Consider the following 72,089-nt stretch of genomic DNA (forward strand, 5'->3'; position numbering starts at 1 on the left):
TCGTGAGCAACAATCTAACAGTCTAACTCCAGAATTCAGTGCTATATAGTTCTGAATTTTAATATATTCAAATGTGTAATGTGTTGAGAAGAAAAACTCTGAATTCCTTTACACAGACTTTAAAAGTTGTTTTTTTATTGGTCACATGAAAAGTGTTACTTCTGGAAATGAACCTACACAGAATAATCACCTGAATCTGCAGCTGCACTCAGCTTTATGGAAGTTTATACTGAGTTTTCAGCTCATTGTTCTGCTCTGCAGTACACAGCCTTAAAACAGCCTTAAAAACATAGCAAACAGCCACCAGTTTGCAACAAGCTGGTGACCAAAAACAGCAGCTGTTTGCAAACAACTTAAAGAACTAGTGTGTAAGATTTAGTGCCATGTTGTGGTGAGCTTGCACATCACAAACTTCTTATCTCATCTTCTCCTTCCAAGTCTGTAAGAGAAGCTACGGTTGCCACGAAACTCAAAAAACAGCCAGTGTTTGGTTTATCCATTCTGGGCTACCGAGGAAAAGTAACGATACAACATGGCTGTTGCAAGAAGACACATAAATATAAACGGCTCACTCTACAGTTCTTATTTTGAGGTGATTATACACTTATGAAAACATTTCCACTAATGCAAAGTCGTTGCAGAATCATAGCTGTAATTTGACTTTTGTGACATGTAACGTCGTAGCAACCTACCAAGTGAAATTTGTTGTCACCAGCATGTTATTTTAAATGTCGCTGGTATGTTGTCCTAACGTTTCCAACACATTTTGGAGACATTAGGACATTTTAGCAACAATTTTGAATTGGGATTGGTCTTTTGAGTCAGAAATCCGACTTCAGGGATGTGTTCCAGTTGAAATTTACAGAGAATTTCAGCTGGAACCCACTATTATTACGTTAGTTATGGAAAGGAGGTTGCATTGAATAGACTAAATGTGTGTGATTAGGCTAAACAGATCGTCCAGACAAACAGTAGTCTGAAGTTACGTAAAACAGCAATATTAGGCTATCTTGGCTCAGGTTTTGAGTTTATATTGGATCAAATTGATCCCATAGGCATCCAGGATTTGAACAAAACTAAGCAAGTCAACAAGGAGGAGGAGGTGCCTTTTTCCAAGCTTTGTCTGAGGAGAGGCCCACAATCTCTGGTTTTAGTTCAAAACTTAAAGCTACTACAAGGAATTTTCCTGTAGGCAAAAGTGACAGCGTTTCCACTTCAGTAACCATAAAATATAACGTGAAAAATAAAATGATCTAAGAAAAAACTTCCTTGTGCTTCTTAACTTGCCAACTGTAACTTAAACACAGACTAATTTAAAGTGAATTCAAAAAGAATCCAGCCCGGTGGCAAGCATTAAGAATAACTATATAGAAACAGCCTGTCTTCTTTCTGTTGGTCTTATTTGCTTATGTAGGTCATATAGAGGCATGAGTAATACATTGAGATGTTTCATAACCAGTTAAAACCTCCTTGGAGTAGCTTTAAGTTTCACTTTCATTGCTTTCACACACACAACTCTTGACTAAAGCTGCATCAGGCAACAACAGCAACCCTTTGTTATGGTACAAATGATGACTAATCCTCTGTTAAAATCTGCTAGTCTTTATTTGCACTGTGGGTGACTCAGGCATCATTAGCTAATGAGGCTCTCCTCACATAAAGGATCCCCGAGAGAGTAACTGACAACTGATGGGAGGTCTTGATCCAGACAACAGAAACCGAAGTCAGGCCAAACTCACACTGTGTCCTCACTCACAATCTAGGCTGAGCAAAGTAGGCATCGATTACTGTGGAAGCGATATTACATTGTGAAAACTGTGTTGCTGTCATGGTGACAGCTTAAATTTAATATTCAGTTTCATGCAAATGTGGAAAGTCAAACAATAAAAAGATTGGAATTAATCCAAGGCATTATTTCATTTTATTCAATAAAGACTTGATTCATACACTTGACAGGTAATTCAAATATTTGTTGACATTAGCAGTCACAGCGTAGGCCTAAACAATCATCTGCCTGGCTGCCTCACAACATCACACCCACTCTGACATGGGATTTTAAATCATCCGCTTGACTGACAGCTCTATTGCAGGTGTTCAAACTGTTTTTTTCTATATTTAGTATTCAGTACCATTAGCACCCTGAGGTCACAGTGAAAACATGAAGCCCGAGCTAGTCCTTTTCTAAACCGACAGTAGAAATGCTGTTAAAGGAAATGACATCTCCTCTGCGGTTCAATCTAGTGGCTGACAGCATGCTGGGAGACTTATTACTGTGATTTGTTGGCTTAATTTCCTAGATGTCACATGCAAACCATTAAGTCAAGTCAATTTTATTTATACAGCGTCAGTTTATAACAGAAGTTATCTCAAGGCATTTTTCATATAGAGCAGGTCTCAACCAGTGGCTCTCAACCTGAGGGTTGGGACCCCCAAGGGGGGACACAAAATCATTTCTGGGGGTTGTCCGATGGTTACTAACATAAACCACCAAACATACACAGACACTAACAAAAAGTAACATTCATTCATTCATCATAAACAGTTACCTGATTATTCTGGGGTGTCTTGGTAAGGTTGAGGTCCATTGGTCTAGACTGTACTCTTAATAATATTATTTACAGAGACCTAAAAATGCACCATGAGCAAGCAGTATATGCAACAGTGGCGAGGAAAAACCTTCTTTTAACAGGCAGAAACCCTGAGCAGAACCAGGTTCAGGGTGGGCCCTAAAGAAATTGCTGAACTAAAACTTAAATGTTGAATTAAATGGCTTTTACAGAGCAGGAGGCTGTAAAATTGTCTTCCCTCCTAACAAGACTTCATTGTTAATGTTGACCTATCACATGTTTGCAATTTAAAATCATTTCATCAGTTTAGGAGGTTGGCTAAAGGGGCTTGCCCTTGTTTTCTCTTTCCAATAAAAAGTTAGTGCCTTCCTCTGTGGGTCCAGTGGTGTGAAATGATACTGTACATCCTCATCAGCCTACTCCCACTTTGTCAAAACAAAATTCTGCTGCCAAGTTGGAACTCAATATATTTTGACTTGTTCTCCTTTTACTCAAACACAGCTGAGCCGGGGACCCCCACACTAGCAGACATTTGATATTTTATTAGATACTCTGAGTCCCTGCAACATGTTCATGCTGCAGTTCTGTGTGTGTGTTCTGACCCATAATCCCAACCAGACAATCAAGATTATAACAAAAAACTGGAAAAAATGGAATTGAAGGCAGATTTTGACCAAATGCTAAAACTGTGTGAATGTGTTATAATTGGGAGAATGTTTTGCAGCTGACTTTTCTAAAGCTGCAATGATTAATCAATTTATCAAATTGATCGCCAACTTTGCTAAAATTGCTTGATTGGTTTGAGTTATTTTTTAAGAAAAATAGTAAAACTCTCTGATTTCAGCATTAAAAATGTAAATATTATCTGGTTTATTTCTTGAGAGCAAACCAAGACATTTGAGGACATCATCTTAAGTTCTGGGAAACACTGATCAACATTTTTCACCATTTTCTGACATTTTAAAACAAACAACTATTGATTGATTTAATTGAGAAAATAATCAACCGATTAATCAACAATGGAAATAATCATTCCACTACACTTTTTAACACTTCAAAACACTTCAAATCTTAAGCAGTTCTCTGGATATTCATGCTTCAGTAAGCTAAAATCAAAGTAAAAGTTTTGTCGTTGTTGTTATTTGTTTAAATTAAAACCCTCACAAAGGCATCTACTTCTTCTACCCTTATTAAAAATTCCAGCATCTATGAATATGCAAATGGTGCTCATTTCTCAAATTCTCCTACTTAACACAAGATGTCTTCTACTTTGCTGTAAAATGTATTCTCTGCACTCGTGGCTTCTCTTTTCTACATCACATTTGTATGCCTCACAAACTGAACCAGGATTGACTTCCAGGCTATTTGTGATGTCACAAAGTATAGCTCGCAGGCCCGCCTCTTAAAATCACATTTCATTGAGCACAGAGAAACTTTAGACTTTAAGCAGATGAATGTGAAGCCAGCCTTCTAGTGTTAAACGCTGCACATACCTCATTCTGTACAGTGAAGCTCAAACATTCAACTGTAGGAACAAGAATAAAAATATTTTTTTGAGTGGAGGGGAACTTTAAGTTAATAGTGCAAGATATCCTTTTTTTTCCCCCAACTAAACCCCTCTTCGGCCCCCTTAAAGCCAGTGAGATTGTAGAGACAGAAACACAAACAGAGAAATTTCTTTTGCAAAATAACCTAAACTGACAGCAGAAAAACATATTTTGGTGTAGAAACCCACTGAATATGATAAGAAGCTGATTAAGGAAATAGGTTTTCAGGGCCTTTAAGAGAGGTATTAATAAAGCCTCTCTTTTGGACTCATTTATTAAAGATGACAGCATCCGTTTGTGTGTGCACATCTATTGCTTGATAACACAGGTGTACTCTGTCACAATTATTTGTGGCCTGGCATGCCCTCCTGATGGTTTACTTGAGATGAAGAGACTGCGGGAATAGCAGAAGAAAAGACTGTTGTGCTGACATCCAAGACTTGCTAATCTCCATCTAATCTATTTTCCAAGAGGCAACTCACTCGTCTCTACTGAGAAGAAAGGTCAAGAGGCAAAAAAGCAGTCAGGGCACATCTGCATAATTCTGCATAATTTTCAGTCCCTTTCATATGTACCATCTCAGACTTTCTGTGATATCTTTCGCTGTACACTTCTGTTATTCTGTGCGTCTCTTTTTCGTCTTTCTTTCTGCCACAGCATCTCTTTGTTCCGCAACAGATTCTCTCGTCTTTTGTTGAATTTGTTCTCCCACTCTTAGGGGATGGATATATCCGAGAATAAGTCTCAGATTAACTCTCTGGTTGACAAGATTTAAAATTAGAACAGGGCTTAGGGGGTTGGCATATCTCAGTTGAATGGGTATTTGCTCCTGCTGCTCCTGCACTGTCAATATTTCATACAAGGTTATGCCATTATAGACTAAATATGATAAACACCTGGTCCAAACCTCACTTACAACAGGTACATAGTACAGGTTAAGGTTCAAAATACAAGATGCTATGTTTTAAATGAGAAATCTGTCATATATTTACTATAATTTATCATAAAATGACCATGTCATCAGAGATCAAGGAAACATGCTAAATTGAAATAATCGCTTCCACAACAACGCTACAGCCGCAGTTATTATAGGTCAGGAAATGCTGTTTTTTAATTCTGAATGTACACCAAATGAGTAAGTGTCAGTTTATGAGTTATAAGAAATTATTAATTATCTTTTAGAAGGAGTAGATGCGTATAACAGTTGAATTGAGAAATATCTTAATTGAATCTGGCAGGCAGTGAAGCAGGTAGTCACTGAACTCAAACTGCAGTGTGTGTGTGTATTTTCAGAGCAGTGGGCTTTTGTTTTCAGGATAACAGGCTTAATTTAACACCGACAGACAATTAACAGTTATAAACAGCTGATCAACTTACAGTGGAGGACTTGTCCTCACTCATTACTGTCAAATTGCAATGTTGCACTCATCTTGTGCTCCTGCAGCCTGCCTGAGCTTCCTTAAATCTGGGGAGGAGGAGGCAGAGGGTAACAACTTGCTTCAACCAGAGATATATATTATATTATTATATTTAATAATATTTCATCCTATATATTTAGTACACCATCTGTAGGTCCAACTCAATATTTGGACTGCAGTTTTTTCATTTTTTTGATGCACAGTTGCCACATAAATTTTACTGAAAGTTCATATCTTTTATCTGAAACTTGTAAGTAACATACATGACCGTCAAACCAGATACAAGATCCAAAGTAAATTTGTGTAATACAAAACTTATATAATTTGGGAACTTGTAAGTATTATATATGACAATCAATCAACATACAAAATCCTGTGTCAAGGAAGCATGGGAGGGAATTCTTTCCAGCAGTGGAGGATACATCAGAGAAGCCGGAGGCTAATTTATTCAATATAAAATACTTAGATATTATTACACCCCAACAAGACTCAGTAAAATGGGTCTAATTGAAGGCAGTTTATGAAATGTAAAACAGAACATTCCCCACGGTGTTTCCCTTATAGAGAATCTGGAATTTATGTTACTTAATAATTGGCTTAATGACCTGTGCTCTGATGATCCTTAGATGCTGGAAAGAACCTCAAACTCCCACAATGAGAAAGTGGAAGGCACAAATGATGGAAGTAGTTGCATGTGAAGACTGAACTGCAAAAGTGGATATACTGTATATGTGACCTGATCTTGACAAGAACATGAAGGCTTCATACAGTATCATGCCATTATCGTCATGCACTAATGTCCACCAAGTTATTGTAACGAAATAATGACCATTATATCAACATTTGTTTGGTTACCTGCCTGCTTTTATTTATTTTATGTTGTCTTATTTTAATTTAATTTTAATTCTCTTGTTCTGTTGTGATTTACTGAAAAAACTGAAAATTCAGATTACAAAAACAAAAACAAACAAACACAATCCTTAGTAGATATGTGTCATACCATACTTATATGAGTTGGGTAACAATTATTGAAACTGAAATGTTGCAAGTATTGTGTGAAACCTTATAAAACATGTAAAAAGTCACATATATGTGGCATACAAATAAAAAAAAACATATGTATATATATACATACATATATAATGCTATTAGCCATAGATGATATAATTAAATAGGTTGAAATCTTAATTAATATATGATCTATGTGTGAAGAGAGTTGTTTCTCCATCAGCTCAGACAGGCTGCAGGAGTGCAAGACGGGCACAATATTGTGCCTAACATGTAGCGACGCCTGTGAGCTGGTTCAGGCAGTCAACTCCAGCTGCACCATAGTCACACGTGACGTACCTCACACTCTGCAGTACATACCAAACGCACCCTTCCAATCTGGCGGTCTATTTAAACCACTAAAACCTCCCATCTCTCCCTCTGCCTGTCAGTGCCATTCCTGCATCAGCATCACTGCCTGTTCATTCAGGGGGGTCCAAGACATAAACATAATCTGCGAGGATTGACGAGGTCGGAGTTTAGACACCAAACTCCAAACATTCTTAAACGTGAGTTGTCCAACAGAACTGTAAGTTGAGCAGCTGTTTATAGCTGTCAGTTGTCTGTCGATGTAAAGTTACGCCTGTCATCCTGAAAACAAAAGACTACTGCTCTGAAAATACACCCTGGAGTTTGAGTGCCAGACACCATTAACATTTTTTTCAATTTTACTGTTACTTCTTCTACAAGACTATTAATTATTTTGTATGACTCATAAAAAGACACTCACTCATTCAACATTCAGCATCAATTCAAACTCTAATTAACATGAAACAGGCAAACAAAAGCAGTCATTCTGGCTCACAATGTCAATTTCAAAAAAACACAATAACCACAACCATAGCACTGATGTCAGAGAAGCAAGTATCTAAAGTAACATGTTTCATGAATATGATGACATACCATGGTCATTTTATGTTTTATTACAGTAAATGTATGACAGATTAATGCTGTAATTAAAAAATACAAGTGCTCTGGTAGCTCACCTGAGCATTTCACCATGTAGTCAATCAAAGCTGACAAACATAATTTTCAATGCACTTTACATCATGTAAACATTTATAATTGGAGGCTATAAGAAATTCTTAAAAGCTTTTTTTCTGTTTCTTGTCCATATGGGTGGATGGTTTTTACAAGATCTGGCTTCCTGTTCACTCTCTGTTTTTTGGCCTAGTAAGCTACATCCCTTCACACACCATTAACTTATGTGAAAGTTTCACTAGTGGGTTTTATGCCTCAGCTGAAATGCTAATTCTGATGTCACAGGAAGTTTAAATGGGGCAGGAAGGCCGCTGCTTAGGATGTGGTCATGCATTGACATGCGCAAGAGGGGTTTTAACTCAACATTGTGGCTGGATGGGTTGCTACAGAACACCTACAGTTCATTTGACATATTCTTTTTTTTTCTTTGCGGTGCAGGCGGAAGGCAGTGTTTGTTCTTGAAATGCATATGTGATTTATTGATTTTATCAATCCGTCGCTTGGATTTTGTTCCTGTTTGTCCAGCATTCCTCACAGCCCATCAAATATTCACCCAGGGCAGAGGTGGACAGATGTGTTTGATCATGGATACGAGTCTGTCAACAGCAGACCTACGTCACAGTCCGGGTTCAGGGGAAGGACATGTACTGCAGCACCACATAAATAGATGTTGCTGTTAGAAAAAGTTAAAGCCAACCAAAACACGAGCTCTGCATGTGGTTGCAGTTAGTTGGGTGAGAAGTGACTCACTCCTTTTTGTAATTGCTAAGGTGGGATGTTAAAGTGCTGATTTAGACTGAGTTTATCCCCCAAAACAATCAAACATAAGTCACGAGAGAAGCAAAACCACATTACAGCCAAGATATTTCTCCACTTCCCCTGAATTACAGTAAACTGTGGAAGCCGTGGCGCACTCACTGTTTGTTTTGATGTTAAAGGTTGCGGCTGTGCCATGGTGACCGGGCATGAAGGGCTGAGCCTGGGGAGGAGGGGGAGGAAGGATGAGAAGAAGATAGACCAGCAGAGCAGCAGAGCAGCAGAGCAGTCTCTATTCTCACTGAGACATTATTGGATCAGACTCCAGAATCTCAAAATTAAATCAATCGATAATCCTCCCAAATGACCGCAGCTGGTTTGCATCCCTACCGAAGAGGCAATAAGAATAAGATTTAAAATGTGGAGGAGGGATATTTGGTTGGGCCCACAAATTAGATCTAAACACATAAACCATGAGTCATGAGGCTCTCTCTCTTGGATCCGGTGTCATCTCATCTCCGGCTCGTCCCTGCTCACTTTTGGTAACTTGAGTTAAGTGTTTTGTCTCCATGTGTCAGCGTTAATCGTGATGATGGGCACATTAAAATTATGTTTTCCAGTTGAGCTCAGTGAGACAGAGGTTATCGTGTTAGAGGTTGAATTTCTGCTGTAGTCAGGTGTGCTGAAAAACAATCCACTCATGCTGTATTAGGAGACTTAAAGGGATAGTTCACCCAAAAATGAAAATTCAGTCATTATCTGTTCGCCAGGTTTAGTTCTTTTAGTCCACAAAACACGAGTTTCACAGGAAAACAGCATTGCAGAATCTCCCAAACAACTTATGTGAATGTGACCAGTTTTCCATGTTAAAAAAACAGACAAAAAAAAAAACATAAAATGCCTCTATGTTGCTCGTCTGCTGCAATCCAAGTCTTCTAAAGCCACGACATGCCAAACTGACTTGAGACATCATTTACACCAAGTTTTTAGCCTAAATTTTCACTGTAGAGCCTTAGTTTGGTGCCACATTCACATGCACATGCTCAGCATGAACTGGGTGTGTGTGGTTTGACAGTGTGCGCACGCAACTGAACAGCATGTCAGGACTTTAGGAAACTTGGGTTACACTGGACAAGCAGTATGGAGAGATTTTTGTTGTTGTTGTTTCTGTTTGAAACTGGTCACCATTCACTTCAATTGTTTGGAGATTCTGACCTTCAATCAGCATTTTGGAGCAGTAGATAATGGTTGAATTTTCATTTTTGGGTGAACTATCCCTTTATAGGACCAGTGTGTAGGATTTAGTGGCATCTAGCTGTGAGCTTGCAGCTTGTCTTACCCTCCTCTTCTAAACATGTAGGAGAACCTTTGCTGACTGCAAAACTTGCACAAATTGCAAAAAAACATATCTAGATCCAGTGTTTGTTTTGTCTGTTCTGGGTTACTGTAGAAGCAGGTGGTGCAACATAGCAGTCTGCACGACACAGGACCTTTACCCTGTATAGATAGAGATGGTTCATTCTAAGGTAAGAAAAACACAGTGATTCTTGTCTTCAGGTGATTATACACTAATGAAAACATACTTATGATATTCTGATAACAACTCACTGCAGGGGTCATTCTCGTGGGGTCCCAATAGGGGTCAGTGCCCCTGTCACACTGAGTTTGACCCCCCCTTCAAAAACACTGTGATAAAATTACCCCTTTGTTGTAATGATATGATGCTGACACCATGTTACTGAAACAACTAACTAGAACTGTAAGTTATTGAAACATACAGCTCGCTTATATACTGAGCTAAAAGCTTTTGCTTTTTAAAGACTTGAACTGCATGTCAGTGTCCAAGAGGGGTCACAGTCAGACATCCAGATGTTGAACCTGAACAGACGCAATATAGACATGATCTACAGGTCTGGCAGATGTCTCGTGTTTGCTGGGAAATCCCCATAAATCTTACAGTCTGGAAATATGTACGAAGCTAAATATTCAGCAGCAGCCGGTTAGCACATTAGCATAAAGTGTAGAAAAAAAAAAAGGAGAAACGGCTCTAAAATATGCCCACCAGTGCCCGTAAAGTTCACTAATCAACATGGCTGTTTATCGTCTTAATGTTGTCATGCAATTTTCCTCCGGGCTGAGTAAGTCAACCTTAGTGTTTTGTAAGCCTAATTTAAGTCACAAGAGTTTCTATTAGTTAAACACAAGTTGAAGTGTGTGGGAATTGAATCATCATATGATTGATAGATAAGCTGCACAAATGTGGGAATTAATCTTCAACAAGTTTCACCAGTATGAGACAAAAGGCTTCAAGGATGAGAGGTGTCTTCACGTTGGACCAATAATATTTCAGGGAAACATTTCCAGTAGCACTCGTCTGCTTAATTCAGTATCAGATCAGGCACGGGTCACCTTACATCTGGGCCAGTGTGTTTTTTTGTTACCATCGGAAAGACCCAGGCTCGCTGTTTTCCCTGTTTTCAGTCTTTATGCGAAGCCTCGTTAACCAGCTGGCTGTAGTTTCATGTTTACAGGGGCGTGTCCAAACTTTTTTGACCAGGGTGGCCCAGCCACTGACTTCTGCAGGGGTGTCATGAAGTATGTGCGTCCACACGCATATGCTGGGATTAATTTATCACATCTCTCATCTACTACATTAATTTCTAATGTTACACTATTTTACAGTTTCTTACATTCTTGTCTTTATTTTTTATTTAATATAAATAAATAAATAGTCCAAAGAAATATAATATAAAGCTTCCAAACTTTATTCTGTAAGTCCACAAAAAGAAATTGTACCTTCAGTGTACCTCTTTTCTAAAGATGTGAAAATCCTTAATTCATTCTCAGCATTTCACCATGAAAAATAGTTTTTTTTTTATTAGTTATTCATCCATTTGCTGTGTTTATTTATTTTTTTATTTATTGTATAGTTGTGAGATGTAAAATGATCCATAAGTGAAATTAATCTTCTAATTAAAAGTATGCTAATTAACATAAGGTCCCACCTCCCACAGGATAGATAGCCAATCATAACTGAGGGTGATGGGGGGAACGGAGGCATTTGGGATGGCTTTAAGGAGTGCCTCCCCCCCAAAATGCCCCTGCATATTTACCATACAGATCGGTATGCATGTTTTCATCTAACTTTCTGCAAGAAGGCGAATAAGCATATTTCCCCAAATTATAGTTTAAATTTCGGTAGAACATTTCTATGATTCTACTTCATTCTAAATGCAGATTGTTCCTCCTCTGCCACAGTGATGGAAAATTTCAGCAGAATCCACCCAGGAGACTTCATTCATTAAATATCTGGTGAGAGAAAGTGCAACCTCTAGGCTATGTCTTCATTTAGGCCCAGTACTTTTCCTGTTCTGTCAGCACTCCTGGGGAAAGACTGCAAGTCAAAGCACAATGTTTGATTGTGGATTAAGTGTGTGTGTGTTTGTGCATTTGTCATCTGCGGTCAGTGACTGGGAAAGTTACCGGGTTAGGTTGCTCCCATCTTTCTTGCACCAAGAGAATAGTTTTGCATTCATTTGAATAAGATTTGAATAATATTATGTGTGCACTCTGTTTGTCTTCTCCTATATTTGATTATATTTGGTTAGATGCATCTAAAATGGTAAATATGAAGTTCGCATTACTAAATACCCAGCTTGGGAAGTAATGGATAACATGTAAAGCGATTGTGTAATGAAGATACAAAAAGGGTAAATAAAATGTATTGTAGTTACAGGAGACAAAAGACAACAGATTGTTGAGATTACAGACACTTTAAAAATAGGGATTATTTGCAGGATTACAATTTTAAAATACATTTTGAAGAATGATATACTACCAACTGCTAACATTGACTACACAGACCAACCATTAGCTCTAACGTTAGCTACACAGACAAACTGCTAACATTAGCAACACAGACCAACCGCTAATGTTAACTAGAAAGAACGACCACTAATGTTACCTACACAGAAATCAAGCTACTTAACCAAAATTTCAGTACTACAGCTAAAAAATATTTTGGGACTGTAGGTGGTGACGCTGGTGACCAGGATGATGTGTGTCAATAAGTTTATGTCATTTTACTTTAAGGCTGAGCGACTTCACAAAGTACATTTAAACATGCATAAATATCACTATAGCTGGGCAAACAATAAACCCAACAAACATGAAACATTTTATTGGGCTCAATAATTTCACCATGTTTGCTATTAAGGCAATCCAACAGTAACGGACAGTAATCAGATTACATTACTTTAATATTGCAATACTTATATTAGGTTAGTGACTACATTTTTTAATAATTAGTAATTACTTGAAATAGATTTTTAAAATAACCCTCCCAACCCTGCTTAAGGCTGACAGTGTTGAAGACTGCATGTTCCACAAACGTCCCCCCTACAGATTTTACTTTAGATAGCCGCTGTTGTCTCCACCATCTGTTTCTCCTACCGGTCAATTCTCTGTGAGCCTTTTTCACCTGTCAACAAAACTAAAGATGAGGGTCAGGGTCCTCAAACACAGGACAACAGAGGCTGTTTGTTTTGAGACAACCTTTGTGACATTCTCCAGAGGGCTTTCACATTGACAAGTGGGTTGTCCCCAGATATATGATGTCCAACCGACCACAACACACACCCGCTCAGTCCTAACCTTTTCCAATCTTCCTTATCTGCTCCCAGAGTTCAAGTTGATTCCTTGACCTTTTTCCTCATCTGCTCTCGTCAATGCAAAATGAATTATTGTATTCCACATGTTTCTTTATCTCCTGTGACCTTTGTGGAATCATCGACTGTGTTTGGACTGTGTCTGGATGACTTCAACAGTATTCTGGCATGAATGCCTCCTTTTGCTATCCCTCACAGACTTTTTACTTTCAGAGGAATGCAGAAATTGGCTAAAACAATTCTTAAAAAATGAAGTTTGACATCAGATTACAGATTTATTCAGTGGAGTTTAACATAAAGTAATAAAAGAAGTGCTTGAGAGAAATGTAACGCAACCTCACATTATTGTTAACACATGCAGCTCGTGATACTCAATGTGATGTACAGGTGTCAGGATCCATAATTTACTCTACGATTTATTGATATGATAGACAGACGTCTGCTGGTCAGTCTCATTCAGCCCCTGATAGACAGGATGTACATCAGAGACGTGGTCTTAAAGGACCAGTGTGTAGGATTTAGAGGCATCTGGCGGTGAGCTAGACTTTTCATCTTGGTGTCTCCTTCCATGAATGTGAGAGAAACTACGGTGGCCACAAAAATCACGCAAAATGTGAAAGGTCATATCTGGAGCTAATGTTTGGTTTGTCCATTCTGGGATACTGTAGAAACAAAGTATAATTGACCCTGTTACATAAACACCATTGAAAAGATACGCATTCATTTGTTCATTCATTGTCCGTAACCACTTATCCTAGAAGGGTTGCAGAGGGGGATGACATCATATACCCAGGACAAATAGAGACAAACAACCATTCATGCTCACAGTCACACCTATGGGCACTATAGAGTTACCAATTATGTATGTCTTTGGACTGTGGGAGGAAGCTGGAGTACCCAGAGAGAACCCACAAAAACATGAGAAGAACATGCAAACTCTGCACAGAAAGGCGGTGCCCCAGCCACAAACTACCCAGCCTCCCAGCCGGCTGGAAGAGTCAAACTCAGGACCTTCTTGCTGTGAGGCGACCGTGATAACCACTGCACCACCGTGCAATATTATATTCCATTTCTGCCATATGTTGCCAATAAATCCCTGTAAATTTTACACACTGGACCTTTAACCAAAACACGATCATTCATAATGTATTTTGATTGGTTTCCTCGCTATTCTTTGTGGTTTTCCAAAATAAAAGTCCTCTCAGATTTATCCCCAAAGTTTTACTGCAAAATATGATATGATTTTTTTTGAACAGGTTATGCTTTGGTGACGTTCATCCATTTGTCTCTTTTGGCGATGATTTGATCATGTCGAGGCCAATATGACAATCACTAAAAAAAGAAAATCCGCTCCACCTGGAGCTCAGATTAACTGTATCCTCTGAAAACATCGATCATACAAGAATAACAGGAATTATCATTAAAGCTCTTGACTCAAGGCTGTTTTTGCTAATCGATCACTCCCTTTGGCTTATGATATTTTCACTTGATGTCTCAGGGCAAGTAATATATTGCTATTTTCAGGACATTTGAGAAACATTTTCTGGGAAATAAAAAAAGTATTATAATGCAAGGTTTCCAGACTCAAAAGGTATTAAATCAATGTTACGTGAATAACATTTTTCGGAATTTAGTGTACAGACATCTTATTAAAGTTAATGATCAAACTGTTTTCTAGACCACCACAGAGCATCAAGGATTACACACAGATTATTTGTCTGTAGGGCTGCAACAACAACAGAGATGGTTATCACGCACAAAAGGGAAGTGTCTCGTGATCCACGTCTGGAGCTGCATTCCGAGTAAATTAACATAACACGACTTCCCCCCCACCCGGCTCCGATGCACCAGCTGGAAGCTGTTCTGCTCTGGCATTCAAAGTGTCTCTAAGGTGATACCGAGATCCTTCCATCCACTCGTTCGTCTTCACTCTCTGCTCGTTGGCTCCGCGTCTCCTGTTTTGCCATTTGTTTTCATTTTCCGTCAGCCAATCCAGAGGAATGGCGTGGCATTGGAAATTGGAACAAATACACAATGATCTACTGTCTTGTCACTTTCCATTTGGGTTTGTTTGCCCCTCGCTCACACACACCGCTGGTCCACACCGCCATCAATTTGTGTTCAGCAGGCCGCGACACATTGTTGTGCTGCCATGGGTTAAATGAGTGTCCAAAACAACATGTTCCTCAAAAACAGATGGCAGAGCTACAGCTTTCCATGAAATCTCTCAACCTTGTATAAGCAGCAGCACTTAAGTGTTTGTCACCGATTAATTTGCAAATTGCATGTTCCACGAATCTTTGATTAATGTGAAATAACAACTACTGCTTCAACTTGTTGTGCCTCTGAATGTGATGTTCATGATGATGTGATTAAACAGGAGGGAACCTGATATTTAAGACTCAGATGTCTTGGCCTTTACACTGAGGAGAGGAAGACGCCTAGATGAAAATCTCTACACGTATCTGTCTGAGCTTCGTAGATAGTGTAAAGTAGACAGGATGAGGAAAACACACATCTATCACTATCACATCACATAAATGCAGGGTTGCATCAGATTACTCTGAAATGTAGCCAGTTACAAAATACAATTACATGGCAATTTTTGTAACTACTAACATGATGCATTGGATTACAAAAAAAAATTATATAATCTGAATACTGAAACTTTATTTATATAGCACCTCTAAAAACTGAGTTTACAAAGTGCAGACAAAGCAAAAGAGCAGGATACTGCAAAATAACATCATATTGCATATTGCACCATTTACCAGCCTCTGTTCCAAAATAAAAACGGAATGCAGTGATTTGAAAAAAAATGTCAACCCATATCCAAATATATTAATGTTCAAACTGTTGTAAATACTATATACTCATTCTGAATTTGATGTTTGTTCCAAAAAAAGTTAGGACAGAAGTTACAAAAGACTGGGAAAGTGGTGGAATCCTAAAAAAATCGTTTGGAACATTCCACAGGTAAACTGGTAACAGGTGACAGTGTCATGATTAGACGTTCTCAGAACTTTATTCACAAGTATGGATGACTTTTAGGGACGTTGTGTTGTCCAAACCAAAGAGCATGGGTAGCATGCACATTTGCGAAGGCCTCACTGATGTTGAGAGGTGCCTACAGCTTTTGGAGCAACAAATGCCCCCATCCAGATGATATCTTTTTCTGGGACGTCCCTTATTTCTACAAGACTGTGCCAAGATATGTTTTTCATGTGTTAGAACAGCGTGGCTTCATAGTAAAAGAGTCCAGAGAGAGAGAAAGAGAGTCCAGACCTGTCTCCCACTGAAAATGTGTGGTTAATTATGAAACGCAAAATACAACAACAGAGGCTGTTGAGCACCTGAAGTTATATATCAGGCAAGAATGAGAAAGAATTTCACTTTCAAAGCTTCAACAGTAAGTGTCCTCAGTTTTCAAATGTTTACTTACTGTTGCTAAAAGAAAAGGTGATGTAACACAGTGGTAAACATGCTCCTGTCCCAACTTTGTTTGGAACATGTTGCAGGCATCAAATTCAGAGTGAGTGTTTATCGGTTTGAATATTAAATATCTAAGTCTTTGTGCTTATTCAATTGAATATAGGTTGAAATGGCTTTGCAAATCATTGCATTCTGTTTTGAGGTATGTTACGCACAATGTCCCAGCTTGTTTGGTATTGTGGTAGCACTGAAAAAACAACAGGCAAAAAAAAAAAATTAAATTCCACAAATAATCATTTTCCTCTCTAAGAAACTCTGCATATTAGACACACCTTTCATGAGGTAACAGAGCATTGGTTATTAGGGGTGTTATTAGTGTGACAAAGGCACAGCCATCAGTGTGAAAAAATATCTGAAAAATTGAATTGAATCGTGATCTTAAAATCAAAAATCAAACTGAGTCATGGATCTGGAGAATCGTAACTGATATCAGGTAATCCTTGACATTGTAACTGTAATGTAAATTACACAATTCTAAAATGTAATCTGGGCTGATCATAGTTACTATTTTTTATGTGATGCCGTTTACATGTAATCTGTTATGACTCAGCCCTGCATAAATGTAATGAGCCTGAACCAAACTGGATGTCTGCAGGCTTCACCGTCATCACAACCAGCACGTCCAAACAACTCTGGCCTACTTTCACTCCTTCACCCAACTTACAGTTACAAAACTGAGCAGAACCTGCAGCTGTTTCGTTACATAACAGAAACCTGCTGAACAGGTTACATACTTTACATCTAAAGCCCCTCACGGTGTGTTACTGTATCCACGTCTCAAGCCTCATTAAGTTTTGTCCTCTCTCTGACCAGATCACAATGTGCACATGTTGCCAAATTCATTCCAAGGAATTCACAGATCAGATAATGACACACGGTGCACACTACACTTCTAATGACAGGTCTACCTCTGGTGTGTATGTGTGACACTAAGAGCAAACACGGGAGAACTATTTTTTCTCCAAAACTTTCCACAGTTTGAACTTTTTTTTTTCACAATCCAGTAGTTTTTTGCACAGTCGTATGCTGTGTGTGGTACATCTTAAGGCCCAGTGTGTGACTGAGACCCAGTGAACACAGTGGGATCAACCAAACATCTTACATGGCTGCACACTAGTGCATGACTGCACTTTATATGCACTATATGTTGCATCCTGGTCCCCTGAGGAATGTTGGCTCACTTCACCATGTGCCAGCTGTATATATGGTTGAAATTACACATTAAGACAGTCCAGAGACAAATAATAATATCTGTAAATACGTTCATTTAAAAAAAGGTCACAGTTTATTTTACAGATAGAATGATAGATTACTTAATTAATCACATGCAGTAAATACAAAGACAAAAAACACAAAATGTATGCGACAAGTGCACAGGATGCACAAGATATGCACAATGTAAATAAATAAGCTGCAGATGGGCACTGAAGATCAGTGGATCTTGTGTATAGTCCGAATCTAGAAAAGACAAAATAATAATAATAATAATAATAATAATAATAATAATAACAATAATAATAATAATAATAATAACAAGAAGAAGAAGAAGAAGAAGAAGAAGAAGAAATATTAAGAAAATATAATAACGCTATAAGAAGTAGCTTGTCAAGTCTTATTGGTGTAATGTAAAATAAAGTACAGTCTTCAAAGTGTGTATACAGTTTCCACCTATTTGCATTTATATTTTGTGTGTAACTGAAGCCTCCAGTTGTTTGTAGACAGGTGCGTAAGACAGAAATCCTTTAAACTTTATTTACAGATACAACATTTCAAAAATGATTTTACTCAGTGAAAGTCTTAGGATCAAAATGATATTTTGTAACTGAAAATCTACTTTTTAAAATCTTTATTTTTAGCCCTCAGCACTTATATTACAAGAATTTATTAAAATTATTAAAGATATTTATGATACTATTGTCATACTGGGCCACATGGCTACAGTCCTCTAATACCATAACCTGGTAATTTTATTTTGTAATTTATTTTTTCTTGGGTGTAAACATTGAATCAAATAATTTCCCTGTTAGAGATCTTAAGTGAATTAATAAAAGATGTAAAGATGTTCATGCCAGTCTGCCTCACCTGTGACTTATTTCTGTTTTCGTTTTTCTAAATTGCATTTACGTCCTCATTTGTACATAATGCATATCTGTCTATCTAATTATCTAAGAACAACACCATATTTCTTTAGTTTATGTACATTTTTGTGTTTTTTTTTTTAATTTCACACTGGCTTTGGTTTTCGGCGGCAATAAAGCTCTCTTGAATTGAACTGAATTGAACTGAGACAGAAACGCAGAGACATTCTGCGTGTAAAAACGCTCAAATTGTACTTACTCGCGCTGGAATTATAAATCTGAGGGAAAGGCAATAACACCAGAGGTTTTCAGGCGCACAGGAGGGTACCTGCCCTCTGTGAGGGGGGTTGGACATGATGGTGGGGGCGTTTCCAGCATCAGCGGCGCTTTGCTCTCACATATTTCCTGCGCTCCCAGCTGTTGAGGAGAAGCACCGGCTGAGCGCAGTCCTGACCTGCACGGAGTCTGTGTCTGTACCATTCTGCGCTGAATGCATGAACCACGGCCGGAGTCTCATCTTTTATTTACATGTGTCTACAGGAACTGAAACATGAAGTCGGGTTTAGAATGAGCTGGAACAATAGAGACTGAGACAGACGCCGACAGCGACTGGAGGAGGAGGGACTGGTGCGCTTTGGCACCGGAGAGAAGCACCAAACTTCACTGACGAGCTGAGCATCAGTTCAGGACCAAAGATCGACGCACTGTGAGACCGAGCATGTTCCAGTGGAGTATTTTCTATTCTGTAAATGTATAAAATTATCAAGTTAAGCTCCAGAATAAGGTGTGGAAAGCGTTCTTGTCGCGCTCATTTCGCTCCCCTCAGCCGTGCCAATGCTGGAATGGCTCGTGGCTCTGCTGTGCATTGTGATCCTGGTGGTCTTAATCTGGCCAGGCTCCAAATACTTTGGCACCGAGAGCCAGCCGGATGCTGTGCTTCAAGGGCTGGGGATTTCACAGCAGGCGGCGAAGGACAGGACCGGGAGGTGCGACGGTGGTGCCCAGGCGGCCGGCGGGAAGCCACGCACCGTGGCGCTGATCTGCAAACCGTCCGCGCTGGCCAACTACCTCCTGAAGCACTGCAGGACCTTCAGCGATTACTCGCCGTGTGTCGGATGGACGTGGCGGGCCAGCGCTTTCCTGCAGAGCGCGTACGAGGCGTGCTGGCCCTACGACAGCCCGGTCCAGTTCGTGCGGGACAACCTACAGCTGAGCGACGACGGGCTGGTGGCCCTGGACTGGGCAGTGCCGTCCTACCAGAAGAGACGCAGGACGTCCAGTCACTCCACCAGCCCCGTCCTGCTCATCATCCCCAACTCTTTTGGCAAGATCACCAGAAATGTGTTGAAGGTAAGCTGCAGTAAAATAACCAACTTATAAAAATTAGAGTACTTTAATAGCCACATCTTAAGTAAAATACTAATAGTACACAGTGAAAACTCCACTATAAGTACAAGTCATGCAATAAAAATGATCAGCTCAGCCTACTTAGGTTGTCAAAAGTATCAATATTTCAATACTTTTTCAATACCACGTTTGAAAGAACATAATATACATTGATTGTAGCATCTAAAGTACTGAAACTATTAAAAATATCAAGGTTCTCGTTACAGCCTTAAAGGGATAGTTCACCCCAAAATGACAATTCAGTCATTATCTACTCACCTTCATTCCAATTGAAGGTCTGGTTTAGTTTTTTACTCCTCAAAATACAGCTGGTGTGTCACAGGAAAAAAATGTGTTGCAGAATCTCCCAGACAATTGAAATGAATGTTCAAATGTAAAAGATAAGTGCATGTGCACGTGAACGTGGCTCCAAGCTAAGGATCGACATTGAGGATTCAGGCTAAAAACATGGTGTAAATGATATCTGTCAGGTGAGCTTGGCATGTTGGGGTTTTACCAGACTTGGATTACACCAGACGAGCTGTATGGAGGCGTTTTATGTTTTGCTTTTGGTTGTTTCTTTACATTAGAATATCAGTCACCATTCACATATATCGTTTGGGAGATTCTGCAACTCCAGCAGTGTTTTATGGACTTAAAAACTAAAGCCGACCTTCACTCATCATGAGGAATGGCTGAATTTTCATTTTTGGGTGATCTGTCCCTTTAAGTTCAGTTCAGTCTTTATTGTCCTGCCTTAAATGTGGTTTGTGTCAAATCAAATCAGATCACAGTTGATCACAGAATGATGGAAGAAGGCCAGTCGCTGTGTGAATTCTTTCTCAAATCAACAATAGTTTGTTTTGCTGCACCCAGAACTGTGTGACTTTTAGTGTTAAAGCCTTATTGCTGTTACCACCTGTAACCCTTTCACATGCACAACAACAGCGCAACTGCATAGCAGCATCAAAACTGGTTTAAGTATTTTGTATTTCCTGCCAGTCAGGACTGAATTCTGCAGTTCAGATCCTCAGTGAAGTGCCTCCTTGACAGAAACCTGGGAGAATTTTCTACTTCAATATGTAGTTAAAATTGTGGATTTCACGTGTTTTTAGGAGTCACAACCACACAGGTTAATAAAAATATCATACATCTTCTAAGAAAGTCAGAATTGAAACAATAGTAGGCTAATTAAAATAATGAATATATGTGTTTTTTATTCTAAGGCTGCCTCCCACAGTGACTGGACAAATATAGTTAACACCTCTGCTCCAGTGTTTAAGTTCAGCACACAGATTGATCAATACTCTGATTAATGTAGTCCTCAAGACTGAATTTGATAGATGAAGTGCACTAGTGAAGTAAATATATTTGCTCAAACATGATTTGTTCTTGCAGTAATTTCTTTAATCAATGTTTAATGTTCTCTAATTACTCATTCATTAAAGAGCATTTTTATGTCTCTTTCCTTTTAAGGTAAAAGCAGGAATATGATAGTCACAGAATAAGTTCAAAGATTTTTTCTTCAATAGGTGTCTGTGCTTTCATACCTGCATACTTTCCTGACATTTCACCAGGGTATGAAGTATATGATGGTATTTGTGTGAAAGAACAAATCATTAAAAGCTGATAGAAGTCATTGTAGTGTAACAGTGTAACAGTGTCTAGCTTACAGTGCTTTGTGTCTATTATGCAGTTAGACATCTTAGACAAGTCTTGCTGGTTTTAAATACTTATGTCCCCTGGATTAATGAATACACAGGAAATAAGCGTCCATATTCCATAGATTATTGCTAAAGGACGTGATGACACTTGTTTCCATGCATACCAACACATCATCTGGCTGAACGGAGATGATTTGCAGATGTATCATGTGGCTGATAAACTGCTTTTATAGTGGAAAGACATCATCTCAAAATAAGGTAACGTGGCAATATTTTCATGATTCCATAACGAATCCATAACACCACCTGGATTTAATTAAGCTAATAGTTAAGATCCTTTCATTGGATAATTACTGCAGTGATTAATATGTTTCAGCTGGCAACAAGTTAGTTATTTAACTGTAACTGATGCAGTGAGGAGCTTCTCATTTCTTAAACAACCATGTCAGAAGACATCCTGTGGTCGTGGAAAAGATGTTACTGTGTTTCAGAAGGGTCAAATTACTGGCCTGCATCAAGCAAAGAAAACAACTCAGGAGATTGATGAAACTACTAAAACTAGGTTAAAAGCTGTTCAACACATTAAAACCTGGAGGGACAGTGGTGAAGCATCATCTTCCAGGAAGAAATGTGGTCAGAAAAAAAACTTGAGTGATTGTGATCGGAGTTCACTTCAACATTTGGTGAAATCAAATCATAAAGAAATCAACAGTAGAACTCACAGCTTTGTTTAATAGAGCACACAGTGTGAAGAGAACTCAAGGGATTGAGACTAAACAGCTGTGGAGTCTTAAGAAAACCACTTATCAGTGAGGCTAATTGGAAAAAAGGCTTCAGTTTGCTAGGGAGCATAAAGATTGGATCAATGGAAAAAGGTCATGTGGTCTGATGAGTCCAGAGTGATGGGGGAATCAGGGTAAGAGGAGAGGCGGATAAAGTGATGCTCCCATCATGCCTAGTGCCTACTGTACAAGCCCATGGGGGCAAAATTAATGCAGCTCTGGACAGAAAAAATGTGACACTGCATAAGCTTATTGAAACGATGCCATGACAACTGCGTGCCATAATCAAAGCTAAAGGCAGTCCGACGAAGTATTAGAGTGTGTGACTTTGTTTGGCCAGGTTGTGTATTTAATTATTAAGAAACAGCAAGCTAATTGTTTCTTTTCTACCGTCTGTTGTCCCCGCAAATGAACCAGCAAATGTTCTGACATTTTGTGCTTGAAAATGATTGAAGCAGTTAATTAATTATTAAAACAGTTGGCAGGTAATTTTCTTTCAATTGATTAATCAAATAATCAACTAATTGTTTCAGTTATAGTGAGCCTGTTCAGAGTTAACAACAGAGCGAATGCGAGATACATACATTTAATGCATGTACAAACAACACAGCCAACCAGTCAAAAGTCAGACGTTCACTCGTTTAAAAGAGACGTGGGAAGATGCCAGTGCAAACCAACAATGGCGGCTCGGGTAAAGGCTTAGGCCACGGCGAGCTCAGTTTGAAGCGAAAAAAAAAAGCGGGGCGGGATAAAAAGAGCAGATGCGGAGGCAGCACCAGTCTTTCAACTGCTCTTTCAATACACTGACTGAGGTAATTGAGTGAGGGATTACAAAGCATCGCTTGACTTGAGGGGCCTGGGGAAGAGCAGGGCCGCCGCACATGAATGCCTGTTGGCTCCCACACCGCCGTGGGCACCTGGCACGGCGCTGGCTCGTTTCATTTCATGCCATTAGCCCCTCGTGTGCAAATCCGTCGCTGGCTTACTGTCAGCCCCACGTCAGGAATAACAAGTCGGCAAAAAGTCAAACAAAACCAAACGTGTTTGACATCAATCCAGAATGAAAAACTTCTTCTGGTGATCTAAAAAACACAAAGAGAAGGAGAAGAAAATGATGGTCGGGACAAAAATAGAAGGAAAACGGAGTTAAAACATTCGAAATACATGGTGACTTAAAGCTTCACGACAGGAAAAAGGAAAATGACGGGGAGATGAAAAGTAATTGTCACATTCAGACAGATCGTGGCCTCATGCATCATCAGAGAGGAGAGTATTTGTGATGCTGTCAGCTGGTTACGCTTGGGAGGACTGGAGGCTGAGGCACCACAAGGGATATACACCAATTAAGATCGGTGCTGTCACTGCTGAGATTCACTGAGTATAACCCAGTGTGTGTTTGTGTGTGTGAAAGACAGATAAAAAAAAAAAAAAAAGCTTACGTTTGCGTGGGCACACACACACACACACACACACACACACACACACATATGAGTCTATATATCTATGACACAGAGCAGAAACAGAGAAGGGACTGTAGACTCTTTTTGAAGTGCACACGGCACATTTCAGGAACTCATGAATTTCTGAATGAACCACCTCCTCTTAAATCATTCATATTTTTACCTTCAGTTGCTCCTTTGTTTTATGCAGTCTGCGATGATTCATATAAGAGCTGAACAATTACTGTAAATTTTATTGACACTGCAATACAGCCTACTGCAATTTTCAAAATGAAAGAATAAAATGAAAGCTCATGCACACCTTCAGTTTCTTGCAGACGGGTGTGTAGGAGGGAAATCCAGGAGGGGCTTTACATGCAGTATACTTTATTAGGAAACAACGTTTCAGTCCTAAGACCTTCATCAGGTAAAACAAAGAGACAAAGAAGATTACAGGCAAATAAAGGCAGCTGAGCTGAGCTGTCAGGTGATCGGTCTCACAGGCTGCGTGTATTTATCTCATTAGAAAACACATTCCATCCTCAAAAACAGCTGTTCATCTGTGATCAACAGCAAATACATACACTGACATAAATAAAAGCGTGAAATAGAAAAACATGAGGAAAAATAGTGTAGAAAAAATCTCATGGATCCTTGACAACCAGAAAAATATTTTTAAACATCATAAAACATATTTTTAAACATCACAGACCTCTGAAAAAGGGAGGAACATTTTTTTAATGCCATGCAAACATGAGAAAAGTATAAACATATTTTTAATACAATTGAAATATGGAAAAATAGACAAATATATTTTTAAATCTGCAAGAAGAAGTAGAACAATATTTATAATCTCAGGGAATCAGGGCACAAGTAGATACATTTTTTTAAATTTCATACAAATATATAGGAAGTGGATTTTTTTTTTTGCCTGTTTCATATTAATTAGAGTTCAAGTTACTGCTGAATATTGACTGAATGAGCAGCTGTCTGTGAGTCATAAGAATGTCTGATTATCTTGTAGAAACAGTAGATGTTTATAATGGTCAGTGTTTGAAATGTGTTCATCGTAAAACATACAAAATCTACTTATGTTCATTAATTCATTCGTTCAATTTAGCCCCACCTTCCAAACAGCAACTGTCCAATCATAGTTTAACATCTGCAACTGAAGCTGTCAAGTTTTCCACTTCTCTCCATGTTGAAGGCTCTGAGAAGAGCGATACTCGGCGTTTCATGAGTCTGGACGGTGACGTCTTTTCTGTAGCCTCTCAAAGATGTGAAACACAAGAGCGCATGTGTGGTGAATGGATTAAACTCTGTCTTCATCTGCTCTAACATGAACTGCAAACATTAACCTGTCTGGCTAACTAACACTTGTTTACTAGCTGCAGTAACTTTACCTCCAGCTCATCTCGTTAGATATCACTGCATCTGCATTTGTTTTGTGGAGGTTTGAGGAGGAGGATGTGGGCTGATGCAGATGCAGTAAGTTGACAACAATGCATCTCTCTCTGGCTTGTTGTCTCCTGTCTAAGACAAGTTAGTCTTATCCTGATTGCCTTCCACCACCGTGGTCCGTCTGGTCTGGCTCAACGACACATCTCAAACTCCACTGTAATAATCAAGTCCCCGCACTTCCTTTTTCCACGTTAACGATTGTATTTTCTGTCATATGTCATGTAGCTATACCTGCCGTATTTCAGCATCCCACCAATGTTTGCTGAGATGTAAGCTAGCTTTAGCCTCAGTCTGTTAGCATTAATGTTATATTGTGTGCACAGCTAGGCAACTTTACATTTAAACTTTCACCAGGTTCTTGTTTTAAAACGCGTCAGATGGAAACATTAAAAAGTCAGCTGGAGCAGATGCATGCTTCCTTCTGCATACAGTGATATGGCTGGCAGGTACAGTTCAGTAGAAATAACAGCAACAGTAAATAGCAACTCACACCAAAACAATATAAACAGATAAAAAGATCTAATTTTGATTTTGGGGTGAACTTTCCCTTTAAAGTAGTGGCTTAGGGATGCACACTTATTTGCTTTCTTACTAAGAGTCAGGTGAGAAGACTGAGACTGCTCTTTTATATCTGCGTGGTAAATATTAAGCTACCTCCAGCAGCTGGTTAGCTTAGCTTAGCATAAAGACTGAAAACAAGGGAAAACTGCTAGCCTTCAATTCTTAGGGACATAACATCCCATAAAATTGTCATGTTGTTTTTTATGCTAAGCTAAGCTAACTGACTGCTGCAGTAGCTTCATATGTCACAATACAAATTTCTCAAAATGTGAAATTATTCCTTCAAGCTGTAACTGTATTTATCTAAACTCTCAAGTCAGAGCAGGTCTACATAGACAGCTACCCCTCCATAAAGTAATTATACCTCCTGATCTCAGCCAAATCTTTATCCTCAACAAAACAAGGTCACATAAAGAGGCCAATTCATCAGGAAGGTGTGTAAAGACATGCAGGAATGAGCCCCACAATCAGTGGCCTGCAGTGATCACTGTTTAGAGCGCCGTGCTGAAAGACCATAAATGTTCCTGGAAGCAGAAATCCAGCTGCTGCAGCCGTCTTGCCTCATATGATTTACACGCGTCACACTTTCCTGACAGAGCAGATAGATTTGTGAGGATTTTTCACGTAATTTCATGACCTAGTTACAGTCACAGTTGCTTTATTCAGTGTGCTTTTGGCACCATTTCTCATATCACAGTATTTTTTCATTCCTTATAGATATGATGTATGATATAATCTGGCCATTATGTGTAATTTACCCTTCAACACCTAAATAATTCTTTTTCAGACCATTCCTTTCACTTTCAGCCTTGGAATTTTCCAAATCCTTGTGGGATAGGATAATAGTTTAGCACTCAGCAGAAGTAGGAAAGTTTTACCATTAACAGTCATGATTAGATCATTGATAGAGGTAATAGTAGCATTAATACCTCATCAGTCCTGGTCTTGGAAATTTCTCAATCACAGAAAAATTGCCAGGACCACAAAATTCTAGACCCAATACAGACATAGGGCATAAATGTACGGGTATCTATGTTTATATAGCTGCTTAGCATGCTCTTATTAAAAACATACAATCACGTTTTCACAGGGAGCCAATAGCAGTAAGTGTGCAAAGAGTAAATGGGGCTTTACATCTGTGTTTTCTGTCTTCTCACCTCTGTGTTAATTTCAGTTTGATGTTAACACACCAGTGTGCAGACAGTGACTTATTTCCTGGCGGTGGTTCTTGGTTACAGGCTCTTGGTTACATGTACAGAGCTTTAACTTAAGTTTTGAAGCTGTTATCACTGATGAAAAAATGGTGTGAGTGTGTGGATTGGACACAAGAAAATAGAGAATAAAATTTTTCCTTCTTTTTTTTCAAATATTAGTGCTTTACTCTATGTGAAATATGCAAACTGCACATCAGGATTTGGCCACATTTCTATTTATGCCTCAAGGTATCAGAATTTTTACCAACCAGTCCAGTGGTAGATACTCATTTAGAATAAAATTTATAATTTAGAAGTGTACAACACAGGGTGGTACAACTTCTTTCTACACATCTGAAACAAAAAATTCTCCAGTGCTTTTTCTGAATTTGTCTTAGACTGAATGTAAACAGCAGCAATGAGATAGTGGTGATAATATGGTCGACATCTTAATATTAAAAGTTCGACATATGTGAAGTATTGTCCATCAGCTGTGGCTGTGTTTAGGCACGGACTATGACAGATGTAAAAACACAGTCCTCCCATCATCCTGTCAGCTCAGAGCGTGATCCACCCATCAAGTGTGACAGCCTGTTGGGGCTCTGATGTGGCACAACAGTCTGATTTCCTGTTTCTTGGCTCATTTCATCCCTTTCATTCCAGGAGCAGCCATAAACCCCATCTGTAGCATGGCTCTTATGCCCACTGCCGGCCACTCCTCCAGGGGTGGTCTGCAGCGGTGCATCCAGCGGATCTGACAGCATATTTGAAATATGCTGACTGCATTGTTGACCTCCTTTTGGTCCATTGCTCTAAATCCAAACGCCATGCTTCCATTTCCAGTGACTACAAGTGTATTTCTGTCATAGATGATGCATGTTTTGCCACAGAAAGTCAGAGAAAAGTAGTGTAATTTGAAAGAGCTATACCAGCCACTGAATCTACATGTGCAGTACTTGCAAGTAGTATTGTGTAACAATAATATCAATTTAACAAATCCTATGGAAAAAATCCACCTTTATGCAGGTTTGTGGAACAGGAGTTGTCTTGAACAACAGCAGGAATTCCAGTTCATGATATTTTCACTGTGGCGTTACATTCAATAATTGATACCTGCTCCCCCCTTTGAATGTATACCTGTGATGCTCATCACTTAAAAATTGAGCCCGAGGAATCTGCTGTGTTGTAACTGTAGTCGAACATTTTGTCTGCCTTTGTAAAGCTTCACATCACACTATATATCATGATTTTTAATTCACTTCTCCTCTCCAGCAGTGCTGCCATGTTAAATGGAAGGAGAAAAAAGAATTCTGTAATGAAAGAGATTAAAGAAGTTATAGCCTCTGCCCTCTTTTGGGGTAGCTATAATTAAGGGTTCATACAATTAGTTGGTCGGAAAACTGCCAACCAATTAACTATAAAGATGGCAGTCATGGCATTTATTACAGAACAAATATAGTAACTTTTAATTTAGATTTTTGTCATCTGCTTGAAATATCAGCAATGTTCTTGCATAATTCATCAGCAGAGCAGTGAAATTCTTAGAAGTGGTCGACATCTAACGTTGGGTGAGTTTATACAGTGGTATACTCCAGATGTACTGATCCAATATCTGAATTCACCAATATGGATACTATATTGATACCAGCACTCTTTTGTTCTTGATGTTTATGATTATTTATCAGTCGTAGTAGTATTAGTAGTAGTAAGATTACATGCAGCTGAAAGTGAAAGTGAAAGTGTCTGGAAAGCTTGTGTAGTTTGTGTAATGTGACTTGTGTAAAGCCGTCCTTCGTTGTGGGGTGTTGTAGGATTCTGCCTTGTGACGTTCACAGGTGCAGTTCATAGGCAGGGAGACAGCCTACGTTCACATAATTTCCCATGATGCAATGCTGAGAGTTTAAAGTTACAATTTTATGTCCCAAAATTAAAATGTTACTCTTTGTCATGTGTTTGTTTGTTTTGAACATCGTTGTTTTTGTGTGTTTCCCTAATATTATATGCAAATGCAAAGAAGTGAAAAGTGGTATGTAGCTTATGATTTGTACTGCATAGGGTTGTGTTTACAAATAGAAACGTGTCACAGAGGTGATATGTAGTGGAATTTAAATTTGATTGTGGATCAGTGTTGCGAGTCTGATACTCGATGAATGCCTTATATCAATAGATGGATCAGATTAGTCCCATCTCTATAGTATATATTGTATATGTGTTACAGGATGCATTTAAACAAACAAAAATTTCACAAAAAAGCTCATTCTCCCTGTATTCCTGAAATGTTGGCTGTAATCCTGCATATATCTGCCTCACAGAAGCAAATCCAATCCCTGGCCATGTATCACAGGCCTGTTGGAGAGTATTTAAGCAAACTATTGACCTGAACAGAGGGCAGAGCATTGTAGTGAGATGCTTTGTTGCCTCTAAAAAGCTTTTAATTGAATAACATCCTTAATTTAACTTGATTTGTGGCCAAATGTCCTGATGAAGCCGCTGGAGTTTGTTTTAACGCAAGAGGTGGCCTCACAGAGGGAGATCATATTATTCAATACGTTCCGAGGGGAATATTGTTGAATTTTGGGGATATTTATGCCTCTGTCATTGTTCCAGCACAGAGGGTGAGGAGAATAAATGCTGCCTTTTTTGTGTGTGTATGAGAGCTGGCATGTAGTCCGGTGTCTGGAGTCCCTGCTGAAGGAATTTGTCACTGAGCTGACAGTTTATCAGCTCTGGCAGAAAACTGCTGGAGGAGCTGCTGTTTGGTTTTTACTGTTTCTGTAATGATGTTGAAATCTCTAAAATGGAACAAACTCATATCATTGGTAGAACACTTCAGAAAAAGTATTGCTAGGAACTTGGATAAATATGATCCAGCAAGTTGCTAAATTTATTTGTAATCAATATAAAACTGAATAAATAGTCACAGTCAGGACAAATGTTCCTTCTAAACTGGTGATATTAGTCTCTGCTGGGGTGTCCACATTCCCCCATTACTTTCAGAGGCTTTAGTGAGCTCAATTTTAAAGCCAGAATATAGATACTAGTATCATATGAAACCAGACCTAAAGAATCCAATGGTACCAACTATGTCATGCTAGGTTGTTGCTCGAGTTGGCTAAATAACGCTCCAGAGACTGGAGACTGGAGACTCCACTAGTGTGGCAATTTTTGAAAGGAGTTCCATGACATCTAATCTCAAGATCACCTCAAGTCTTCCTGCTATAGACAGGCCCACGTTATGCTATTCTCATGCAGTTGTGGGGAAAAATGGGTATAAACAGCATTGGAACATCATAAATTGAGATGGAAAGATGAGTCTTGTGGAGTCAGTGAGCCCAGTTATATGTCTGATGAGGTTTGTGCCCATAGTAGCCATTTTACTGTAGTGAGACTATTTTTTTCAATATGACCTCACTGTATAAAATGACCTACTGCGACCAGTGGGATAATCACAGCCTCATAAAACTTCACAACCACAAAATAGAGACGTGGAGTATTCCAAGGATGTGTGGCTTTACGAGGTATAATGAAAATAAAGGGGTGTCTGAGCAGTCCTCAGAAAAAAAACGAAAAAAAAACCATCCAGTCGCTTTTCTGTGGTGATCTACAAGGTCTTTGTGTCTTAATGTGGTATTTTGAAGATATTTTAGACCTTTTTGTAAATTCTCAAGTGCTCAAAAAATTGTTCGATTTTTCACTAAGTCTGTGTAATAAATTCCATCAACCCAAAAATTGCTGCAACAACTTATGAGACTTAATAGAGCACGGGAATGGCCATACTTCAGTCATAATGTTCTAACCTTTATACGACACTCCAAGAGACAATATTTATTACACTTTTATAACTTGACACAATATTGAGATGTATCTCTAATCTTCAGCTTCCCAGCATTCAGATGATGTAGACCTATACTACAGGCCCTTTTCCACCAACTGGAACTGGTTTTTGCACCTACTTTTGGTTCCCAGCTATAACTGAGCTGAAGTGAGAACCAAAATATTCTAGAAGTCATTGTGAAATGTGCACATCCTTGATTACCATGGTCCTGCTCAAAACTGGTGGAAACATGGTCTGGTTCCAAGAATCGTGAATGGAACCAGTTCAAGAACTAGAACTAGTTTGGTGGAAAAGGGGTATATGTGCCGTATACTGACCTGAAAATGATTCAAATAAATGTGCAGTAGGTAGGGCTGGAGTGGAAAAGGTTAATAATACATCATATTGTTACAAAAAAAATATTCCTTGGCTGTGAGTTATTGCTTCACTTCTGAACAAGAAGTAGGTTTTGGTGAGTGAACTCTCCCTGAGACAGTTCACCTCATAATCAAAAAAGATTTCAATCAAGAAAGATTTTTTTTTTTTTCAAAACCAAAAATCATCGCCCAGATACTCAAGATAATACACAGACTTTGTTGTGAGCAATTTCATGTAGGAACTATAGAAAATATAGTAGTTCTGGTAGATTCTACTGCAGAAAGAAAGTAGTTCCTACACAAATCTGCTCACAACAAGGCCTGTTGATTATCTTAAGTAAGTGGGTCATCATTTTTGGAAAGAAACACTGGTCTTGATTTTTTTCAAATGTATTTTCTGGCACTTTGAGCACCACACACTGAGTGCCATTTAGTCCCCTTATACTGCAGAGAAGGCAGAGTTTATTTTACAGCTGATATCTCCAAAACTCAACTCACACCAAAACAATCTAGATGGATAAATAACACTACAGGCCAGGGGAGAAATATATATTTCTGTTTTAGTTTGAACTGTCCCCTTAAATATTGTTGAAATCCTATTTAATATACGATCTTTGGTTGAAGAGAGTTGTTTCCCTCCGCTCCCTCCTCCACAGACTCGAGGAAGCTCAGGCATTCTGCAGAAATACTGTAGGATTGCAAGACCAGCACAACATTATAAGAGGTATTCTTGATTTGGAGGTGAATTGTACCTTTATTTTTCATCTTCAAGGTGTGTGTAGTATCTAATGCCGAGCAGTTATTACTCATCACTCATTGTGTCTGTTATAGTGGGTGACTGACACAGTGCATTACCACAGTGTCTGAGGTTAGTTTACACTGTGTCGCTGTATTAATACCTGAGCAGGCAGGAATAAGCAGGACGAAATCACTTCACACTCAGGTCTAATTTAATCTGAGCTGCAACATTCATCACTCAGCCCCGAGACTCATTTGGAGTTTAAATGGCAAAATATCTAATCACGTATCCCAGTGTCTCTGGGAATTAAACTCAAGTGATTCATATTCATTAGAAACTGCTCTCTCCCCCTCCTCATATGACCTCCTCTTCAATCGCAATAATTCAAAACTGTATCGAGGAAGAAGTCGAGGGAGAGGCTAATGAATGAGTGAATGAATGATGTTCCGGTGTATTAGCTCTGCTCCGACACTGCATAGTCATGTATCTGGCAGAGTAAATCCTCTTTTCATATAGACGGCCGGAAAGTGGCGAAAATGCTTCTGCAGTCTTTCTCAGCTGGTAAATATTTAATGCAGTGATTCTGCAGCTCTTCCTCGCTGCAGATTTAATGCAGCATGTAACTCATTTCCAAGCTGACACTTCATGTATACAACAGCCCCGCCACTGTTTCTGACCACACACTTTTGCATGACAACACTCCTGTGTTGAGAAGAAGCAGAGTGACACTGCATATTTAGAGGGAAGACGAATCTTCTCCTTTTGTTTCCAGACACTGTAATGGATATGGGTAATGTATTCTTAAAGGAACAATATGTAACAGTTGTGTATCCATAAATGAGTACTGCAGTCCAGATAGCAGGTTGTAGATGGTATATTAAATAAGTCGAAATCCTATTTAATATACAATCTATGGTTGAAGCGGTTTGTTTCTCCCCACCCCCTCCTCCCCAGACTCGAGGAAGCTCAGGCAGGCTACAGGAACACTGCAGGAGTGTGAGATGAATGCAACACTGTAATTAAGTTTTGACAATAACAATGGCCACCTTTAGTTGGTCAACTGTCAATCTGTCAATGTAAAGTTCAGCCTCTTATCCTGAAAACAAAAGCCCAGTGAAAATACACACTCTGGAGTTGGAGTTCAGTGGCTGCCTCCCTTACTGCCTGCTAGACTCTATTAAAGGAGAAATCTGTAATATATTTACTGTAGGAAATCATGAAACAACCGTGGCAACATCAGAAATTAAAGGAACACGACGAGTGGAAATGCTCACTACTTTGACAACAACGCTACAGCCGCAGCATAGCGTTTGCTTTTCCAGGCTGGAATAACTTTTTGTTTTTGTTTGTCCTTTGACCTGAAATTAATGCCAGATGTTCACCAAATGAGTTTCTGAGTTGTAAGAAATCATGAATAATCATTTAGAAGGAGTTTATAACAGGTAATGTCAATGGAATTTGGCAGGCAGTGAGACAGGCAGTCACTGAACTCAAACTCTATCTAATGTTGCACTCGTCTTGCACTCCTGCAGTATTCCTGCAGCCTGCCTGAGCTTCCTCGAGTCGGGGGGAGGGGCAAATTGCTTAAACCATAGATCATATATTAAATAGGATTTCAACCTATTTGAAGGGACAGTTCACTCCAAAATCAAAATACATGTTTCTTACTTGGCCTGCAGCAGGATCTAGAATTTTGTCCCATTATATTGGAGAAAAGGCAGACATCTCTTTCAGCTGATATCTCCAAAACTCTGCAACTCAGACCAGAAAAAATAGATGGATAAATATAACTACTAGGGGTGGGGGAAATTTCCGATTCTTAGATGCATCGCGATTCGGACGTGGACGAATCTGAATCGATTCACAAACGTCCAAATTTCGATTATTTAAATCTGTTAATTAAAGTGATACAGAAGCTTCTAAATAATGTGGAACTAAGAAGCGCGGTACGCGTCATCGCCGGGACACTTTGGGACGCGCACCTGGAGCGACACGCGCACAGCGGAAAACAAACATGGCCGACCGGCAGCCACCTCGCCATGAGGTCCGAACAGCTCCTTCTAATTTAAAAGCAGCCGCGTGGAAACACTTCGGCTTCTACAACGTCGACGGCGGAAGCGAACTGGACAAGAGCCACGTTATATGTAAGCTGTGTCGAGCTAAAATAAAATACTTTGGCAACACAACTAACATGAGAAGCCGTAACTCGATTCCACCCGACGGAGGAGTCGGGGAGACGGCAGGCTGCTGTTGCTGCGGCTACTAGTGGCTGCTGTTGGTACTTTCCAGTTTGCACATATTTCCAATAGTTTAATAAAATATAATCGAAATGAATTCTTATTACAAATGCGCTGTTTTTAAAAATTGCAAGTGACGAATGCTTATTCAGTGAGACAAAAAGAAATGTGTTTGTGAAAAAGTGCATCAATATACATAAAGATGCATCAATAATCGTTTTATAATCGAATCGTAGCCCCTGAATCGTAATCGTAATCGAATCGGCAGGTGCCCAAAGATTCCCACCCCTAATAACTACACGCCAGGAGAGAAATATGTATTTTTGATCATGGGGGAACTGTTCCTTTAATACACCAACTTGCTATTTGGACTGCAGTACTAATTTTTGGATGTGCAATTGCAACATATTGCTCCTTTCATAAATTGCTCAATTTCACCATTATAAACATGTACTCCTTCTAAAAGATCATTAATGATTTTTTACGACCCATAACGAGGCAATTACTCATTCGACGAACATTTGTCATTACCTTGAACTCTAATTAGCACAAAGCAGGAAAACAAAAACACAAGTTAAGGGCCAGAATAGAAATTTCAAGCATTGCTGTTACGTTAGATTTATTATAATTAATATTACAGATTTCTCCTTCAAATTAATATTCAGAGCCTTGACTGGAACAATCTCTCATTTTGATTCCTTCCTCTGCATGGAGAGCTTTTTAATGTAATTTAAATATTTAATTAACATTTCTGCTGTGCTCTGACTCAAAGCATTATTTTTTTTCCTCAGTTCATGTAGTTCTACGCTCAGGCCTCTTCTCCCCAAGGTCTGATGATGACGCCTGAGTATTTTTGTTTTCTGCTCAACTTTTTCATTATGTTAGAAATAAATATGTCATACAAGAATCTGTGTTTATTATATTAGCAACACTTCTCTATGATTAACCGAAAGAAGCGATGTTTGCCATAAGCCAATCTGCAGCCAAGGCTGCAAGAAGAAGTTATAGCCTCTGCTTTCTGTCCTTAACACCATGGCAGGCACAAAGCCAGCAAACAGTTTACTGTAAACACGCCGAGAAAAAGAACAGAGAAACACCAGCAGAGCCATTAGATTTGGAGAGCCAGATCCTTGAAAGGCCTTAAAAAGCAAGAGAAAATAGCGATAAATATTTGTGCCTGAAAGATGAAATTGATTTGGGGCGAGCTGAAGAGCATTTTACAGATTTGAAAAACACTTTTTCAATGCTTGCTGCTTTATGAAATTGGCTTGTTGTAAGTATCATAAAAATATTTTTCTGCACTTTTTACTCAGTCTGTACTCTGTCTCTGAGTAAAAATTATACATTTCTGTTAAAGAAACATGAGAAAGACGTTACTTCTCAGTCAATTGTATAGAATTTTCTCCTTTCATTCATTCAGCATCAGTAACTATAGCCCAAAGATCTCAAAATATGACTTAATAATAATAATAATAAAAATAATTGCTCATTTCAGAAGCAACAATGAGGAGTGATATTTTTCTTCATGGGTGCAACTGACCAAAAAGGAAGACTTCCTGCCAGAGACATGACATCACAGGTTTCATGCCCTGCCTGCTTTCTGCTGCCAGTTTTGTTCCCAGCCCAGTTAAAGGAGAGCTGCGTATTGTCAGTCAAGGCTGTCTGAGTTAAACAGCTCGCTGTGGGCCTCATGGATATGACCGCAGCTGATGAGATTGTTCATAATGTTGGCCTTCAACACAGTGCATAGTCTCTGAGAACTGCCTCAGATGGCTGAACATCCTCCACTTGAAAACCAAGTAACGCCATCATGACTCATGACAAGCTGTAGAACAAAGTTTCTCCTCCCCACTCTTTCTTTGGTGTTTGCTCTTGGTGGGAACAATTGGGTGTCTGTAAATAATATTTTAAAGAATACAGTCCAGACCTTCTCTAAAGACCCCTTTTCTTTTGGTAAACATGATGTTTTTTGGGACGGAGCTTACTGAAGGCAAAACAATAACCTATGCACATTAGCTAACAGTGGTTAGCAGATTTTGTTGGCTTGTTTCTTGACCATGGCTGAAGAAAATAGTTAAAGTTATTCTCAATATGTACAGTGACCCACTCAAGTGTTGCTTTTTTTTAGCCATGTAAATTGTTTTTAGCCATCTTTTTACAACTGCCATAGGGTTGGGCCATTAGTTTTTCGTGTCATTTACGTCATTTTATTTAGCTAATTTAATGGTTTATACAAGTGACAGTGACACAGTATAAACCCACTGAGCCTGTAGAACCTGTCTTATTTTGCCCAAACCAAACCAAAAGCGCTGGTGATTGTTGTAACAGTGGAAAGACTTTTAAGTGAGTTTAAAGGGACAGTTCACCCCCCAAATCAAAAATACATATTTTGCCTCTGGCCTGTGGTGCCATTTAGCCATGTAGATTGTTTTGATGTGAGTTGCAGAGGTTTGGAGATATCTGCCATAGAGATGGCTGCCTTCTCTCCAGTATAATGGGACTAAATGTCACTTGGCTTGTGGTGCTCAAAGCAACAAAAAAAATACATTTGAAAAATCCATCACTAGTGTCTCTTTCCAAAAACCATGACCTGATTACTCAAGATAATCCACAGGCCTTGTTGTGAGCACTTTCATGTAGGAACTACTTTCTTTCTGCAGTAGAATTTACTGGAACTACTTTCTTAGCTAATAGAAAGAAAGGCCAACATCACCAAAGTCTGCAACTCACAACAAAAAAATCTAGATTGATAAATAGCTCTCTGGCCAGGGGGAAAATATGCATTTTGGAGTTTGGGGTGAACTGTCCCTTTAAATAAAGTGTTTGACAAAGATAATGAGGCAATTAACCCTTGTCTTAGCTCAGTGAAGGACAGAAACTTGAATTCAGAAGCTCATCAGTTGTATTTTCCAGTTTCATAATGTCGCTGTCTGGCAGAAACCATGTTTGTCCAAAACTGTTGCTTTTCAGGAAAAGAAAAAAAAGTGAATTGAATTGAAAACTTTTTAAACTGAATGCTGCTCAAAGTTAATAGCTTTTTTAATACTTTTCGACAGTTAAATATTTGTAAAAGCCCCAGAAAGACATAAAGGGTGACCAATAGCATTAATTTATGGAAAGAAATAGTTTTAGTTTAAGCTTTGTTTATTTTGTTGCAGCTCACATGCATCTCCCAGCTTTCATTTTATCATGTATAACCACAGTTGTCTTTGTTTTTTGACTGACAGTGGCAGCTGGTATGAGATAAAACTTCAGTTCTGATCCAGTACTACTTAGATTCTGGCATCAAGAACACAGCAAGATGACATTTTCTTGGTTACGTGGCCCACTGCTCTGAGGTGATCTGTGTTTGCCTGCAGTTTTTCCTTTGTTTTGCCTCCAAGCTAACACCGTGACGTTATCACAACTTTTCACAACGGCTCAAAGAGTAACCCAACATAACTTCTCAACACTATTTAATTAAAATTGACCAAAACTGACTTGAGTAGCCAGAGATGAACTTCATATGTCAGTAGTTTACCTGATTAGTTTCCCTCGTAATATGTTTCTGAATATCCTGACATGGACTGTTGGATCAGCTGTTAGATCTGATGTGGAGTGAAGCTGAAATAAACTCATAATTAATCATCGTGACTACAATTCATTCCAAGAAAAAACTGCTGTGCACTTCCAGATTTTGTCTCATTGCTCATTTATGATGGAAAATAGTTTGATCTCTGTGAAATATGAGCAAGCAAACAATTTTTAAGTTGACATTAACAGTCACCAAGAGAAGGCTTCTTTGGCCGTGTTTTGCCACAGATGTTCAGTTATTTGGGCTACACTGTGAAGGCAGCACCTCAGGATGCATCTGTGCAAAACTGTGTTACTAAGTAGCCTAATGTAGTCAGTTTCACAAGAGTTGGTTCCTCAATGGTTTGAAATCAGAAGTTGGTGAAACTGTCAGAGAAAACAGTCAGTGAAATGACTAAAGTCTCGCTGTGCTCTTTTTCAACTGAGTGGTGACGGTTTAACCTAATCTGCAGTATTGCAGTGTACAAAATGCACCAACACTTAACCCTGTGGTTTTACTGCGCTCTCACTTCCCCCCAGCAACTGGTTATTTCTTTTTCCATACAACAAAAAGTAGCACCGTGCACTTAAAGGTGTTACGACTGCATAGACATTTAATGGAACAAAATGAAAGCTCATTCCTACAAGGAAGGGTTGTGTAATTCTGTGCAATTACAAGCAATAGACCCGGCGACACTAGTTCCACCATGTGGCCTGTTCAGACGGACAATAAAAGAGGATTTATTTAAGCAGGCACTGCTGTGTAAAATACATTGTACTGTATATCAACCATTAACCATTTCATGTTCTCTCTATATTCCAACATAATAATATATGATATATAATATATACTGATTGCCTGTTAAAACCTGTAGTCAGTAATCTAAGTATCAAAATATTAAAGTAATATAACCTGATTATTCTCTGTTACTTCTGGATTACCTCAATACCAAATACAATGAAATTGCTTAGCCTAATAAAATGCTTTATGTTTGTTGTTGGTTTATTAATTGTTCAGCCATGTTTATTTTTGCTAAATGTATCTAATTGGCACATAATAGTTACTTTTTTGTGTCCGAATTATGTAATCTTGTTACATATAATCTGTTACAACCCAAGCCTGTTTTTTAATATCTTTCACATCTTAGGAGTGCAAAGTCTGTATTTAATTCAATAGTACTAATATACTAAGTACAGAATTCTCCTTGCTCCTAATCCAGAACACTTTTATCATGTTTTTGAAGACACATGGACATCCTTAAATTATTTTGTTTTCTGCCTCCTCTCTCTCTACAGTTATGTGAAACAGCGCTGTCCCATGGCTACCTTCCAGCAGTTTTCAACCGCCGCAGCCACAACGGCACCCCGCTCACCACCGTCAAGCTGCAGCAGTTCGGCGACCCCTCAGATCTGCGCGAAGCTGTGCGGTACATTCGCTACCGACAGCCTGCAGGGAGACTGTACGCAGTGAGCGAGAGCACCGGGTCGGGCCTTCTTCTGTCCTACCTGGGGGAGTGTGGATCATCCAGCTATGTGACGGCGGCCGTCTGCCTGTCGCCCGTGTTCCGCTGTCAGAGCTGGTTTGAGAACGGGCTGTGCTGGCCACTGCAATGGGCGCTGGTGCTCCACCAGAAGATATGTCTCAGCAGGTATGGAGGACAGGAAACATGCTGGTATAAGTTAAATGTTTAGGGATGCGTGAAAACCAGTAAAAAGAAAGATCAGATGAACATGACTTTTAGGCTCTGAAATTCTGGTGAAACCTGTTTCCTGTACTTAGTTATGCTGTATACTAGACTAATCTATGTTGAAAAGAAAACCAAATTTTGACAGTGGTTGAAAGATGTTTCTGAAAGACCTGTAAAAGTTAGCTAATGTTAGAAAAAACTGAGATAGCTAATGATTGATGTAGAGCTAGCTAGTTAGGTGGCATTTTGCTGACACTAGCTATCAGTAGCTAGGTAACAATGGATGTAGATTAGGTAGCTACTGAGCTAGTGTTTTGATATAGAGACAAACACTAGCTAACTAGCTAGCTAACAGAGAGAGCTGACCAAGGTTTCAAAACAGATGGGACTTAGGAAAAGACAACATGCAAATCTGCAAAGACAATATTTTAAGCGCTCTGCAGTAGATTTCTGAATCCATATAAGCAGTGCATACAAATCATAACCTTTTGAAACATGGCGAATTAGATTAAATGAGAATTATGAGTTTTGGAAGACAGAAAGACTTACACAGCTGCTTCTCTTCTTTCAGTACTGTGGAGTAGGGCAGCACCCCAACAGTTGACTTAAACGTTCAGTAAGAAGAGTCTTCGTCGATGACATTTTCATTTATTATTCAGTACAGTAGGGTAAACACAGGTGTTACCGCTAGGTAATACTAATTCAAAATTCACAATAAATAGAGCCCTAACTGACCTTGTTTGCATTTTGTAGTGTTGTGTCAGTAGTTTTTATAATTGTGACCGATGGGGGAAAATGCTTTTCAGGCTGGTGGGTAATTTTTCGCTGCAATACTGCAAGTGGCCACTGGGAAAAAATGGCGAAAAGGCTGAGCGGCCCCGTCTACTTCTATTATAAATCTATGGACAACATGCACAATGGCAGAACCCTGACTCTGTTCGACCTGAATGGAATGGAACCGCAATTAGTATCTTTGGTAACACCGCTGTTTACCCGACTGTATCATGTAAATAAGGCTGCTGTGAAAAAGGTTTATTTGTAACCTGGAAAGACATTATTTTTCAAAAGGTATGCAGTAGATGTGCAGGGCATACAGCTGCCACACTTCAGAAACACGGTGCATTAGTTTAAGTGAGCATAATGAGTTTTGGAAGACATAGAGAGAAAAACAGCTCCTTCTGTTCCTTCACTTGACTGTGGGGAATATATCACACAGCTCTGAAACAAAGACAATAAAGAATTTCCAGAAAGCCAAAGGGAGACATGGTTAAAGGAGGACTGTCAGAGAAACAGATGCAAGCACTCACTAACCATTTACTGGAAAAGCAGACAATTAAGGAAGCAATCAAGTTACTGTAGCAACAGATGGTCTGCTCAGTGTCAAGTTATTGATTCTGAGAGACATCGTGACCCAGGTAAAGTTTCTCGAATCAATGCCGCAACGGCAATACGAGACTCATGCAGGTCTTCAAAATTGATTTACTGGTTTCCTCTCGTTGTCTCTGTTTATTTTTGTGTCTGTGTTCTTTTTTCTGCGTGTGTGTGTGTGGATGATATGCAGGTACAAGACGGTGCTTGGTGAAACCATACAAACAGACGCCCTGTTCTCTAGTTGTTCCCTGCGCAGCCTGGAAGAGTCCTTGTTCTGTCAGACCGGACATGTGGGCTCTCCACCAGCAACACAGACGGGGCCCGGCGGCGGCAGCAACACTTCAGGTGCCTGGGATGCCTACTGGGAACGCAATGAACCCTTGAGAGACGTGGACGAGGTGGCTATTCCTGTTCTGAGCATGTGCGCTCAGGATGACCCTGTCCGCGGTGACACCCAATCCACAGTGCCCTTGGAACTCTTTGAGACAAACCCACATTTTTTTCTCCTCCTGACTGACCGTGGAGGTCACTGTGGCTTCTCCACCCAGGCTGAGGGGAGCGCCGCCGGTGCGTTGGGCACGGCCGGCTCTGGGGCTGCGCCCAACGGCGGGGCGGGGAGCCACGGGACCAACTGGAGCCACAAAGCTCTGCTGGAATTCTTCAGGGCGACCACGGACTTCTTTGCCGCAGAAGAGAGAGCGAAGCAGCTCGCCACGAGGAGGAGGGGGCTGGGGGGAGGCGCGGGCGGAAGGGTTTTCCGCCACCGCAGCGTCAGCACATGTAAACGGATGCCAGCATGTTCCCATAATATCCATGCCATTTACAACTGGCAGCGGTCCTATACACGATGAGCAAGCTTAATGGAAGGTAATGGACTGATGCCTTCGGATAGTGTTTGGATTTGGGACTCCGGTTGTTCTCTGCTTGTGTGACACTCGGCTGCAAAATGTTAAGACGGACAAAACCAGAAAAGTGCAGCGAAGAGCTGAGGTCATAGAGTGCTTTTAAGTGGTCTCACACACTTGATGGGAGCCATAAAACACAAGGGTAGAAAAGAAATCATGACAGGCCACAAGCTCGCACGCAGTTGTTATGTTCAACAGTTGACACTAAACTCTCAAGCTGGGTGGCTATATATTTTTCTACAGACTGATACAAATCTCTTCACTGCCAGGTGTTAAAACTGAAGGATCCTGTCACAGTTTTATTAACACATATAAATCTGCCTCACATTTTACACTGTTTGCTACCACAACTGCATCATCATTTGGGATATCTGAAACTTTGAGAGGATATTTATTGGGGAGCAAAAGTGTTGACGTTCTAGTGCCTAGAGTAAAAAAACAATCCAGTAAAAATTTGAGATGAATTTGAGCTAAATGTCAAATGAGTTTATTGCACTCGTCCAGTGTTATTGTACACATTAAAGACAGTTTACTGTGTGTGTATTATTGAATGTTCTCTTCTGCGTTGCCCAGAATAGAGGAAGTCAAGTGTGATTGCCACCCGCTCAGCTTTTAGAGGAACGTCTGTGTAATGTGGTTATATTTTAATGAGCTGGGGGGCTGAAAGCACTTTGTGAGTTTTACTGTTTCATCATGTAAACTGTGAGGTGTCACCAAGATCTGCAGAACCTTGAAATGTTTTTTTTTAAACATTCTTTGAGTCTCTGGATATTTTTTAATCATTCTTGTGCATTAAGACAATAAATTAAACAAATGAAAATGATGCAAAGTAATAACTATTGTGTTGAAAGTGTTCAGAAGAGAAACACTTCTAAGGGCAGCTCAACCGTTTGATAAGCCGAGGTTCTGATTTTTGTCTTCTGTTGTTTTATAAAATTGCTAAACATCTGTTAAATGTGTTCTATTATGTGATGGAATTAAAAAAAAAGTATAATAAATGAATGTGGATGGACAAACTTGGGATATACACTTTGTGTGGGAAATGTGTCTTTAAAGATGGCATTCAGAATCTTTCAAACCTTCACTTCTTTCAACTACAGGTCACTTCCTCATCACAGGGTGCCACCCCTTTTCTACCTGTGCTCCCTTTCCAGTTTTCTGTACATTAATATGCTATATGCTAGGCTAATCTATGTCAAAAAGAAAACCAAATTTTGAAGATGGTTAAAAGATGTTGCTGACAGACCTGTAAAAGTGACAAGCTAGCTAGCGTTTGCTAACATTATCTGTGAGATGTAATTAGCTAGCTAACAATTGATGTAGCTAAAAGTGAGCTAGTGCTTTGCTACAGAGCAAAACACTAGCTAACTAGTCAGCTAAAGGAGAGTGTTGATCGAGGTAGCATTCAAAGGGTGACCTTTCCACTATAGGTAAGTCAATTCCTCAACACAGGCTTCCCACAGGTGCTGTAAATCCAGAAAAATAATTGAATTTTAACGTGGTGTTTTCAAAGTTTGAAAAGTGCTTGGATTTTGGATGAAGTGCTTGACAGCTGAAAAATAAGTCTGGGCGAGCCCAGCCGCTTCCTTTCACACAAAATGAAGACGACGGCGACTGATCAACCTTCTCTTGCCACTGCGAGTCTGAGTGTGTGGCTATACTCAATGTGATCTATCAGTCTTTTTGGATTTGTGCCCTCTGATGGAAAAGTGATTAATGAAATCCTGGCTGAAACGAGGACAAGATCCTCAAGCAGCTGTCAAGTCTGCAAAAAGGATGTGCAGTTTTTCCCATTGGAGAGTATGGGTCTTATTTTTTTGTTGTTGTTGTTTCAAATATTTAAATATGTCTGAAAATACACATTAATCCAACACATTATCAGGAAAGATAAATAGGCCTTATAAAACTCAAAATGTCTTAAAATGACTTAAACAACATTGACAAAAGACCACTCATGAATCCTCATGCTATCATGTGAGCTAGCTAACCTACTGAATCCCTGTGCAGCACATTTACAAACAGTTAGTTCCGACCAAGTATTTAATTGGACGAGAGACATTTCATGAGTGTTGATATAGAGTACATCAGCAATGGGACTTTCAACTACATGTATCACGCTGCTTTACAGGTTCTCATAACCGTTAGCCTACATTAACATTAGAGTGACTAACAGATAGAGAGTAGAAGTGTAGATGGTGAGGCTACCACAGCTAACATTAGCCATGCTACAACTGGGTCTACAAGCAAACACAAATGAGAGAAGACCCAGAAATATTTGATGCAGTCGTAAGGGGTCCTTCCTCTCTCTCTATCGATTTTCAGGGCGTCCATGCCATGAAAAACATTAAACACCCCTGACGTAAAGAGTAGGTAGGCTATAGCAAAGATCATTTAATCAGGCTAACTTTACACTAAGTTAGCTGTGATTTTGTTTAGCTGCCAAATTCACAGAAAAAAATTACTGTCAATTTGGGAGGGATGATGAGGGTGATACAACATGGTAGTACTATTATTGTAGGACAATTTCAGCATCTTTAAATGAGCTAATAGCTAATAATGTTACCAGTAATGTTAATTCCTGCCCGCAACTGAACATGTAGGAAACATTAGACCAATGCCTAGCTAGCCAACCAGTGACTAACTTTGGCTCTATCATTTACCTCCTTTGTCATCCTGTCATTGTATCTTACACTCACTGACTATTCTTAGGTGTTCCTAGATTTTTTTAGGTTAGACTGTTACTCATATTCTGGTGAAAGTCATCATTAGGTACAATGTAAATGCAAACATTTTCCTTACTTAAAGTAAATAGAAACTTTAACTTAATTTATATTCTTTTAATTTTACTTACACTGAGTTTCAAGTACTTTTTTCCTCATTCTATAATAATTATTTGATTTTTCTGAGTAAGTTGGTGACAGTAATGTAAAATTTGACACAGTTAAGTTCTTTTACTTTACTTTTCCTCTTATTTGTAAGTTAACTGAACTTGTTAGAATTTACAGTGTAGTAGCAAAGCAATAAATTCTGAAGTATTTGTTTAGTGAATGTTTTATGTTGGCTCAGTCAGGTTATATAGGACGCCAAGTCTACTTCTAGACAGGTGATACATTTTATTTTAAAATTTGTAATTGTGTGTGTGTGTGTGCGTGTGTGTGTGTGTGTGTATGTGTGTATGTGTGTATGTGTTTGCTCTTTGACTGATCTTGAGCTCCAAAAAGATTTTGCCTCTTTGTGGAATACCCCGAGGTGCACTTCTTCATTTACAAATAACCTATTTTCTTAGCATTTTTGTAATTCTAAACCTATTTGGTAAAGTCATTTGGAACACTCAGAGCAAAGTGTGGTTTTACTCTTCCCGGCATAAGTTGCATTTGATTTTTAATGAATACTATAAGATTTTTTTTTTTATTTTTTTTTTTTGCAGTTTTTCACTTGCCTTTACAATTTCATTGCAGAAAGTGCCTAAAACATGGCATCACACATCACAATTTTTAAGAAAAGCTGCCATGTAATCAGGTATTTTAGGTTGCAACAATCCCACAAAACAGGACACAAAATCCTGGAGGGACTGCATTTTGAAAATGTGAAACCTTTCCTTTAATATGTCATCCTTCTCTAGAATGCTATCACAAAAAATAATTATGGTTGTTTATTGCACAAAAACATCTGATTTAATGTGATGAAGAAGTGAAATTATTAATTACTTTGAATATATGTACTATACATAAATATGTAATTTACGAGCAGTGTAAGATGCTGGAAAAGCTTGAAAATTCTCCTTGAAAAATGTTTGAATTTGGCTTTTGAATTTCATCAGCAGAGTAATACCAATATGTTACATAATGTATCTTGTACTGGATTTGTCATTATTGTGGCTGCTAATCATCTTCATGTTTAAAGCACATCGCAGTACAGTTGTGATCTGTGCTCTTGTCAAACCCTCGCTGAATCAACACTCACAGACACTCCCTATTATAGCACAGTCCCCAGAGCCATTCTACACTGTGTGTGTCTGTGTGTGTGAGAGAGAGTGTGTGTGAGTGTGTGAGTGTGTGTCACGTTCACTGCAGTGTTCGTCCGCCCACTGAGCCTTATCCACTCAGACAGCTAGAACACAGCAGTGTACACACAGACACACAGAATGTGTGCTGGCAGACACACTGTCAACACGCATCCTCGCCATCACACACACACACACACACACACACACACACACACACACACACAAACAAAGAGACACATATAAGCACACAGAGACATGCAAACGAGCTGTCACACACATGCAGGATATTCTATTCTTATACACGCTCATTACCTACAGGAAGATTCACAGTCTCGTGCGGGATAAAAATTGCCTGTGACACACACACACACACACACACACACGCAGGGACTACCCCATATATATGACACCTTTAATAGCACAGATAGAGAAAAGTAACCTGAAGTGATGACAATCCAGAATCCGGCTCATTGTGAACTCAACCAAAATACAAAATAAGGGATGACTGTGAGGGCGAGTGTGTGTTTTTGGGTCATCTCATTCTGGTGAACGTGATCTCTCAGAAACACCTTGAGGGAATTTGGAAAACTTTGCACAAATAACCACTCGGACTCAAGGACGAGCTGACTTAGGTGGTCAGTGGTCACGGTGACTTCAGGTACATCCCATTCTTGTGAAGGCGATGACTCAGGAACACTTGGAGGGAATTTCTTCAATGACGGAATAAGGATGAAATGATTAGATTTTGGTGGTCAAAGGTCAAAGGTCACAGTGACCTCATGAAACACATTTTCAGCCAGAACTCAAGAATTCATACAATAATTATAATAAAATTACATAAAAATGTCTGACAGGATAAAATGATGAGCTGATGACTTTTTATATCCAAAAGGTTAAAGATCAACTTCACTGTGACATCATAATGTTCAACGCTCTATCACTCCTCTGTGCTCCTCTGTGACAATGGTCTCTATGTTTCTCACACGAAATCATTCACTAGAATCATACATGTTACTACTCCTGTTTTGCCAAAAAATACACTTAATACCTTTTATTAAATCCCTTCAAAGTTTCAGGTAAATATAGTGGTAAGTTCCAAAGTAAAATTCCTTCAAAGTCTTCACTACACACAGTATATTCTATGAGTCTGGACAGACATGGATGTAAACTGTAACTTGACTGGAACTGCGAGGCAGTATTTCTATTTTTTGCTGTTTTATATGACCATTGACAGCTGACTTCTCACTCTTCTTAACCAGCCACTACAAGGTCATGCTAATGTTGGCAGAACTTTGCAAATCTTCGCTGGTTGCGTCTGGCAGTCGTAGTGATATTGCAGTAGGTGCTTCACCACCTGTTGCCTGGTGGGGATCTGCGATCTACTGAGTGACCTCGTCTAGTTTAATTTTCCAAAACTGTGATTGGAAAGGCATTTTCATTTCCCTTTTGGTATTCAGTAAAAGCTTTACTGACAGGCAGATTTCCTTTCCATTGTCAAATGCTGTAACAGGGACCCAACAAGCCATGATAATGACAGTGTTTGCAACTGTCACACAGTCAAGTCCTCATCAGTATTGCAACTGTGAGGAGAAGAGCAGCTGTGTCCTATTCTGTTCCCTGTCTTAAATAAATCCCCTCAATTATCATAAATCAGAGGCCTTTCACGTCATGTACAGGGTAGACGAGCTGAAATGAGATGAGACAAGACTGACCAACAAACCAACAAGGGTTTTAAAAGTTGCACAGATACCCTGTAGTCATAAAATCAAATCAAGTCAAATTTTATTTGTGTTGACCAAAATCACAAATCAAAATTTGCCTCAGGGGTCTTTTAAAGATAAAAAGGATACATGTATACTATAAGTAGACTACTGGATTTTTTAAAAATTAAAATAGATGCAGAAATTATAGATGTACAGAAGATAGATGAATATTTGTTATTACAGTTTTCTACAATCCCTACTGTAACCTTAACCCTACACTAACCCAACACCTGTTCTTTTTCTAACCATAACCAAGTTGTTTTATTGCCTAAACCTAACCAGGTCATTTTTGGGCCTAAACCAAACCAAACCACAGATATATTATAATGAACTAGAAGGTGAATGCAAAGATGGCGTCCATTCAGTCCAATGAGAGTTGCTCGCCGAGTGCATAAGCCAAAAAACTTTTCAAGCTTCCAGCTTTACTTCCTGGTTACACGGCCCACTGAATATACGCAGTAGTTGTTACCCCCTTCCTCTTGTCTGTGAGTTCCCACACAGCCCATGGACTTCACATCAGCTCAAGGAAAGTTTACCAATATAAAACTTGTCAACAGATTTATAGATGTTTCCTTTATAATGGTGGTCTATGGGGGAAAGTTCTTCTTGGGCTGCTGGGGAATTTTCCGTGAGTGGCCACTGGAAAAAATTGGCAGCAGGGCTCAGTGGCACAGCTCTGTCTAGGTTCTATAATAAGTCTACGAACCAAACTGTGACTGTTTTACAATGCAAGCCACATGTGTAATGTCACCACTCACGTAACGCTGTTAAAGTCCGGTAAGCCTGACGCTGCTGGTCCTCTCCACTGGTAATCTAAGTCATGTTGGTGGCCTGGTAGCTTAGTTGTTAGAGCTTTCACCCCATGTGTTGTGGCTATGATTCCTCTGCAGTGGTCGTGGGTTCGACTCCCACGTAACGCTCTTAGCTGCATGCTGCTTCTTCAACAGTCATGTAAATTAAAGCCCAAAAAATAAATGTCTATGTCATTTTGGGAGTAACTGACATTCAACCTATTCTGGCATTTAAATACGAGGATATGTTGAGTAATAAATTCATGAAAATATATATATTTCTGCCATATTCTGCCAAGGCATCCCTGTAAATCTCTCACACTGGACCTTACAGGCTTTAACACTGTGCTTTCTGTTAATAATAGGCGCAGCAATATGTCGTGCTCACAGGACCAGTTAGTGCACAAATATATTTATGACATAAAGAAATAAAGCAATCTCTTGGTCGTTCATGCACTTTTTCACTGTAAATCCCCTCTAGAAAATATAGATGTTGGCTCACTCTTATTTTGAAATTACCAGAACAAACCGTAAACTTTAAGTGACCTCTAAGAAAGACGAGTTTGTGTGTTTGTTACTGGAAATAAATCTGGCCGGGACATGTTGAAAAGGAGCATGCATGACAGCAAAAAAAGGGGCTTTATACAGCCCATCCAGTTTTATTGTTGACATTTAGCCTCATAATTTATGACCAAAAGTAGACCCTGTTTCCTCACAATAAACGCTGGCTTTCATTGGCCTCAAGCAAATTAAGCCATTAAGATTGAATTGCCCTTTCCCACTTTGCTTATTCAATTCAGACCCAATAGCCTGCCTCAGTGATTGATTTAATTAAAATGACTGATATTTAATTAAGAAAGACGCTGACATTCCCATCACTTTGATTATATTAAATAACATGTTCTCTAAATTGAGGCACACGCTCTGTTCAGTTTTTTGTTGAAGTGGGACAGCTCGAAAAAAATATATGTTTGTGTCATCTCATAAATACACAGTGGTTACTGTGTTATAATCACGCTGTAATGAAATAGAGAGGTTAAAATGAGGAGTGAGAGGCAACAGAAAATTATTTGCATTCAGGTAAAGTTGAAAAAATATTAAACTTAAACATAACACAAGTTGTTTATTATAACACCAGAGGGGAAAACTATATGAAATACTGTAGATGTGCGTTAAAGTGTTATTTTTCAAAGCTGAAATAACACATTTTTAGAGTAACTGTTCACCCCAAAATCAAAATTACAGATTTTTCCCCTGGCCTGTATTTATCCATCTTGATTGTTAGTAGTTCAGGTAGGTTCCACTGCAGTGAAGCTAATTTCTTTTCCACTGGAAAGAAAGTAGTTCCCACATGAAACTGGTCCTAACAAGGTCTGTAGATTATCTTGAGTAACTGGGTCATGATTTTTGAAAAGAGACACTGGTTTTAGATTTTTCAAATATATTTTTTGATGCTTTGAGCCCCACAAGCTGAGTGTCATTTAGACCTATAATATTGCAGAGAAGACTCTCTCCTCGCTCTCTCTCTCTCTCTATGATCAATATCTCCAAAACTCTGCAACTCAAGATAGATGGATAAATAATACTACAGGCCAGGGGCAAAATATGTATTTTTCATATTGAGGTGAACTGAATTCACAGGCAATAAAACACAGCATTTCTCAGTCCAATACACTCAGGGATTTTGCTGCTACAGAACCTTCCTGATCTGGTACGACCATTAGCTGTCCGTGGCTAATGTTAGCTTACATTAACAAACTTAAGACACATATTGCTGTGAAACTGACATTATTGAGTCGGTTTGCTGACTTTATAACTTTGATCTACTTGTGCAGCTGTTATACATCACATGTGCACTTTTAGCATTTACCATTATCCCACAATACAGTTCTGTAAAACACTGTTTTTTAACTACTGGGTGTCGTAACTTCCTGGAATCTCGCCTTGTTGCCTGGCAACCTCATAGTGAGGAATATCGAGGAAGTTTCCACTCATGGTCCAGATTTGTGCTGCATCCTAAATCACTTAAAATGCACTACATACCTTAAAAAATAGTGCGCTATGGTTCAGTATACTTTTGTGTAAATAAACAGTAGTATGCATCTTTTCGGATGCACTGATTAGCATGCATCACATCACTTCCTGAGAGCCTCCTTGCCAGTTACAAATGCATAACCATCCAACCATGGCAACCTGTACCAATAATTAACTAATTTTACAAGCTGACAAAATGAAATCTTATTTACATTTAAACTGAAGTCGATTTGACATTACGCCAGTGTGTTGTTTTCTGTCCGCCTTTGCCTGCTATGTTGCTGTTGTTGTTATCACTACTGCACTGCACCATGGGATATCTATAACAGTGCAGTGTCCAGGTCTTGCATATTTTAATAATAGTTTGCACCTCTCGTACTTCATACTGAGGTTTTAGACAAACAAAAAAAATCTCAAAACCTGTTTTAGGATGCTAAAAAAGCACATTGCTATGGAATTTCAGACTCAGCCATAGTTCTGCTCAAAAATGCCAGAAACCCCTGTTATGTTTACAATTTGTTTTTTGTACAGATTAAACAAATGATATACAATATTTGAAAGTGTTTTGTTTACCTTAAGACAGAGCCATGCCCCATGTTTATGTCTTCATACTACACTCAGCTAATCATCTCCCTGCTATAGTTTATTTTTTTTGCACAAAGATACAAATGATTTACCAATTTTCTCATTTAACTCTTGTCCAGGAAGTGAATCAGTGCATTTTCCAGAAAGTCTATCTATTGCCCCGATGCATTTTCTTTTAAAAAGTCTTTTTATTGTCAATAAACGCTAGACTTCAGCTTGACATCGCCAGATTAATTCTAGAGCAAGCCTGGTTCCCAGGCCAGACTATACACAGAACAAAATAAACCATCTCTGAAGACCCAAGTCTCTACTGAATGTTTTTATACATGAGAAGTGACACACTGAGGCTAAGAAAATCTGTCCTGTTTTCAGCACTTGAACCACTCTGCCCAAAATAACCATGAAATCAGTTTAGGATCGAGAGAGAGCAACAAAACACAACATAATAAATTAATCATGAGAACGTCCACTGTACATAAGAGGAACCTCCCCAGAATAGTTTCTGGACTCCTTTTGTTGACATTTTTCCTGAACCACTAAAGAAGATCTAATAGCTGGTGCAGTCACAGCTATTTCTTGTTTGCTTCACCGAAAACAGCAGTAATGCGTGAGATTTTATGGAGTCACTTTAGAGATACTTTAGCTAAAAGCATTACGTTATCAGAGCCTCTTCAGAGCCAAGACAAGTAGATGTGATCAGAGAGGTCCTAGCAACCAGGCGGCCAACAACAATACAAAACAGATGTTTCGCCGTGGGTCGCTGACACTATAATTGTGCTCGGTTTGGATGGTGATCAACAAGTGAGCAATAAGTGTGTTTTGGTGTTTCTCCTCTGTGAGTGTCCCGAGGAGTCACACGAGCTGTGGTTCTTCAGGAGGACCTCTTGTCTCCCTGCTGGTGTTTACACGTGTGTGCGACTTCAATAAAACACTAGAGATAGTGATGTGGACAGATAGAACAGAGAGACGAACATTAAGTCCTTCCCCCACTTTGTTACTGATACCTTAGCTGAAATGTTTCAAGTGTGTTATATGAATCTCAGTTTTCTGTTTATTTTAACCCAGGTTCTGATGTTAGCGTGCCAAAAAAAAAAAGTTTGACCTATTGTGCTGCATATGTGACATGTTGTTGAGTTTAGCTCAAAAAGTTAATGATGTTTGACACTCAGGAGGATACAACTATTTACACGTGACAGAACTGGACAAAATCAACTACAAAAAGTGCTGCGTTTTAGAGTTTAGACTAGACTCAACTCTACATAAGCAGTCGTTTGCATGATAAATCTTTTATGAAATGTGAGGCTGTAAAATATTTACAATACACCTGCAGTGCTTCTAACACAGTACAGTTCAGTGAGCATGTCCCATGTTGTCCCATATTTGTCTCATATTTGGGTTTTGTAGCCACAATAGATGTCTGTGAGATCTGTTAACTCATATTTTCTATTTTTCACTCTAAAATAAGTATTTTAAAGTAAGTGCAGCTGTGAAAAAAAAAATCCACAGCCAAGAAGAAAGATATCCCACAGAAAATTACCTTTGATCAGGGCACCATCTTGTGGATGATGTGGGGAAAAGGATGGATCTCTCTGATCCCTGAGGGATTGTGTGCTTGATTTACTATTAAACTGTAATTCTTGTTAAAAATAGATATTGAGAGTTTCCTGGGGACAAAAAATAATTGATCTTTTTCTATGTGTTTGTCCAAGTTCTGCATTAATTTAATACATTTCTGAGTTATTTTAGTTGAGGGCAGGGTCGGATCAGCTTAATTGCAGCCAGCAATTAAATACTGTACTGCCATCCATTACAAAAAATGTAATATAATCTAAATAATTCTGCTCTTTTTTCTCCTGCCAGGTCAGATGACGGACTTTTCATGAGTTAATAAGTTGTCAATGAGTTAATAAGTTTGTTGTCATTAAAATTTTTAAAGTGACATATTTTAAAGATGTAATCAAAAATGTAGTAATTAAGTAATCATGCTGCACCTTATACTAAATATGGAAGCAGCTGCAAAAATTTGACAAAGCCACAAATAGTCTTCTTTCCTTTAAACATCTCAAAACATTTTCAGTGCAAATAAAATGCATTTTTGCATCAGGTTCTTTTTTCTCCCACCACTTGTATGAGGAACACCAGATGTCTGATGCATTTTTCACAGTAAATAGAGCTTTGTTATCATCAAAAAGGCCATCTTTTAAATATGTAATCAAGAATGTAATCAAGTAATCCTTGACCATGTACAACCCCAATTCCAAAAAAGTTGCTGCATGAAACGTAAATAAGAACAGAATGCAATGATTTGCAAATCCTTTTTTGACCTATATTCAGTTGAATACAGTGTAAAGACCAGATATTTCATGTTAAAACTGATTAACTTTATTGTTTTTTGTAAATATACACTCATTCTTAATTTGATGTCTGCAACACGTTCCAAAAAAAGCTGGGAAAGGGGCATCTTTACCACTGTGACACTTAACAATTAGTTATCTAATTGTTAAGTGAAATTCTTTCTTGAGCTGATCAACAGTCTGATGTCTCTGTTGTCATATTTTGCTCTCCATAATGAACAGTGTTTTCCAAAGTGTTCCCGAGTCCAAGCAGGGTCCTTTATACAAAAATGTCAGATTTTACTGCAGAGCCACCTGAGGGATCAAAGGTCACGAGCATTCAAAGTTGATTTTTGGCTTTGTCATTTATGTGCAGGGATTTCTCTCAACTGTGTCTTTTCATAATACTTCATTTTCATAATATGGATTGTAGATGGTGAAATCTATCAGTGTCTTGAAATTGTGCACTGAGAAACATTTTTAATCTACTGGACAATATGCTCATGCTGTTATTCACAAAGTGGTGATCCTCACCCCATCCATGCTTGTGGATCACTGAGCCTTCCCACGATGCCTCTTTAATATCCGATCATGATACTGTCACCTGTTACCAATTCACCAGTTCACCTGTTCACCTGTCGAATGTTCCAAACAACTTTCCCAGTCTCTTTTTGCCCCCGTCACAACTATTTGGAACATGTTGCAGGCATCAAATTCAAAATTAGTGTATATTAAGAAAAATAAATAAAGTTTTATCAGTTGAACATTAAATATCTTGTCTTTGTACTGTACTCAATTGAATATAGGTCAACAGGGATTTGCAAATCATTGCATTCTGTTTTTATTTATTACATCACAACTATTTTGGAATCGGGGTTGTACTTTGTCAAGGATTACTTTATTACCTTCTTGATTACATCTTTAAAATATGGCAAATTTAAAATTATGAACCTTTTGTGAGGACAACAATTGCATCAGACATCCGGTTTTCCAACAACTTTGTGTCTGACCTGGTGGGAGAAAAAAGAACCCTAAATGCAAAAAATACATTTTATTTGCACTGAAAATGTTTTGAGATGTTTAAAGACAAAAAGGATATTTGTGGCTTTGTCAGTTTTTTGGAGCTGCTTCCATATTTAGTAGGTGCAACTTGATTACATTTTTTGATTATGTCTTTACAATATGGCAATTTAAAAATTATGAACTTTTTTTTGCTAACAAACTCATTAACTCATGACAAGAACATCAGACATCTGGTGTCGTCACTGCATTTTGTAATCGGAGTTGTAACTGTAGTCAAATTATACATTTTTTCAAACATAATATGGTCTAATTATAGTTACATATTGTCAGAAATCTGATTATATAATCCTGATTACATGTAATCTGTTACTAGGCAACCCTAGTTGAGAGTGTATTATACTGTAAAATGAATAAGATTACGGCACAATATGGTCCAAAAGAAGTGTTACATTTTCTGGGATTACAGCAGTATTATTTTAAAAAGGGTATTAATAATTAATGCATTTAGCCAACTTTATGACAGCAAATGTTAATCAAAGAAAAAGTTAACTCATGAAGAAATCTGAGTGAGAAAAGACGCCTTGCTTCCACAGTAATGAAGTGGTTTTTGGAATAAAAGGTAAAGCAGAGTAAGAGAAACAGTCTGTCAGCAGTAACAGGAAGTAAAACCACTGCAGCGTTCTGTTCACATCATTATTCTCTGCAGCTTTACAGCCACAACCTTTTAAATATTGTAGGTCTGTCTGCTTCCCTGTGACCTGGTTTTACAATGATGCTGTTATCAAGATCACTCGACCTACTTGCCCATCCAAATTATCCAACCGTGTCATCTGATGTCGCCATGGAGACCTCCTCCTCCTCGCCCTGCCGCAGCTGCCGGCCAGCAGATGGTAGCATCAACAAGGTTTCTGCCCGAAAGGTTCCACACGCCGGCTCCTCCAGGGGTTGACTCCGCTCTGACAGACACAATGACGCAGCTATCTCTGCTTTTGGCTTGGAAACTGTCTGTATATTTAGCACCCCGTTTAAAATTAGAGCTCAGCACATGGGGAATAAATTAAGCTGGCAGTTTAAATAGATATCTGCCGAGTCACACAAATTGGACTCGGCACACATATGTCCATAAATACCGTGCAGATGTAAAGGGGCAGTTAAACTTGCTGGCACTTGGCTAAGTTTTTAATTTGTTGCATATTCAGTATTGATCCTCTCCTCTCCATTAAATTCCATTTGTACTTCCGAGGAAACAACGGATCATCTTCCATGGAAATTCAACAGTACTGAAATGTGTTACAAAGGTTACTTAATGTCACATGAGTCTATAGTGAAGAGATGTGAACAAACTGAGCATTGCAATGACAGAAACTTTATTTATGCAGTGTTGATATATGACTCCATTGTGATTCTTTCCACTCTACAGATGGATAAGGAGCAAGGTTGCCACAGCAGAGAACAATACAAAAAACACTGTGATTTGTCACGTGCACGAGAATGCAAACCGCAGAACTAGTTAACAAGCTTGTAAATATTTATTTAAGTTTTATGTTTCTTCTATTTCAATTTTCAGAAGTAGTAAATAGCTTGATATACAGTCTATGGCTGTCATTCCCAAAGACTGGGTCAGGTCCCACAGGTGGGTCACGGAAGATTTTATGGTGGTCCCCAAATTAATAAAAGACTGGAAGACATTTCACAAATTTAGGACTTAAAATGTGCATATTGTTTTATTGATGAAAGGAAAAAATGAGAGCCTCTTAACTGCATAAATGCACTTATTTAGTCTCACTTATGAAGCAGGATAAAATGGCTAAAATTGTTTTCCTGATGAGAGGAAATAAAAATTAAAAAGTCGGCCTGTTAACTTATCTTAAATAAATTTATTTCTCATTCATGAGGTATTTAAAATATAATAATAATAAAGTGTGTAATTTCAAAGAAATGCATCGAGATAATACAAGGTGATGCAGAAGTGGCAGTAAAAATGGTCAGGAATCTTTATTTATGCACAAATTAACTTTTCACAGGATTTATTATTAGGGCCTAAACTGGGTCTTGATGGTTTGTAATTTTTAAAAAGTGGGTCACCTGTCTGGGAAACACTGGTCTGTGGTTGAAACGAGTTGTTTCCCCCGTGCCCCTTCCCTCCCTCCCCAGACTTCGAGGAGGCTCAGGCAGGCTGAAGGAAGACTGCAGGAGTGCAAGACGAGCACAACACTGTAATTTGACAATAACAAGCAACAACGAGTCCTCCACTGTCAGTTCATTAGCTGTTTATAACTGTCAAAAAACAAAACAAAAGCCCACTGCTCTGAAAATACACACTGCCAGATTCCACTGTTATAAGCCTCTACTCCTTCCACAAGATTATTCATGATTTCTTACGAATTATAAACAGACACTAACACATTCTGTAAACATTCAGCATTAATCTGAACTCTAAGTTTGTGAAGGAGAACAGGCTCGCTGCTGTGTTGTTGTCAGAGAAGCCAGTGTTACAACTTAACATGTTTCCAATCTCTGATGGCATGTAATGACCGTTTTATAATTTATTACAGTAAATGCATTATAGATTTATTCTTTAACTTGAACTAAAGCAAAAAGTAAAACAAGTTGTGAACAAAAATTAACTGAAACAAAAATAAAAACTAGACTTTAGAGAAAATGACTGAAACAATATTCTCTACTAACAAAACTAACCAAAATGAAATAGAAATATACAGCCTTTAATTTTAGTCTTGATCAATTTGGTCAAATTTGCCAGCACAACAAGCACGAGGAGGAACTGAAGACCAAAGCATTGTGTTTGTATTCTGAACTTCTTAAGTCTTGTCACTTACAAATAAAAACTCATTTAAAACTAAACATTTTCAAGCAATAAAAACTGAACTGAAATGAGCAAACCCAACCACGGAAACCAACTGAAACTAAACTGAGCTGAAAAGAAAAAATGAAAACAAAATACAAAGTAATGACAGATACAAAACTTAATAATTGTACAGGGTAGTGGAACATTGTGTTCAGCATGTGTTAAGCATCAGCTCATGTGAACTGTGAACCATGTGTTTGGACTCTGAGCCTCTGTGTCGGTGCTCACCTTGGATTGCGGCCCGTCTGATAGCGGCATTATATCCTGCTTAATGTTCATTTAATGCTGCAACTTATTAGCAATGAAATCCCATTAAATAAGCCCAAAATAGAATCTTGTGTTTGTGCACGTAATGATTACATAAGTAAACTTGGCTGAATATTATCTGAACGACCATAAAAAAAAACTTTTCACAGAGATTATTTATTTTATATCTGCTTTTGGTCCATAAATCAATGGATAATTGATGATCTGATCACTGACAATGAGCCACATGTGTTGTGTCGAATCTGAAAATGCAAAAAGCAAGTTTGTCTCAACTGTGGGAGAAATAATGTCTAATATGCAGCAACATAACACGAGTATCAAGGCATCAGGGAAAAGAATCCATATTTATAAAACTCTTCAATAGTGAAACAAAACAAGTCATGTAACCGACTCTGAAACTAATCAAAGAATTGAACGGCTAAATTAAATTAAATTAAATTGTTAAATTACATTTCAGGATCAAAATCAGAAAGACTTTATTGATCCCCAGGGGGAAATTGGTCACGCTGCAGATGCAATCAAGAGCAGAAAGATATATAAACACAGAGAAATGATCAGAAATAGCAAATACAAATAAGAAAATAAGCAGTTTGTAACACTACTACAATATTTAATGCCATAAATTATGATAAATAAATAAAGTTTTAAACAATGATAAATACAATGTAGTTTTCTAACAAGTGCATTCAGAAACGCCCTCTCTGCTCTCTGTGTGCCAGGCTTCAACAGGGGCCGGTTGGTATAAGCTTTCAGCTTTAGTAGATTAAATGTTAGTGTAAATCTGAGCTGATCAGCTGGTTAATTCCAAGTTCATCAGAAAGTATGAGGAAACCGCCGATGTTGGAAAAACACAAAGCAAATTGTCCCAGTCTTACCGGCACCCTTGTGAACCTGCACAGAGACTAAACTGGACAGAGTATTGTACGGTTTCATACCGAACGTTTTTGAAAATGTGATACCATCCGCATTCTTGCCGTGTGGCGCAGTGTGCGTCAGCGCAGCAGTGGACTGAAAAGCTCAGGTTGGAGATCAGTTCCTGAAGCTGCACAGCATATTTGTATTTTGTGATGTCTTTAGACTTCACTGGTCATGTGTTGATGTTGTATTGTACTTTTCCGAAGCGAAGCGGGCAAGTCATAGCAACTTAAAGATATAGTTTGGATTATTTGATGTGTGGTTGTTTGAGGTACTTACTGATAATCAGTGCATTACCTACAGTAGATGGCAGTCAGCACACCTAGAGTTGTGGACAGGACACTTTAGAAAGGTCCACCTAAAATAAATCAACATCAGTTAACATGTACACTATATTAAGAATATTTTCACTGCTTTACCCTGCCATTAGAAAGGCTGTTCTAAGGGGGAACCGCCGTAATATTAGCCAAATGTCGCTCTCTCTAAACCAACTAAACCCCATAGGCGAAATGACTAATTTTATCTTGCAGGACACAAGAGTTGCCGGTCTACTGCTGCCTTAGTGTCTGTTTGTGTCATTGTGTGACTTTGGTGAATACAAATGATCCCTTTAAAACACAGAAGTCACACAATAGCACAAACAAACTAACAGACTGAGGCAGCAGTATGCCAGCCACTCACATTGTTCTGCAAAATAAAATTGCTGATTTCACCCATGGAGTTTGGTTGGTTGGGACACAGTGATATTCAGCTTGTATAAGGCCAAGTAAAGTGGTTAAAGTATTTAAAATATAGAGCTTTTTTAAAGTGGCTATACATTTTGTTGTTGACCCTGTTCACGGCAATATTGCCTAGCTTCGCCCCTCTCTGCTTTTCTAAACTGGGGGAAGACGACCACGTGTCCTCCAAGTAACTTTTTTTGTTACATATTATTCATTTACATTTTGATGCTAAAACTGGTTCTAACGTTTGTTAAGCAAACAATCTGTTCTCAGAGTTGAAACTTTGAAACTCACTGTCTGCTCTACAACCGGGGTTATTGGGGGGGGGGCTGGCACCTTAGTTATAAATATGATATAAATATTTTTAAATGTGCTCTTTTTGTATGTAGCCCACTTTTTTTTTTACATGGTTAACTTAGCCAATTTAATAAACTAATACATTATTTTAATAATAAATTATAAAAATAAAAGTATTTTTCATGATGGAGAGTGGAGGATGAGTTTAGGAGTCTCGCAGCCTGAGTAAAGATGAACAATGAAAGTACAATTTCCCTTTGAAGACTCACAAAATAAATGTTTGGAAGCTTTAAATTGTGTCACTCTGCTGGGCTGTGATTATTAGGACTATTTAGCTTTGAAATACAAATTGTAAACACACATATAAGAAAATGTAAGACACTGTAATGTTAGTAGTCAAAGTAGATATGAGAAATGGTATATTAATGTGTGTGCGTATGTGCACATGCTGCATACCACCCCTGCATAAGTCGGTGCTCCACTTAGGCCTCCCCTGTCAAAACAAAAAAAAGCCTATATCACAAGGGAAACTAAGATCTTTGGGGTAGAATCCCACAGTAAAATTATATAATCTCTATGAGCCTCTGTTTGCCCCCCCTCCCCATTTACAAATACAAGTATTTCAAAAATGCAAAACATTTATTTAAGCAGCTGTGAGACTCAACATGTTGAAAACTGTTTTCAGCAAGCCTGACTCCCGCTCCACAATTTATTTACACCACAAGTGACGTACAAGTATCTCGGACTCAGGCTGCAAGTATTTGTGGCTAGCCTGCAGCAAATTCCTTAACTGTCACATTACATGGGTTATACAGGGTGTGGCCATTCCCTGCTGGCGAGGAGCAGTCGAGCTTAGCGTATCCACCAGCTAATGCGTGCTAGCTTCATTCTTGCTGGGCCTGAAAGGGACAAGAGAAAGGACAATAGAGACACAAGAGCAGGGAATGAGGGTGAGAAAGAAACGAAGGGGGACAAAGACAGTCAGATTGCTTGTCAGCGTGTGCTGCTGTGTGAGTGTGTGCATCTCGGGCTGCACATGTTGCATGTGTATGCACGTTCTTTCCTCTGTGTGTGGAGGTTGCTGGTAGGTAACCACCTCTCCTTCGGGCTAAATTGGAGTCAGCTAACACTGGAGGAGATAATGCAACATGACAGTTAGCCTGGTCTGCCCAACTGTCTCTGCACACAGTCCAAACAGCCCTGGCAACTAAAACCAAAAGCATCTCTCAAGACAAGAACACAGGACAAGAGTCACCTGCAAGCAGAGTCGCCCCTGGTTTATTTTGTCTCAGATTCTAGGAAATAAAACACAGTGGCTTTCTTTGATCTCTGAAAAGACTGTCATGTGCACTCACTTAGGCTGGAGAAAATTCTTTGTGGCCAGAATAACCAGATCAGTCCCACTCCGACCAGAATTACTTGTTTTAAATGCAATTTGTGCAATTTTCTATTGTAGGGGAGACCGGGGACTGTTGTAACAACAGGTTAGTTGTAATAAAAACTAATTGAAGTAGTATTTTTTTTAAACCAGGATCAATTTTGCCTTGCATTCTTTGTATTGTAGTTGCAATAGTGTGCCTTACAGAACTTAAAGTAGCAGTTTCTCTAATTCCACATGCTAAAAGAGTTAGCCACATGATGGCTGCTTGGTGTGCGGATAATTGTAACAGTTCATTAAAATTATAAAAATTTCTGCATTGTGTGCATGGAACACTTAACTAACTCAAGGCAAAAGAGTGTGGGTCAAGAGTGTCAGTTCTGAGCCCACAAACCCTGCATCCCAGGGGCAGTTATCTACATTTGCCACAATTGTGACATTGATTTAACCTTTATGTGACATATGTATATTGATGCATGCAAGCTGATAGTTAATTAAACATTACTTAAAATGTATTTTACAGTCAAAAAGCCAAACAATGTTTATGCATACTTTATGAAGCATTTATTAAGCCAATTTAAAGTTTTATAAACATCATTGGCAACTTCATAATAGCCACCCACATAATGTTTTTAGATAGTTCACAAAAATATTATTAACCATTAACAAAGTTTAACAAATATCTCTCTGTTGATTCTCTCTGATGATTTCTTAAAGGGACAGTTCACCCCAAAATCAAAAATACATATTTTTCCCCTTTATCAATGATGGTTATTAGAAGTGTAGTGTTTGTTTGTCACTTTAAATTGAGTTCATTTTGAGTTTTATTTGTAGTAGAAAAATATGGGTACTATGTATCAAAGTTTGAAAAACCTAGCACCAACAACCACTGAGTTACTGATGTTCAAACAAGTGTTACAACCTTCCCAGCTCTCCCCTATAATTAGGATACATAGCTCATGATAGAAGAAGGAAGCAGATTGTGATTGCAGTTTCCCAGGCAGCAGCTGTAGTCAAAGCAGTTTAAACGGCTGAGCTTGAGGATCTCTGTCAAACTTCTGTCTGATTTTCTCTCATTTGTATTCTCACTCTCCTTCCCTCCGCCTGTAAAGCTATCTTGTTTTTGCTTTCTCGCTTGGCTTGTGCAACCCGAAGAGTCTTGTGCAAGACTGCGTGCTGTACGACAGAGCAGCAGCAGATGAGGGCCAGAGAGCAGCAGGTGGGCTACCGGGGCGCAGCAGGGCTCAGCTCTCCCCTCGTCTGCAGCACACCAGTCCTGTACAGCATGACCCGGCGGTAACTTAATCTCCAGAGGAGGACTCGCTCTTTCTTTCTTTTTTTTATTTTCTGTCTTTATCATCTTGTGTCTCCTAGATGCAGACAGACAGAAAAACACACACGTCTGACAGTGCAGCAGTGAGGGCAGGGCCTTTGTCCCGGCCAGCCAGTTTGTTCTTGTTCTCCTGTGTTTTACAGTACAGGCTTACATAAGCAAACAGCCCATGAGCAGCTGCTTTCAAAATGGCCTCCAGGATGCAGTCTCCTCCACATACAAGCACACAAACACACGCGCATGTCAGCACGCAGATCTGTCTCAAGATGCTCGTATACTGTACGCACGAAAAACAAAAGCCCCTTCCTCAGATGTTTTTGCAGTCTAACGCTGTCATATCAGTGTGTGCGATAGCGAGGCGTCGCCGGAGGATGTTTCCTTGCCCTTGGTGCCTGTCTGGCCTGCGCGGCTCTGACGAGGGCCGCAGATGGGGACTGAAGGGGAGGTGTCGAGGAGAGATGGGGACTGAGTGAGGAAGGATTGAGGGAGGAAGGGAGAGGGGAGTGTAGGAGACGTGGAAAGAGTGAGGAGGCAAGGCCGGGACGGAAAAGTAGAAAGAAAGGAACGAGAGAGGGAGAGAGAGGGAGAGAGAAGAGAGAAGAGAGAAGCGCAGGCGAGGAAGACAGTGGAAGAACATGGGTCACACTTTATTTTACAGTAAACTAATACATGTATCATATTAATATCAAATTGGATGAAAGCTAGAAATAAAATATTCTTTATTAGATAGTAGACGCTTTATTAGAACCTTATTAGACTCTTGTGGAGGGTAAATTGGCAAATATTGCAACAGAGCTGTACTGTAAACTAAAGTGTGTTATTTCCTACTGTTATAAAGGATAATAGGGACAGATTACAACAGATCTGTACTGTAGAGTAAAGCGCATTATTTCCAATTTTTTGGACCTTGTTTAGACTCTATTATAGGGTAATTTGGGAACTGAACTGTAAACTAAAGTGTATGGTTTCCCACAATTAGACCTTTATATAAATTTGAGGGTAATTTGGGACACATTATAACAGAACTGTACTGTAAAATAAAGTGAATTGTTTACCAAACTAAAGTTATTGCTTTCCCATCGGAACAGACTGCAACAGAATGTGCTGTGAAACTCTAAAAACTCTAAAGTGAAATCACATCCCGTTTAAAAACAATATGTGAATGAGATTTACCAAGTAAAGGCAAAAAATTATTTGAAGTAGTGGAATATTTTGTCTATAGGTGACTGCACAGTCTTATTGTAATACTGTAGGCAGATAATATGATTTGATAAAAGAAGCAGACTCTGGTTTTGCCCACTACACCAGTTGTATTGGACCAGCCAAAGGAGGTACATCTCAAACAGCAGATTTCACTTTAGTGTACAGTACAGTTCTGTTGTAGTGTGTCCCTATTTCCCTTCTGAGAAAATCTAATAATGGCCTATTACTGTCTAATAAGTAACATATTATTTCTAGTTTTTGCCTAATTTTTGCTGTACAAAGAACAGCTTGTTACGTCTAATTAGTGTACTGTAAATTAAAGTGCAGCTGGAATAAGAAGATGGAAAGAAAATACAACCAGGAGGGTGGACGAGAGAATTGAGAGGAGTGTGTGTGTGTGTGTGTATGTGTTAGCAGCCTTTGTGTGTCCATGCACGTGCGGAGGAAGCCTCCCTGGAAAAATACCAGCCTTCTTCTTTCTCACTTCCTTCACTGACGTGCCTCATCACAGTCCGTTTGTCCGTCCTGCTGCACGCCCATCCAGCACCCCGGGCACCATGGCCTTCTCCTCTGCCCCACAGTCTTTCATTCCTCTCATTCCTCTTCTTCTCCCTCCAGGTCCCCTTCATTCCTTTCACACGACAGGCATTAGAGTGAAAGAAAGGGGCATGGCCTCAAGATGTCACTGTTCTTAATTTGCATTCATGTGAATTTTTGGCTCTGGATGTGAACTATTAAGTGTACTTGAGAATGGAGCAGCCTGTACCTGAGACTTGCAGAACGTCAAATTTGATCACTTTTGAGAGCTTTAAAAAGATTTATTTTTTCACAAAGACAAAACAGTAACACTTTGACTAAAAACGTCTTGAGCTGGAAACACAAGAGAGAGAACTTTTTAAAAGGGAGCAACTTAACTTTGGCCTATAGAGGGAAAAATAAAAAAACAATGTGAATTGACTTGATCAGGCTTCAGACTGCAGATAATGTCCATGTAACTTTTTCAAACTTCACATTCCACCCTAACTTTAATGTTAAAAAAGATCTGATTCAAGTCAAACATTGGACTTGAGAAGTACAAAACATTCGTTTCTGTTTCATTGGAGAGAAACAAGCTATAGGCTGATATTTAGGTTCATAATAAAACAAGTATGAAAGACATGGTTCTGTCTTCTGATTGGTACCTCATGTTCAAGCTAGTGAATAACTGGCTATTTATAGAAGCAGGAAGCGAGCTTCTGATGAGTCACTGCTACTTCCTAAAGAACCAACTGCAGGCCCAGTGCAACTCTCAGTCTTCTAATTACCTACATACTCCGCTGTGCCCAAGCAGACGACTGGCAGACAAAATAAATACACAAAAACGCATCACGAAAAGAATTAGAATTATGGTATGACTTAGCACGTCAAGTCATTTTTTTCCATTGAGATGAGTCATGGTTAGTGCCTGGAACTTCAAGTATTATGTTGACTCGGTAAGTCTGGAACTCATGAAATGTATTGAGTTTTTGAGTATTGGGTGTTTCAGGCCACATGATATGCTGGTGTGGAGTGGAAGTGAAGCAGTATGCTCATTTTGTCTTCTCAAAATATTAGATTATAGGTTACTAAAAGCTGATAATGTATGAAATCAATTGTTTTTTTTAACTCAGCTTAATAGCGTTGATGCTGTCGGTGTATTATTTTCACAGTAAGTAAAAAACTATGTGTAATGCATCATGACAGTAGCAGAAATAAGCATTATAAATATTACATTAAACATTAACATTAACCTAGAGACATGAAAACTGAGCAAAATGCAAAACAATAATTCACCCTAACAGGCACTAAAAGTCTGTCATCCAAACTCCAGCAAAGACTCTTGACAAAGGTTGCAGGCAGGAAGGAAAAGTATCCACAGGCTAACTAGACTTAGTCTACTGTCCGACTGGTACATGAACGAAACTGGTCCCGGAGTCCCAGAGCCCCGAGCAGTATTCAAGTTGGTATTCTGTATTGTTGGGGCAGGAAGTAGGTAGAAGAGCTGGTATCAGTGGGTTTAGAGTGCTGCAGGACTGAGACCAGAATTGCATTAGCTTATTAGCACCTCCAGCTCCCTTGTCCCAAAATCAGTGGGTATTTTAGTTTGCCTGATTATCATTCATTAGAGTTAAAATTAATGCAGAATGTTTGCTAAATGAGTAAATGTCTGCTGAGCAATGTATTAACAGAGACTGGCAGGCAGTGTGTATTTTCGGAGCAGTGGGCTTTTCTTTTTGGGATAAAGGGCTTTACATTGACAGACAACTGGCAGTTTTATAAACAGCTGATCAACTTATAGGTATAATGTGCTTGACTAGCTCACTTTCTCACTTCTTTCTCACCCGTTGTTGTGTGACTACATCCTGGTGTGAAAACCATGTTTTAAGACAAACTGCAACCTTCTTGACTTGTAAAATTATCTTTTAAATTAATTACAGTAAGTTCCCATGGTGGTCCACTGAAGGGGCGTGACTTCACTGCTCTATAACATGTATGGCTCCAACTCGCTTTTTGGACTGCTGTACTCATTTTTGAATGCTAGGGTCTTACATATTTCTCCATTAATTAATTTAAATTTTTTTGTAAAATATGTCAGTAAATAACCCACTTCTTAATTTTTAAGCTTTTACTCATCTTATGTTGCTAATAAGTGGCTAAATAAGACTACAGAGGTTGTCATGGATATTACACACAATCACGCTCACTCAATCTGAACACTAGTCACTTGGTGGTGTCGACGTTGAGTCATGCAACCGAAAACTGTCCCGCTGAACAAAACGTGTTAAGTATTTTTTCACCACAGTCCTTGTTTTCTGCACTAATCCGATGGAAAAATTCCATTAGCTTTTTGTGGAGGGAAACGTAGCAATACTAACTATCAGGTTGGTCTAGAAACACGTCGTCCCTGCAGCACTCTATAAACGTTTATGGCACTCAACAGTCTCAGCAGTGACAGTGTGCAGCTGCCATAGGCCCCGAGGGGAAAACATGTATCAATCAGTCACACCACCTGGACTACTTACAGATGAGCAAAACCAGCCAAAAATTGTCAAACTATACTTGAAGACTTTGTAACAGTGTTAAAACTTGTAATGCTTCCAATTATATAGCTAACACTTAGTTTCGTAACATATAAAAGCTGAGTAGGTGAGAAAAGCGCAACATTTTGTCAGTGTCAGATTTAAGCAATGCAAGCAATGGCTGTTTCCTGGAGGCAGTGCCTACAGTACCAGTGTAAATCTGATAGCCTACCTACATACATACGTCACAAAAGTATCCAGGACAAATTCATTCATTTCTGCCTGGCACTAGTCGTGATAGGTAGTGTCATGTTTAGTGACTCTGCGCGGATTGATCGCGTTTGCGGTAAAAGACATTTCTCGGCACAGACAGCACTCGTCACTCAGCTGCTGGGGGCGAACTGACTCACAAGACTCAGAGGCACTCGTGTGGAGGAAGTTTTAGTGAAACAAACACTTAAATAGGACACCTGTGGTGGCTTAATCAGCTTACCGTAATACAAAGTCAGACAGGTTAATGTGGCAGGAAACTGGGATGGAGTTCACCTCACAAAGCTCAGTCTCGTACTGTAATGCTGTCTGATTGTTCGCCTTGACTTGACTTGACTTGACTTAAGAACATCACAGAACTTTGCAGAGACAATGCAGTGTGCTCCTATTATTGTATGTCAGAGTGCATGTGTGGGTGTGCGAGTGTGTGCATGTGTTGCCCAAACACGTACACACAGTATGAGCTGCCTTTTCTCCTGAAGGCACAACAAGGTTATGTTGTATATGGAAACACCAGTTAGTCACATAACACCTTGAACACCACTTTAGAACACTGGACAAAAGAGTATGACAAAAGAAAGTATGACATTCATTCCATACATTATATTTAGCTTATTATTGTTGGGAAAGCTACTTGAACAATTTAATAAATTGCTCATTAGATATTATTCACTGAAAAAATAATTACATTACTTTACTTTATTAATTATTCAGCTAAAAACAGAAAAATGTCTCAGTGCTCAGTGCTCTGAACTGCAAACGCTGCTTCAACTGTCATGGGTTGAAAACAATGGCTGTAGTGCCTGGCCAGTCAATATGTGTAGTGTACGTCGAAAAAAGAAAAAAAAAAAAAAAAAAGGTCTAATTGATGGTGTAACCAAAGTTTTTACTGTGAAAAAATATGGCCCTATCATAAAACATCTGCCTTTAGAAAGGACTTTGGTTTAACAGCCTGTCCACATGCTGGGAGCATTACGTAATATTCCACATCAATTTTCCTAACCTACCTTTGAATTGTGAACCTTGCAAACAGCATAAGGTAACATACGAAGTGAAGCTAAAACTGACCTTTTTAAGTTAAGACAACTTTTGGGTTACCAGGAGGCAAATTTCTCTTGTTCTGGTATGGACGAATCCGGCGACCACTTTGTGTGTTCCGCCATCTTGCAACACTGCCATTGCTGCAGTGGTACAGTGCAGTGGTTGGGTCTAGAAAGGAACCCCAAATTTGTTCGCAAGACTTTTAATGGTTTCTCATGAGATCTTGCAGATCTGAGGGTCCCTCCTAAACACTGTGTCTGCTGTTACTTGATAATAGTGACAGCATGAATAGTAGGATTGACGTTATTCAAATGTTACGTAGTAGTTAGATATGCCAATAGCCAGTAAGTAATAATGAAGAAAAGAAAAACGGACCACTTAATCTGGGTATGATTATTACACAATACTTTACAGCACTAAGTCACACGCCATGAACTCAACTACTTTTGGTGAAACTGGATCGTATTTTATGGAAAAAATGTTTTCTGGCTTTCCCACAACTCTGAGAATGAGATTTACTGAGTTTCCTGATGGACAGTGAAGTAAACTGCTGCTAAATACAGCTGCCGTTAGCTAGTAGCTGAGTAGCCTTATTTCCCAGACTGGGAGCTCAACGAGAAAAGGAGAACAGAGAGCAAGAGTAAATGTTCGACTGGCTTTTAGTCATTGGCAGGAGCTTCCTGAAATAATAGGCTGCAAGAAAGGCACCGGGCTGGGCTTCTTGCTGTTAGACTAGTAAGTAATATTAGCTGGCTTGCTATGTCTTGTTGCACTTGCTTGATGTTTGGCCGTGTTAGCAAAGATTTTGCTAGTATTTGATCAAAGGTAATTTAAATTATATATATAAAGGCATGTGTAAAAGGAGAGGAGAGAATCAAAGTCACACCCTGCCCAGTGCGCCACCATGGGATCTAACTTAAGAAAAAATATGAACTGTAGTCAGTTGTGAGAGACAAATAATTTTTTGATTCAGTTTGAATTGTGCCACAAATCACACATGGTATTCATCAATTGAAAAGATAATTTAATCAATGCTCCTTATTTAAGATATTAAAATGTTCAATCAAGAAGAGTCAAAAACATGATCTACGTATAAACTTAAGTTTGTCACATCTGTTTTGCATCAGAATCGTTTTGATTGGTCATGAGATCGTCCGCGACTTTTCACTGAATCTTGCAACCTTGAATTTTTGAGAAGAGTGTAGCTGGTTTAAACCGGTTAAAACAAGAAAAATAAGGTAACAGTTCAGTTTGATGCAGGACAACAAAGACGTCAAGTTTCCTGGAGCTTGCATGTTTGTCTTCTTGTTTTAATAGCCATAGCTAAAAAAGACTAAAAATGCTAGCTCATGCTAGCAGGTAGAAGAAGCATATGTCAGGCTTCAGTTTAAATCTGATTTACTGTAGTGGTAACATTAGCCAAAGTCAATCAGATTATTCGATAATAAAATCCATAGCATTCATTTAGCTAGCTGCCACACCTGGACCTTCAGCTATTCTGCAGTAGCAACTTAATTCCTTTTGCCAATTTATGTTATGCATGTAGACTGAATGAAGCTCCTGAAAACATAAAGGAAAGCTAGTTCACACCTGCTTCACTTATTCACAAATTTTTCTATTCCTCCTATTCACCTGACATTGTGTAAATTTAGCATAACTGCCCCTCCACATCTCCCAACCCAGCGACAAGCTAACACACCCTGCAGCAGTTTGTCCTGACTGATATTAGCCCTCCATCAAACCACTAGTAGGAGCACATGTTACAGGTTATAGGGTGTTGGTGAATAAATGCTGCAGCTTCTCAGGAAAAGCCTCATCTGTTGTTTCCATACTGCTTTTAAAGTAAAAAAAAGTTAGCCTCAATGTAAGCGGAGCAGGAAAAGCTAATGTTAAGCTAATGCTAACGTTGGAACTGAACTTCAGCTCGAGCGATCTTACCCCTTTCAGAAGGGGTACTTTATAATCCAGTCTTGAACTAAAGTGTCTTCCTGGAGATGTTGTAATATAAATCCATGATGATAAATCCAACAATGCCTGTGATTATTTATCCATTTTTTTGTGGTGAAAACAGTTGTAGTTGTTGTTAGCATGTTGTTAGCCACCAAATAAAATTTGCTGAGATGATATAATGAGCTCAACCTTGTGGTAGGGATCACGTTGCCATGGTATCGCAGTATTGCTGTAATACGGTTACAGCCTTAAATAGGAGAGCGACAACTTGATCTTGAAATTGTCAGAAAAACAAAAACTGACATTAGCATATGATGCACCAAATTTACAATCTCTTCTAATGCCCCAAAAGTAATTCCATTACTCTAACACATTGCAAAGTAATTTGTTGCTGCCCGACACTGATTATTAGCGAGACACATAAAAAAATCTGCCAAAGCATAAAGCCATAACACTATCAGTCTGGAATACCACACAAAGTCAAACATTTCCGTGACCACCCCTGCACGCATTATGTCATTTGTCCGGGTAAAAACTACTGCTCAGCCACCAGCTATTCCCCACGTGTGTCATTTGTTCTGTCTGGGTGCATGTCTAGGCACGTCACAGAAGGGCCTGACCCACCCAAGTCTGGATCTGACTGCCTACATGACTGCTCTCCTGAAGGGTGTGAAGGGGTAGAGAGGGGTTTGGGCTAATGGAGGGACTCGGTGGGAAGAGGAGACAGACGGCAGGAGGGAAAGGGGAGAGCAGGGGAGGGACCTCGGGAGGAAGGGGGGAAAATGTGGGTCAACACAGTCAAAGCCCTGTCACATGTTCCAGTCAGCTGGAATCTCGCCTCTAGTCCAAACCAGAATGTTATGTAAGAGGTTATTGATCCGTGAGAGTGCATGTCGGAAAACGGAGTGCCAGTTGGGGCTGAGGCATCTCGCTGGTCTGTCTGCCGCAATGCTGTCACATGGTGTCACAGCATGGAAAGCAGACATGCTAGAGCACTGCTGGAGGTGCTGGCACAAACCGATCCAATGACTAGGAGATTTTGAGTTCAAAACGAAACAAAAGATTCAGATGATGTTAATATTTAACCTGCTGGTGTGAAAAAGGAAGCCCTGGCACTTTGATACTGAGAAAAAGAAAGTGCCTGAGAGTGGCCTGTCAGCTCTAATAGCTAACACTTGTCACCAACACGTCTTCTCTCAAAGTCTCCCTATTGGAGTGATGTCATCACTTTCAGCGGCCACGGTTCTGCCAGCCTGTCTCCATCTATTAGCCTCAACAGCCGTTGCCATTATTTTTTTTTTTTTTCTTTTTAGGAAGAGAGGTGCATTTCAGACACTATCATCATTAGTAGTTCCAAGCATCAGACAAATACGGGTGTTTGGAAAGAATGGAGGTTGGATCAGACTGTCTGAGGATAATGTGTTCCTTTTCCACGAGCAAGGCTAATCATATCAGTAAGTAGGCCTTGGCCCTGCATGTGGCAACCAAGATAAACCTTATGGAAATGCTGTTCTCCGGGAATTCGCCGGGCCTTGTCGTCCTCGCATGCAAAGGGGTCAGAGTTCCCTGTCCGCTGTGGGGGATAGTGGCTAATGAGTAGGTGAATGATATAACCAAGGTTGGGAGGATTACTTTAAAAATATATTCTTACATATTAATAATTACCTTTTAAAAAGTATAGTTAGTAACCTAATCCAACAATCACAATTTAAGTACTGTAACTTGATTACTTTCCATTAGTTTTGGATTACCTCAATACCAAATATGGTGAATTTTATTTTAGCCTAATATGATGATTTATATTTATGGAAGGTTTATTGATTGTTTCTCAAGATTCCCTCTTTTGTTTTCGCAATGCAGTCATTATGCACATTTAAATGTACTTTGTTATGTGACATCATGCTATTTACATTTACCACTTAAATTTCAAGTAAACTGACATAAACCTATTCACATACAGACACCATTTGAATCACCAGCATCACCACCTTCAGTTTCAAAATATGAGTAGTGGTAGTAATAGTAGTATTGACAAGTTAGCCAGCTAACTGGATTTCTGTGTAGCTAACATTTGCAGTTGGTCTGTGTAGCTGATAATAATAATAATAATAATAATAATTATTATTATTATTATTATAATAATAAACTTTGTGCAGCACTTTTCTGACCAGAAATGTAGCCCAAATTGCTTCCCACCCACATGTAGACTAAGATGAGAATATAATACATAGAATCTTCACATGGATAAAATCCACTTGATAATACCAGTAAAAGTAAGATATAAATCAGAGAAATAAAACAGTAAATAAAGAAAACAAACAGAAAATGAAGTTAAAAAATAGCGTATAAACATTGGCGTTTGGTCTGTGTAGCTAAAATTAGCGTTTGGTCTGTGTACCTGATGTCTGTGGTTGGTCTGTGTAGCTAAACTTAGTAGTCTGTCTTACCTGTAAGTGCTTTTTCAAATTTGACGTTAATGCAAGATAATTGTAAAATTTATAGTATAGTATATCATTCTTTATTTTAAACAATATTTTAAAATTGTAATTCTA

General features: G+C 39.0%; 1 protein-coding gene across 1 annotated transcript; it reads left to right on the top strand.

Annotated features, from left to right (window-relative positions):
- Positions 1-18,950: 18,950 nt before the first annotated feature.
- Positions 18,951-42,102, top strand: abhd15a (abhydrolase domain containing 15a). The gene is made up of 3 exons (XM_084718158.1): positions 18,951-19,903; positions 39,055-39,407; positions 41,008-42,102. The coding sequence occupies exons 1-3, from the start codon at positions 19,388-19,390 to the stop codon at positions 41,666-41,668; spliced, it is 1,530 nt and encodes a 509-aa protein (XP_084574284.1). The 5' UTR covers positions 18,951-19,387; the 3' UTR covers positions 41,669-42,102.
- Positions 42,103-72,089: the final 29,987 nt, after the last annotated feature.

Source organism: Lutjanus erythropterus, chromosome 4 (genome assembly GCF_056507025.1).
Source record: "Lutjanus erythropterus isolate fLutEry1 chromosome 4, fLutEry1.hap2, whole genome shotgun sequence".
In the NCBI taxonomy this organism is placed as follows: Eukaryota; Metazoa; Chordata; class Actinopteri; order Lutjaniformes; family Lutjanidae; genus Lutjanus; species Lutjanus erythropterus.

Excerpts from the sequence above, each read along its gene's own strand:
- abhd15a (XM_084718158.1), top strand. The coding sequence starts at position 19,388 with ATGCTGGAATGGCTCGTGGCTCTGCTGTGCATTGTGATCCTGGTGGTC. Across the intron at positions 19,904-39,054 it reads TCACCAGAAATGTGTTGAAG|TTATGTGAAACAGCGCTGTC; the intron begins GTAAGCTGCAGT and ends CTCTCTCTACAG. Across the intron at positions 39,408-41,007 it reads CAGAAGATATGTCTCAGCAG|GTACAAGACGGTGCTTGGTG; the intron begins GTATGGAGGACA and ends GATGATATGCAG.